Raw genomic sequence first — 60,948 nt, 5'->3', positions numbered from 1 at the left:
TGTTATCTTCGTTCTACTAATCCCTTTGGCAAACAAATTCATGACCTAAAATCTCACAGATAAAAACATTCCTCCAAAGCCTATCAGTACAGGCAATTTTACAGTCCTATTTATGTCTGTTTTTTGTCCTTTCAAAAACTTTCCAGTGTTAAAATTTCCTATTAAGCTCCCTTTATCATTCTCTGCCACAATCCAGGAGTTCCTTTTATTGAAGTACCTTAAAGCAGAGGTGTAAAATTCCAGAGAAGGAAAAGGACTACAAATGTTTAAAAGTCAATTTGACCTATTTTTCTAAAGATTGTTTTTAGTGTTTATACAAAAAAAAATCCTGTTTAAATGATAATAACCTCAAGGAAGAGTTTGCTTTAGTTCTGGAAGGCTGTGAAATGGTCAGATCTTTCTGGGTCTCATTGCTACCCGAATTGCTGCCAGCAGTTTTGACTCCACAGTTCTCATTTAGTCCAGATATGGAGGACTGATCTCCCTGGCTCTCATTCCCTTGAGTAAAATGATGAGCTAAAAATAAAAACTTCCAAAAAATTTGCATTAAAATGAATGGAGTCTCAAGCCAGGTCTGAACTGGTGCAGAACTTCGATGGCAATTCCTCAGCAGTACACTGAGGAACCGATGAGTGATCCATCAGCAAATAGACAGTGACAGCCAACAAATTCCACCCCATTATTAGAGTTTCAAAACAAAATACACAAACATAATTTCTCCTTTATGCTCCCAAACCATTCTGTTCAGACCTTAAACTAAAAGCATCATTTTCAAGAAGGTAGTTGAACAAAAAGAAATGGCAAACAAAATAATAATGCAACACCTGACTGGTGCTATTTTAGGAAGCTGTCCCAAAGTGATTTCACGCATCCCAAAAAAAATAATTGAAAGAAAACTGAAATCCATGGGGCAATGAAGGACTTCATGAAATAGTTGAATGTAAGTTTCCCAGGTGCAGGCAGGCACTGTAGTGTAGCGGTTAGCGTAACGCTTTACAGCGCCCGCAACCCGGGTTCAATTCCAGCCATTGTCTGTAAGGAGTTTGTACGTTCTCCCCGTGTCTGCGTGGGTTTCCTCTGGGTGCTCCGATTTCCTCCCTTATTCCAAAGATGTACGGGTTAGGAAGTTGTGGGCATGCTATGTCGGCGCCAGAAGCGTGGCAACACTTGCGGGCTGCCCCCAGAACACTCTGCACAAAAGATGCATTTCACTGTGTGTTTCGATGTACATGTGACTACTAAAGATATCTTATTTTATCTAACAAAGACTATATTTTCCATCTTTTAAGGTTTAAGTCTCTCATACACATTGCACTCACAAATTATATTCTAAATCAATCCTGAATTTGCTGCCAGACCAAAAATCTCCATTAAAATGAACGGAATCTCAAATCCAATACCAGGTCTGAACTGGTGTAGGATCTCAATGGCAATTACATAGAACATTATAGCACAGTACAGGCCCTTTGGCCCACAATGTTGTGCCAACATTTTATCCTGCTCTAAGATCTACCCGAGTCCCTTAAATGTCCCTCAGCAATTCCTCAGCAATACAGTGGAGAAACCCAACAATCTCATGTGGAGTCCAGTGATGGGACTGAGTGACTGATACATCAGCAAACAGACTGTAACAGCCCGCAAGTTCCATCCCAATATCATTATATTTTCAAAAAAACACAGAAACATAATTCCTCCTTTATAGTCCCAGACCTTTATGTTCAGACCTTAAGCTAAAAGCTTTATTTTGAAGAAGATGGTTGAACAAAATGAATGGTAAACAAAGAATAATGCAACACTTGACTGCTACTGTTTTCATGAATTGTGTAAGATTAAATACTAGGCAATAGCCAGTAGCATTCTGACAAACTGTAAGCTGATGCAAACCTACTCTGGGGAAACATGCACATTAATAACAATAATGTTCCCCCTTAAACCACTTGACACGACATATCTCAACAAGGGTTTACAATTATTAATAACTCAACATTTGCTGTACAAATTTTTAATTTGTAATGAAGTTAAACTTTGAACAGAGGATTCGTTTAGGACAGAAGTTCCAACAAAGCCTTTGGTAATGTCTCTGTGTAGTCGATTGCTTTCATAAATATCAGTTCCAACATGCAAGAAATGAATTTCAGAGGTAAGAATTTGATCAAGTGGAAAGTACTCTATCACACTTCTAATGTGCTTTGTCGACGATGGAAAGGCTTTAGGGAGTCAAGAGCACCTTGGGTATGACAAACTTGTTTGCCCAAAGATCTTGAATTAGCATGTCTTTTTATGATAGTCTGGTAATTTATTGGGTACCTTTAATCTTTTTTTTATTAAACTAGTATCTTGCTTAGCACTCAGAATGTACTCCCAAGAATGAGAACACTAATGAAAATTAGAGATCAGTTTAGCATATAAAGAGAGATGAGTTACTGACACAACTGCTGTTCCAGCAGCCCTCTGATGTCACTACAACAAATCACCCCGTGGCGAGGATGGTGAGGGTGGCTGTGCAGGCTGGTGTTGGATGGTCTGGGGTGAGCTGTGCGGTGACTCAGCGCTGAGATGTAGAGCTCAGAATTGCTTACAAGACTGCATGTTGAATGTGGAACATTGCTGGGGACTGGCAGCACCCACTCCATCTGTTGACAGGCTGTCTGGACCGTGGAGCTTGTTACCATTGAGACTTCTCGAGGTTGGGGTGAGATGTACAACCAAACATTGAGAAGGAATGTAGAAGAGCCAACACTGAGAGCAAGAAAAGAGAGGGAAGATAGAAGAGGCAACATTGTGAGCAGTGAATCCAGTTTACTAAACTAGAAGAACAAGGTCAATGGGGAGACACTATTACGGCAGGCATGGTAGTGTAGCCATTAGTGTAATGCTATTACAGCGCCAGCAACCCAGATTCAATTCCAGCCGCTGTCTGTAAGGAGTTTGTACGTTCTCCCCCTGTCTGCATGGGCTTCCTCTGGGTGCTCCGGTTTCCTCCCATATTCCAAAGGTGTACAGGTTAGGAAGTTGTGGGCATGCTATGTTGGTGCCAGAAACGTGGCGACACTTGTGGGCTGTCCCCAGAACACTCTCGCAAAAAGATGTATTTCACGGTGTTTCTTGATGTACATATGACTAATAAAGATATCTTATAGAGTGGTCTAGCCCCTCGGTCATGGAGAATGGTCAAGGTGGAATCATGGACAGATTGTGGAAGTATTGGGGAACAGAACTAATAGAGTGAAGATGAGGAACTGAAGTCAGGAGGTTCACATAGATTAATCAGCACATCAACATAACACCCAAGGAGATGATTGTTGAGAACATGAAGCACAGAACAAGCACGGACTTGAGTCCCAGGATGATTTCAATGATGCAGAAATCACGGGATAGGACATGGACCAAGAAAACTTGCAACCAGGTGAATGAGGCATGAACCACAGGAGGGGAAGATCCTGGGGACGATAAATAGTCCACTGCTGAGGCAGTCATGGAGATCAAGGAGGTTGCATTTACAATTGGTTAAATTTATAACTGTTATACATACAGAAATACTTAACCTACTATTATAACCTCAAATGTGTAATGCTTGATTGCTCATATGTTTGCTTACTTTATAAATGGAAAATAATGCAGCATGTGAAAGACTGCCTTTGAAAACTGAGGTAATCATGTGTTGTACTTTGATACATTGTTGTACCAGGCAGTGCAGTTTAGAGCTACCACCTTCAATAAAGGAGTTTCTTTTGTGTATCTGCTCATGCAGGTAGCAGCACAATCTACAGACACTATTCTTCACACCTGACTGTGTTCCATGATCTGCCGAATATTGCCAGCATTCTTAGTGCCAATGTTACATTGATGTTTGTGAAAACCAAGTAAGATTATGGGTGGCGCTGCTAGAAGAGTTGCTGCCTCACAGCTCCAGTGACCCCCTTTCAATCCTGACCTCGGTGCTTTCGGTGTGGAGTTTGCACGTTCTCCCTGTGACCACGTTGGTTTCCTCCCACACACTAAAAACGCAGTTGGTCACTGAAAACTTTCCGTGGTGTGTCGATGGGTGATAGAAGGTGGGAGGAGTTGATGGGAACGTGAGGAGAACGAAGTGGGTCAGGGTAAAATTATAGTAAAAATGGTTGCTTGCTAATCGGCGCAGACTCAGTGGGATGAGCGGTATGACTAATTTTTTTCCTCGTAATTGAAAGAGACGGTGACGTTTTGACAACATCTTCTGGCTTGAGATGGAGGAAGAACCGATTGGGGAAGAACTTGCTGCGGCCTTTCTTGGGACTCTTCCTTCACCTCTGACAGCTGTATGTTCCCCTCCCGGAAAATAAATCATCACAAGCGCTCGGTGGTTTCGCAACCGTGGTTGTTACCCCCAGGCTGGATCTCATTGAATGTCATTTTCATAACACCGCCCATTAAAATGCTGCATGCTCACAAGCAGCTACACACACAGATACACACAAACAGCTACACCCACACCGTTACACCCACACACAGCTACACACGCAGTTACAGACACACGCAGACACAAACAGCTATACACAGTTAAATACACACAGCTACACCCGCACAGCTACAGACACACGCAGTTACAGACACACGCACAGTTACACCCACGCACAGCTACACCCGCACAGTTACAGACACCCGCACAGCTACACACGCACAGTTACACCCACGCACAGCTACACCCGCACAGTTACAGACACCCGCACAGCTACACCCGCACAGTTACAGACACACGCACAGTTACACACGCACAGTTACACCCGCACAGCTACACCGCACAGTTACAGACACGCCACCACAGCTACACACGCACAGTTACAGACACCGCACAGCTACACACGCACAGTACAGACACACGCAGTTACACCCCGCACAGCTACACCGCACAGTTACAGACACACGCACAGCTACACCCGCACAGTTACAGACAACACGCACAGCTACACACACACACAGTTACACCCACGCACAGCTACACCCGCACATACAATCCTCACTTCCGCGTGTCGATTTCAAGTGTTCCGACTTCCACGCATGCGCGGGTGCCGAATGTAGCAACTGTTGCCTCAGTCACGTGACGGGAATCAGCTGATGCCAGCAACCATGGAAATTGACAGCAGGGGCGAAGGCGGCGATACCAGCAGCGATGTGGTGGTGCAGAGGGGCATGGGAGACATCAGTGAGTAGCATCGGGGAGTGTGGTTTACTGGCTGAGACCTTGCGGGAAATGGGTCGCAGAGCGCTGCGGCAGATAGCTTCTATTTTAAGTCGCTCACCGTTTGTTTACCCGCCTGTTCGAGCAGCAACTTGCGCGTCCTGACGCTGTGAAATGCCGGGCGAAGGTTCGGGAGGGTGATCAGACAGATAGATTCACATCCAGCTCCCTGATGGATGATCTTAAAGGAGGAGCGAGAGTTTTGGAGAGTGGCAGAGGACCTGAAAGGTAAATGCGTGGCCACCGATGATGGAGCGAAGGAAATCGTGGATGCAGAAGAAATCAGATATGGAGGCATGCAGAATTCCTAGACTGCAGAGCGAGATGAAGTTATAGAGGTGGATGATGCCATGAAAAGCCTGAGAGATGATTTTCTTTTTAAATCTAAGGTGTTGGTGAATCAACAGCCATTGTAGATCAACGAGAATGGGCCATTGGTGAATGGAAGCCGCTTGGGCATAGATGGGAAAGTTATTTCTGGAACCGGAGAGATGCCAGGCTGGATGGAGACAAATGGTTAAGACTGGAGAAAACAAAGGAAGGGCCAAGGACATTACTAGGAGGCAGAATGGGCAGTGTTAAACCGGTAATGTCTTGATGATGGGGATAATGTGGGACTTAAGCTCACAAGCAGGATAGAATCAGACGGTCATGGTCTCTCTCCAAGTCTAATAGCCTGTTTAGCTACCTGGGTCATTTGGTGACCAGAGCGGAGTAAAGCTACCAATCTGTAGATACGTCTTTGATTTGGGCAGAAACTGGAGCATCCGGAGGAAGCCCTGGTGGTCACGGGGAGAAGGTGTAAACTCCACTCAGGTTGATTGTGTGAATGATAAAAATTTGAAGGGTCATTTTATATCAATTTCTGGATTTAAGGGATTAATTTTTACCAGTCTGTGGCATACACTGACATGAAATTGTTATTTTTTAAAATAGAAATAAAATCACTCAAATGCAACATGCTAACTTTGCACACCATGAAACAATGTCTGGTTGTTTTTTTTAATTACCAGTCATTGTAAGTATGTAATAATCCTGGTTTCCTCACAACCCTCAGCTCTTTTTCACTTTCTGTTTTTTTTACTTTCACTTTCTTTCTCTTGAATTGTTTATCTTGTGCTCTCAGTGATCTCAGCCTTTCTTTTCCGTTTTGTCTTTTGCTTCCTCTCACTGCCACCTTCTCATCTCCCTCCCTTGTTTCCCCCCCCCCCCCCCCCCCACGTGTCTGCACAATGAAAGTAGCTGGTAACATAGCAAAGAAAAAGGTTACAGATATAGAGAAGGAAGTTAAGTGCTAGAGGATTTAAAACTGATACTGGGCAACTGGGGGAGTAAAGTGGGGAAAGGATATGACCAGTGGAACGGGCTGGAGTTGGAGAGTGGAAGTTTGGAAGTTACTTACATGGTGATTGGGGTGGTCTCCTTTGAAGGCGAAGGTGAGGTACGGGAGCTGTTGGTGGGAGGCAGAATCAGGTTTACTATCACTGACGTATGTCGTGAAATTTGTTGCTTTGTGGCAGCAGTACAGGGCAAGACATAAAAATTATTATAAATTACAAAATAAATAATGTAAACTAAAAAAGGACAATGAGGCAGTGTTCATGGACCATTCATAAATCTGATGGCGGAGGGGAAGAAGCTGTTCCTGAATCATTAAGTTTGGGTCTTCAGGTTCCTGTACCTTCTCCCCGATGGTAGTAATGACAAGAGGGTGTGTCCCAGATGGTGAGGGTCCGTAGTGATGGATGCCACCTTCTTGAGCCACCGCCTCTTGAAGATGTCCTCAATGGCGGGGAGGGTTGTGCCCGTGATGGGGCTGGCTGAGTCTACAACCCTCTGCAGCCTCTTGCAATCCTGCGCATTGGAGCCTCCATACCAGGCGGTGATGCAACCAGTCAGAATGCTCTCCACTGTACATCTGTAGAAATTTGTAAGGGTCTTTACTGACGTACCAAATCTCCTCAAACTCCTAATGAATTAGAACTACTGGCATAGTAATACTTGAGAAACAAAAGACTGCAGATGCTGGAATCTAGATGAAAAACACAATGATGCTGGAGGGACTCAGCAGGTCAGGCAGCGTCCGTGGAGAAAAGCAGGCGAAAACCAGTTCTGAAGAAGGATCCTGACCCGAAACGTTGACCGCCTGCTTTTCTCCACGGATGCTGCTGGCCTGCTGAGTTCCTCCAGCATCATTGTGTTTTCATTTAAAGCTACTGGTGTGCCTTCATGATTGCATCAATGTGTTGGGCCCAGGATGGATCTTCAGAGATGTTGACACCTGGGAAATTGAAGCTGCTCACCCTTTCCACCGCTGGCCCCTCAATGAGGGCTGGTGTGTGTTCTCCCGACTTCCCCTTCCTGAAGTCCACAATCAACACCTTGGTCTCGCTGAGGTTGAGTGCGAGGTTGTTGTTGCGACACCACTCAACCAGTCGATGTATCTCATTCCTGTATGCTTCCTTGTTGCCATCTGGATGACTGTAGGTGATATGCAATACCAATTGGCAGCAGCACAGGCTGCAACTAGTAGAATTGCTGCCTCACACCTCCAGCAGCCTGGATTGAATCCTGACCTCCAGTGCTGTCTATGTGGAGATCGGATGTGCCCTCAGGCTCCCCTCCTTGGACTCTGTCTTTACCTCTCGCTGTCTTGGCGAAGCAGCCAGCATAATCAAAGACCCCACCCACCCGGGACATTCTCTCTTCACTCCTCTTCCATCAGGTAGAAGATACAGGAGACTGAGGGCACGTACCACCAGACTCAAGGACAGCTTCTACCCCACTGTGATAAGATTATTGAACGGTTCCCTTATAAAATGAAATGGACTATGACTTTACAATCTACCTTGTTGTGACCTTGCACCTTATTGCACTGCACTTTCTCTATAGCTGTGACACTTTACTCTGTACTGTTATTGTTTTTACCTGTACTACCTCAATGCACTCTGTACTAACTCAATGTAACTGCACTGTGTAATGAATTGACCTGTACAATCGGTATGCAAGTCAAGTTTTTCACTGTACCTCGGTACAAGTGACGATAATAAACCAATACCTACCGAATATTGAAAGGCCTGGATAGAGTGGACGTGGAGAGGATGTTTCCAGTCGAGGGAGAGTCTAGGACCAGAGGGCACAGCCTCAGAATAAAAGGATGTCCCTTTAGAACAGAGATGAGGAGGAATTTCTTTAGACAGAGGGTGGTGAATCTGTGGAATTCATTGCCACAGATGGCTGTGGAGGCCAAGTCATTGGGTATATTTAAAGCGATAGGTTCTTGATTATTAAGGGTATCAAAGGTTACGGGGAGAAGGCAGGAGAATGGAGTTGAGAGGGAAAAATAAATCAGCCACGATGGAATGGCGGAGCAGACTCGATGGGCCGAATGGCCTAATTCTGCTCCTATGTCTTATGGTCTTAATATGCTCTGACCTCTGATCCTGGGTGTAGAGTTGATCTGGTGAACCTGCTGGTTTAGACCTGATCTAGGCTCAGTGGCTCCCTTCTAATCAGTGGAGAGCAAGAGCTACAAGGGAGATTGGTAAGCTGCAAGTAATTACTTTTTTAATATCATTGGCTAATTTAACTGTATTTAATTGGAATTTATTTTAATTTTTTTTAAATTAAAGTAATGACTTCCAATTTTGTAATAATACAATTAATTTTTAACAATTTCAAATGTCAGAAATTCCCAAACATTTAAGTTCTTTGATAGTTTTGACAGCTAATTCAGTCTGGACATGAGGTCAAGGCATTTCTGTGAGACTGATGATATTTTTAAAAATTTTGAGATACACTTTATTTAAAAAAAATCAAAAGTACATAGTACAGATTGTTCAAGTCATCATCTTAATGCCATATTATTCTGTTTTTCATATTAGCACATTGGTTATTATTAATTTTCAATGTTAATGCAAATAGTTCATGGGATTTTAACACAAATTTCAAAAACAATGGTGTGCAATGGCAGGAGAACTGTAAACTGTGGCCCTTCCTCAGACAGCCTTGCTGTACTCACCTTCAGTGTATCCCTCAGTATGAAGCCCTGAACCCTGATCACAGACAACACCTTGTTTTGGAATACCAGTGAGGTTTGGACACATCAAAGGGCACCTTTCACTGTATTGATGATTTCCCAGCAACAGCTGATACTTATTTCAGTAAGCACCACGAGGTCCATATAAAGTCCATATCGACAGAGTCCTGTGCTATTGAAGCTGCTTGGAATGAATCTTGACACATAGTGACGAAAATCAAACAAAAACTCCATATGCTGGAAATCTGAACAAAAGCAGAAAATGATGGGGAAAAAACTCAGCAGGTTAGGCAACATCTGTGGATAGAGAATCGGGTAATGTTTCGAGTCTGTGACCCTTCATCAGAAATGAGAAGGAGAGAGGTGCAAGTTAGTTTCCAGTCAGAGAGAAGGTACAAGTCCAGCCTGTAGGACCCACCATCTGACCATGAACAACTCATTACTCAGATTAAAAGCTTAATGTGCTGGTAACTGCCCCCATTGCGCCATTTCAATTCATCCTATCACAGTCATTCCCTTTGTTCTACACATCCCTCCCCCACCTCTCTCCTTACTGGATAATAACTTGTATCTCTCTCTTTCTCAGTTCTGATGAAGGTTTGCAGACCCAAACTTAACTGTTTATCTTGACAAATACCTCTGCATCTCTTCCCAGACCGTCCTGGCGAAGACATTCACCAAGGAGATGGGTCATAACTCATTTCCAGTGTAGCTATCCTGAGGGCAGTGTGCCTTGTAGCAAATATTTTGATCATACGTGAAAGATCTAATGGGGAATACCAACGAAGCAAAGTCTTGGTTCTTGTTTGAAAGCTCTACTGGTGAAGCATTCTGCTAAATGACAGTCTGCTGGGGAAACCACCCCGCAGAATCCATCTTTAACGCCCTGTCCTGATCAGAGTCTGTTTGATCAGGTCAGACTGGATTCTCTTTTCTTCCCTCCTTCACCCCTTCCTGTTCTCCCTTTTTCACTTTCCTCTCTTTTGCTCCTTGTCTTTCCCTCATGTCTCTTCATATTTCTTTACAGAGCGCATTAGATAGGTTAACATGTCCTGAAGTGCTTTGTAGATGAGAAAGGACATAAGATGTTTGTGATGTACGTAAATGACCTGGACGAGTATGTTGATGGGTGGGTTAGTAAGTTTGCAGATGATACCAAGATTGGTGGAATTGTGAATAGTGTGGAAGACTGGTGACGGCTACAGCGTGATATAGATCAGCTGCAGATGTGGGCAGAGAAATGGCAGATGGAGTTTAACCAGGATAAATGTGAGGTGTTGCACCTTGGTAGGACTAATGTCAAGAGGCAGTACACTCTTAAGGGCAACAACAGTGTTGAAGGGCAGAGAGACCTTGGGGTGCAAGTACATGACTCATTGAAAGTGTGTACACAGGTAGACAGGGTGGTTAAGAAGGCTTATGGAATGCTTGCATTTATTAATCGGGGTGGTGAGTATAGGAGTCAAGAAGTTATGCTGCATCTCTATAGAACTCTGGTTAGGCCTCATTAGAGTATAGCGTGCAGTTCCGGTCACCTCACTATCGGAAAGATGTTGAGGCTTTAGAGAGGGTGCAGAGGAGATTTACCAGGATGCAGCTTGGATTAGCGGGCATGTGCTATCAGGAGAGGCTGGACAAAGTTGGGTTCTTTTCCCTGGAGCGGCGGAGGCTGAGGGGTGATCTGTTGGAAGTGTATAAAATTATGAGGGGCATAGATAGTGTGGACAAGCAATATCTTTTTTCCCATTATTGAGTGATCCAATACTGGAAGGCATGCATTTAATGTGAGGGGGGCAGGTTCGGAACAGAGGTGAGGGGTACATTTTTTACTGAGAGAGTGGTGGATGCCTGGAATGCGTTGCCTGATAGGGTGGTGGAGGCAAGTTCATTTGGGGCTTTTGAAGGGCTTGGATGAGCACAATAATGAGAGGAAAACAGAGGGATATGGGCATTCTGTAGGTAGGAGGGAATAGCTATGTCGGCACAACATTGTGGGCCGAAGGGCCTGTTCTGTGCTGTACTGTTCTATGTTCTAAAATGAGAGAAGAATCAGGAGAGGAGACCAAACAGGAGCTTTTACGAAGGAGTGAAGTGGCAGGGTAAAGAGATTTATGGGGCACTTACATTAACCAATACCAGGGAAGGCACACAGGGCATAGTGGGGCTGGGCAGAAGACAATGAGGTAAAGCTGAAGCAATTGTGGTTACTTTGAAGGACCGTGATAATGGTGGCAGGGTTTGATGGGGCAGGTGGGCTTTTGGATGTTGGATGGAAGGAAGTGATCTGATGTTGAGGCTTGAGGTGACAAAGTGCATAAATTAAGTTTGAGGAGCTGAGAATCCTAAAACCTGCAGATGCTGGAAATCTAAAGTAAAAACAGAAGATGTTGGGAATAGTCGGCAGGTGGTTATGTAAGGGAGCTGGCTACAGTCACAAGGACAAGGAGATCGGAAGAGGTGGGCTGTGGCGAATTAGCTGATAACTGGGACTGCAGCTAATCTTAGAATTTAATAGCTAATTGACCTTTAATCATCGAATCACTCTCTCCTCTACTGTCTCTTCTTATTTATTTTGGTCAATGTTGGCATGTGTTGGGAGCTGATTATACAGAGGGGTTGGGTACCTTACTGAATTGTTGTACTCGCCCTTTTTCCATTTAATTCTTTGTAGTCGTGGTTGTTTCTAGATCTCCAGGGCTGTATCTGAAATGACTGATAAGCTTAGTGTGATGCGGTAGCAGTTAAATTACTGGATAAGCGTGTATTAAGAACATAAGAACTTAAGAATTAGGAGTAGGAGTTGACCCCTCAAGCCTGCCCCACCATTCAATACAACCATGGATGATCATCTCTAGGCCTTTTCTCCCCTGTGCTTGTTCCCCAGAGCCCTCAGTTCCCCGATCTTTTTAAAACTTATCTTCTTCCTCTTTTTATACTACCAATGATCTAACCTATGCAATTCCAGAGATTCACCAACCACTGCAAGAACTTGGAGATTAGGCAACATTTGACCTAAAGGTGCATTTGAACCACTCGAAGGCAGCCAGGGAATATAAATTCATGAAATAAATCTGCAATAAAATGCTGGTGTCAGCAATGGCAACCATGAAATTACCTGACCATTGTAACAAAAAAAGCACCTGGTTCACTAATATCCTTCAATGGAACTTGTCGTTTCCACTGGATTCTGGCCGATATGTATTGGTTTATTATTGTCACTTGTACCAAGGTACAGTGAAAAACTTGTCTTGCATACCGATCGTACAGGTCAATTCATTACACAGTGCAGTTACATTGAGTTAGTACAGAGTGCATTGAGGTAGTACAGGTAAAAACAATGACAGTACATAGTAAAGTGTCACAGCTACAGAGAAAGTGCAGTAAGATGCAAGGTCACAATGAGGTAGATCGTGAGGTCAGAGTCCATCTCATCGTATAAGGGAACCGTTCAATAGTCTTTTCACAGTGGGATAGAAGCTGTCCTTGAGCCTGGTGGTATGTGCCCTCAGGCTCCTGTATCTTCTACCTGATGGCAGAGGAGAGAAGAGAGAATGACCCGGGTGGGTGGGGTCTTTGATTATGCTGGCTGCTTTGCCAAGGCAGCGAGAGGTAAAGACAGAGTCCAAGGAGGGGAGGCTGGTTTCTGTGACATGCTGGGCTGTGTCCACAACTCTCTGCAGTTTCTTGCGGTCCTGGGCAGAGCAGTTGCCGTACCAAGCTGTGATACATCCAGATAGGATGCTTTCTATGGTGCATCGATAAAAGTTGGTGAGTGTCAAAGGGGTAACTACAGACCTGCTAATGGTCTGAAATATGTGGCCAGATTAGCCACTCAACATGGGGAACAATTAGGACAATCGATCCCAGCCTTGAGTGCATGGCCTACATCCCATAAATAAGTAGAACATAAAACAGTACAGCACAGTATGGGCCCTTCAGCCCATGATGTTGTGCCAACCTATATAAACCTACCCCACAATCAATCTAACCCTTCCCTCCTAAACAGCCCATCACCCTTAATTTTTCTTACATTCGAGAAAATGAATGAAAGAAATGAAATTCATCATTAATGGAAACACCTTCTTTATGTTATTGTCTATAAAAGGAAGCAGCAACATTGAGATAATAACAGGGATCTTTATGGAAAAGAGAGAGGCTGTACATTATACAGGGAAAGTTCCTGGGATTTTTATTTAAGATGTAACTTTGTGTATGTCTTACTTTTTTTAGGTTTCTGGGCTGACCGTACACCTGTACACGAAGCAGTCAAAGAAGGCCATGTGTTTAAGCTGAAGCAACTCATTGAAAATGGGGCCTGTGTGAACGTGGTTACTGTGGACTCCATAACCCCACTGCATGAAGCAAGCCTCCGGGGTCAACTCCAATGTGCACAGATGCTGCTTGCTGCTGGAGCAGAGGTACGATCTTCACTGGGTGCTGCTGATTATGTATTCCTCAACGGAGATGTATGGTTCTGTTCCCAGAAGTCTGGGTGATAGAGGCAATGGCTTGTAGAGTAAGGGGCCACTGGGGTGGAAGGAGAACCCACACCCCATTGATGTGGTGCAGTTACATAATACCAGCCTTAGGTTTTCAACTCTTGTAGCTTATAGCAAATTTGGCACTCCTACCTCAAAAAGGAAATGTTGGTTCAAGTCTCTCTGCAGGAATTAAATGCAAATTTAATAAATGGTGCAGTTCTGAGGGTGTGCAGCCTTTTACATAAAGTTGTAAACCAAACCACCTACTACCCCAAGGGAACTTAATGGATCCCATGTCGATATTTCAAAATTTAAAGTTATCTCAGTGCCCAGGGCAATAATTCAACACTGTTAAAAAATGGATTTTTTGGTCCTTATCATGTTGCTATTTGTGGGAGCTTGCTATGCTCAAATTATTCCAATTTCTGTGTTAGAACAGTTGCTGCACTGAAGTACTTCACTGGATGTGAAGTGTCTGGGTTGCCGGGACTGGTACATGATAGGTACTATATAAATACAGATTGTTCTTTGTACAAAGAGTCAGGGAGTTCATGCATTCTATAGTTATATAGAGCCATACCACGTGGAAATAAACCCTTCGGCCCATCGAGTCTGTGACAGTCATCAACCACCCATTTATATTAATTTTACGCTAATCCCATTTTATTGTCCCACATTCAGATTCGGATTCAAATTAGTTTATTGACATATATACTAGGGTGCAATGAAATTCCTTGCCCGTGTGAAGCTCATAGAGTAAACGGTATGCATGGTAATAATAAATACAAGAACAAGCACGAAACAACAGGATGGTGCAAAGTCTAGTAGTGCAAACTGAAGTAGTGCAAAAAGAAATGCTGAAGTGATAATAACGGAAGAGGTAGAATTAAGGGTTCGAGAATGTGGCGGCACCACTGGGAAAGGGATGTTAAAGAGGTGATTGGTTCAGAAGTCTGACAGCAGTGATAGCATCCTCTCAACTCCCTCCGCTCCCTTCTTCAGATTCTATCACTCACTAGGGGCATTTTACAGTGGCTAATTAACCCATCAACCCACACGTCGTTGGAAGGTGGGAGGCTGTCAGAGTACCTGGGCAGGAATCCCACGTGGTCACAGGGAGAACATGCAAACTCCACACAGAAGGTCAGGATTGAACCTGGGTTGCTGGAGCTGTGAGGCAGAGACCTACAAGGTGTGTCAGTGAGCTGCCATGGAAAAGAGTAGGATTGGTATTGGTTTATTATTGTCACTTGTACCTCGGTACAGTGAAAAAATTGTCTTGCATACTATTCATACAGTCAATTCATTACACAGTGCATTGAATAGTACAAGGTAAAACAATACAGAATGCAGAGTTAGGTCACAGCTACAGAGAAAGTACAGTGCAAGTAGACAATCAGGTGCAAGGTCATAACAAGGTACATTGTGAGGTCAAGAGTCCATCTTATCGTACCAGGGAACTGTTCAATAGTCTTATAACAAGGATAGAAGCTGTCCTTGAGCCTGGTGGTACGTGTTTTCAGGCTTTTGCACCTTCTGCCTGATGGGAGAGGGGAGAAGAGAGAATGTCTGGGGTGGGTGGGATCTTTGATTATGCTGGCTGCTTTACCAGTTGGAAACTGAAGCATAACCAGTGCATTGCATCATTTCCTGTTGCTCTGCATCATCTCTCAAACCCTGGTCTGAATCATCATCTTTGCATAAGGAGATGAAAGGACCTTGCCAAGGACAGAGCTCTGTAATCACCACACCTGCAGCGAATTGGTTGCCAAATCACAACATATGCAGACTTATTCAAGATTAGATCTTGCCACATCAGGGCTTTTATACAAAGGTTATATTAAATATTATTGAGTATAAACACTACCACAAGTGTGAACAATAACTTCATTGTGAACCTGTTAATACAATGAGATTTACCAGGCTTCAGTCTGAGCAGAGATCTGGCACATGTTCAAGGGCAGCAATGTTTCATGTGTATAGAGTTCACAATGTAAATCTCATGTTTGGCATGTGTTGATTGATATACTGTGAGACTGTAACACTTGAGAAATAGTAAAACTGGTTGTATTTCTTTTGAGCAGAAGTTGAATTTTGCAATAAAGAACTAAAACTTGTCCTCCATCTGCTTTTTGAGCTGGTGGATCTCCTGTTCAAGTCACAAGGTGCAGTACTAACTACAATATCTGTTATACATGAAAGTTATCAGAGAACATTGTAGATTATGGTAGGATCGGGAAAGAATTTTGTGAGACTTGTCCTCTGACACTGAACCAGCTGTTGAAATATTTTTTCATTATTTCTAGTCATTGTTTTGCAAGGCAAATCAAAAAAAGTGTTACCTAAGTGCCATTTAAGGTGACGCTTGTGCAGAAACACCAATCCAGATTGGTTGTGCACTGTTGTGAAACCATTCACTGGGGTATTCTTGAAAGCACGTGGGAAGTTCAGGGTAAAATTAGAGACTCAGATTTTGCTGGCACAAAATGTCTCATGACTTGTATTGTTCATCTGACTTGTTCATGCATGTTCTGGTGATAAATATTCCCCACTGCAATACTGGAAATGTGAGCTAACAACGGCAAAGTGGATTAAGAGATAAAAAGATGAATGACAAAAAAATTCAAATTCATCTACCATAATTCAATGTCAAAGTACACAAAGAGGAATAAATAAGGGAATGAAAAATTGTATTAGTGAGAGAAAAATAGAAGCAGAAAATCACCATCTGAAGGTATTAGACTGCACACTTTTAATTGTTACATTTCTGCAAAGATGTTGACTGACTTTATTAGAATTAGGACTGGAAATGTTCAGCTGGTTTGATGGTCTCTGTGCTCAAGTTGTAATGGTTCAAGTAGTTTTGCTTTACTCAGTTTTTTTTGCAGATTTTGAAGATCCACAGTCTTTTGCTTTTATACTGCAATTATCATGCTGCTAAAAAGGTACTTAAAAACTTGACATAGTTGTACTCACAGAATCAGACCTTATGGCAGCATGTCAGACTCCTCCATCACAATCCTTGGATATTTTCTGCCTCAGGATAACTCACCAGGGGTGGCAGCACAGTGGTATGCAGGTGGGAGGGAATAGCCCATGGAGCCCTCAACATCCATTCCAGACTTCATGGCATCAGGTCAAACATAAGCAAGCAAACCACATCCTGGAGAACCTCCTTTAGCTGGTGAACCAGTGCTCAACCATGTTGAACAATGCTTGGAAGAAGCACTGGTACAAAATGTACTCTGGCTGAGGACTTCATTGTTTATCACCAAGAGTGTCTTGTTAGCACCATCACTGACCGAGGTGGCTGAGTGATAATGGACAAAGACTGATTCCGTGGGAGGTAGCATGTGAACCAGCAAGAAGGGATAAACCCACTTGTCGTCCTCCTCATCAGCCTACATCGGCTTTCATTTTGCACACCAACCTCTTTTGTGGGACCTTATCGAAAACCTTTTTGAGATCCACTGGTTCTCCCTTATCTGTTCCACAAGTTGCAACCTCATAACAACTCCCACACCACCAGGTTCAAGAATAGCTACTTCCTTTCAACCATTCGGTTCTTGAACTGACCTACACAACCCTAATCACTAAGATAAGATATTTATTTATTAGTCACATGTACTGTACATCAAAACACACACTGAAATGCATCTTTTTGAGTTACTGAGAATGTGCTGGGGGCAGCCCCTAAGTGTCACCACTCTTCCGGCGCCAACATAGCATGCCCACAGCTCCTAACCCGTGTGTCTTTGGAATGTGGGAGGAAACCGGAGCATCTGGAGGAAACCCAGTAAAGCAACACTGCAACCACTTTGACCGCTTTCCACTACGATAGACATTTTTTTGTTCTAATTTTGTTCTTTCTTGTATAAGTTTGTGTAATTTATGTTGTTAATTTATTTTTCTTCTGAATGTTGTGTATCTGAGGCTATGTGCCTGTGATGCTGCTGCAAGTAAGTCTTTCATTGCACCTGTGCACACATGTACTTGTGCGCATGACAATAAACTCAGCTTTGACTTTGACAAGTGTTCCAGGGGAAAAGGTGGAAGCAGATATGATAGCAAGGTTTAAGAGGCCTTTAGACAGGCACATGAACAGGGAGGGAATCCAGGCATATAGACCACGTGCAGGCAGATGTGCAGTTTAAATTGGCATCATGATTGGCACAGACATCATGGGCCAGAGGGCCTGTTCCTGTGCTGTACTGTTCTATATCCTTTTATAATAGTTTCTAGAATTTTCCCCATTATACTTACTGATTTCTAATTCCCTGTTGTTTTCTTCCTGTCTTTTTAAGTGGAAGCAATTGAGTAAGTGACAATCAGTTTAACCCATTCTAGTTCTTTTCCCTTCTGATTCCCTTCCAAAATCTGGATACATCTGCTTTAAATTAAGAGTAGATTAAATCTGAAGTGATGGTTTTCCCTCTGCGTGAAAGTAACGTTTACTTGTACTCTGTGTACACATTGATTCTGGTAGTTGTGAGAGTTGAATTCACATTGAGGTTTGAAGCTGTTTATTTGACCCCCTGTTTGACTGTCACAGTTTACAGGGGAAATCTTTCTTTTGCTTCAGGTTTGTCACCTACTAACACATCAAATGTACTGCAGAATGATTCCATCTGTTGCAATGTGATTTTTTTACATTCGTAGAATCAACTGGGAATGTCATCTTACTTCAGGGAGCTCACGTGTAATGTGAACTGAGTGAAGCAATCCTGGTGTGGGTGACATTTCAGGGAAGCTCACAACATGCTTATCTCACAACAAGGTGACAGAGCACAAAACTGAAACATCAGTTTGCTGCATTATTGATGAGGAACTGTTTACCATAGAGATTCCCTCCACCACGTAAAGGTCCCTCTATCCTCGGAAGGGAGAATTGCATTTGTATAGCACCACTCATGATCTCAAGAGATCCCAAGGTATTTTGTGAACTATCATTACTGTCACAGGAAGCATAGAATTTTTACCTTCTGCCCATTAATCATATGCTGATACTTAGTAAAGCAGGACCATCAGCCGTATTTCCCCTATGCTTTTTCTGTTGCCTGTATTTTCCCTCAAGTGTCTATCCAATTCCCTTTTGAAAGCCCTCATTAACTTTGCTTCCAACACTCCTCAAGACCAGAACTGTTTGCCGTTTTTTCACACACAGCCCTGGTATTTTTGTTTTACCCAGCATTTTAAATCCATGTTCCTGTTCTTTGAGCCGTCTGCTAAGGAAACAGCTTTCCTCTATTTACCAATTTGAATACAGCATTCTTCTGCAAACAACAACCAGTTGGTAATTGATAATCAGTTTGCAATGTCGACTGAGGGATAAAAACAGTCAGGACACATTTGAGTTCAAGAGACGCGAGGTAACGGTGCAGCTGTATAAAACTCTGGTTAGACCTCATTTAGAGTATTGTGTTCAGTTCTGGTCACCTCATTATAAGGAAGGATGTCAGCTTTAGAGAGCGTGCAGAGGGGATTTACCAGGATGCTGCCTGGATTAGAGAACACTTGTGAGCTAGGGCTTTTCTCTTCGGAGCGACGCAGAATGAGAGGTGACTTGATAGAGGTGTATAACATTATAAAAGGCATAGATAGAGTGGACAGCCAGCACCTTTTCCCCAGGGCAGCAATGGCCAATACTAGAGGGCATCAGTTTAAGATCAGAGGAGAAAAGTTTAGGGGGAGATGTCAGAGGTAGGTTTTTTTATACAGAGAGCAGTGGGGGCCTGGAACGCACTGCCAGGGGTGGTGGTAGAGGCTGATACAACAGGGGAATTTAAGAGACTCTGAGATAGGCACATGGATGTAAGAAAAATGGAGGGTTATGGTGTGTTGGAGGGAAGGGTTAGATTGATCATGGGGTAGGTTTATATAGGTCGGCACAACGTCGTGGACTGAAAGGCCCGTACTGTGCTGTACTGTTCTATGTTCTATAACATAGGGATAAGCTCTCCTGAAGTGAACTCTGCTGTTCTTACCCGGAAAGTGCCAAAGGCCCATTTCCTCACTTCTGAGAAGCATTGCAGAACTTCTGTTTAAAGTCTCACCCAAATCGTCCCAGCTCCAGCAGTGCAGGCCTCTCTCAGTATAGTACTGCAGAGGGTCAGGATGGATGGTGTGTTCAAGCTTTGAGAGTGGGATCCTTTTCCAAAGGTGGTTTAGTCAGTGATCACAGAATCACATTAATACAACATTACAGTACTTCATGATTCACACTGTTCACAGTTTCAAACTATAACATGGCCATCTCCATCCAGAACACACTTGAGCCCCTGAGGTGTCCACCGGTCCCGGAAATCCCCCCTGTACCCGTGGATAAATCGTGCTCCTTCTCCAGGGACACACACGGGCACGGACGTAACCCCGGAAGAGGGGCAGGCGATTGGCTCGACTGCCCGCCGCCTGGACCCATGAATGGCCGCCTTGGCCAGGCCCAGGAGCAAACCGACCAGGAGATTCCCCTGACCCACCCACCCCGCCCCCTCCCCCCACCCCCCTCCGCACTGGGTGACTGAAGATCAGGGGCGTGGGGCTGAAGTGCAGCCAGAACCTGAGGAGCAGCCCCTTCAGATACCCAAATGGAGGCTGCAACCTCTCACAGTCCGTATATACATGATACACCGTCTCCTCCTGGCTGCAGAAATGACAGGCGGCCGGGGAGTCCGTAAGCCCACTAAAGAATCCGTTACACAGCACTGCTCTGTGCAGCACCCTCCACCCCAGGTCCCCAATGAAAGAGGGAGGACTCCCGTGTAAAGAGACCTTCACTGGGGATGCCACAGATCCGGGCGGCAGATGAGGGCAAGTACAGTGTGCAGGAGCAGCCTGTACAAGAACCGCCTTGGTGCATCACGAAACGGCACAGTGGGTACCTCTGCAAGGCGGCTCATGTTGTGTGGGACCGCCTCCTGGGAGAGGTTTCAGGCCTTGGGTCCGACGAATAATTCCGGTTGAGCAGGGATTAGCACAGCCGGGGTCCTCCTCACTTGGTGGGGAAATTGAGTATGCAGTGACATCTAGAGGTGACTGGGGAAAGTGACATGCTTTGCAAAAGGCTGATTGTGGAGGACAGAGGAGAAATAAAGGACTGCAGTTGCTGGAATCTAGGTGAAAAACACGATAATGCTGGAGGAACTCAGCAGGCCAGGCAGCATCCGTGGAGAAAAGCAGGTGGTCAACGTTTCTGGTTCGGACCCTTCTTCAGGACAGGTCAACATTTTGGGTCAGGACTCTTCTATAGGACTGGTCATCGTTTTGGGTCAGGACCCTTCTTCAGGACTGGTCAACATTTTGGGACAGGACCCTTCTTCCTGCTTTTCTCCACGGATGCTGCCTGACCTGCTGAGTTCCTCCAGCACCATCGTGTTTTTCACCCCAGGATATACTTTAGCAGCTTTGCTCCTGGGTCTTTAACAGCAATGTGCTGCTGCAGTCTCCAGAGGATATAAAGGATTAACACAGCAGCTTGCCTCTCCTGTTTTCCTGCATCCCTTCTGCCAGCCTGACCTCTTGCTACAACTGTTCCCAAAGCAAAGTGAAATGCTAAGTCACATTTCACCACAAAAATGTGACTCTTTTTCGCTTAAAAGGTGACTGAATAACTCTTAATGTAAACAACCATATTCAAAGAATAATAACAATATATCCAGAACATAATAAGCTACTTTAAATGGTGCAACAGAGAAATATTCATTTCATAGAACACAGAACAGTACAGCACTGTACAGGCCCTTCGGCCCACGATGTTGTGTCGAACTATATGAACACCTCCTCCATGATCAGTCTAACCCTTCCCTCCTGCACAGCCCATAACCCTCCATTTTTCTTACTTCCATGTGCCTATCTAAGAGTCTTTTAAATGTCCCTATTGTATCAGCCTCTACCACCACCCCGGCAGTGCATTCCAGGCACCTACCACTCTCTGTGTAAGGAACCTACCACTGACATCTCCCCTGAACGTTCCTCCTCTGACCTTAAATGGATGTCCTCTGATATTGGTTCTTGCTGCCCTGGGGAAAAGGTGCTGGCTGTCCACTCCACCTATGCCCCTCATAATCTTACATACCTCTGTCAAGTGACCTCTTTTCCTGCATCGCTCCAAAGAGAAAAGCCCCAGCTCGCTCAACCTTTCCTCATAAGACATGTTCTCTAATCAAGGCAGCATCCTGGTAAATCTCCTTATGCACCCTCTCTAAAGCTTCCACATCCTTCCTATAATGAGGTGACCAGAACTGAACACAATACTCTAAGTGTGGTCTAACCAGAGTTTTATAAAGTTGCAGCATTATCTAGCAGCACTTGAACTCAATCCCCCGACTAACGAAGGCCAGCACTCCATACTCCTTCTTAACCACTCGATCAACTTGTGTGGCAACTTTGAGGGATCTATGGACATGGCCCCCAAGATCCCTCTGTTCCTCCACACTGCTCAGAATCCTGCCATTAATCTTGTACTCTGCCTTCATGTTCATTCTTCCAAAGTGTATCACTTCATATTTTTCCGGGTTGAACTCCATCTGCCTCTTCTCTGCCCAAGTCTGTATCCTGTCTATATCCTGTTGTAACCTATGACAGGATATAATCCAGGTTACTACGGGAAGCAAGGGAAAAGATTGCTGGGGCGTTGATGATATTTGCATCCTCCCTGGCAATAGGAGTGGTACCAGAGGATTGAAGGATGGCAACTATTGTTCCCTTGGACCTTCTACACTATCCACAACCCCTCCAACCTTCGTGTCATCCGCAAACTTACTAACCCATCCCCCCACTTCCTCATCCAAATCATTTATAAAAATCACAAAGAACAGGGGCCCCAGAACAGATCCTTGTGGAACATCACTAGTCACCGACCCCCAGACAGAATATTCTCCATCTATTACCACCCTCTGCCTTCTGTGGGCAAGCCAATTCAGAATCTACGCAGCCAAGTCTCCATGGATCCCGTGCTTCATGACTTTCTGGATGAGCCTACCATGGGGAACCTTGTCAAATGCCTTACTAAAGACCATATACACCACATCCACCACTCTACCTTCATCAATCTGTTTTGTTACCTCCTCAAAATACGCAATTAGGCTCGTGAGGCATGACCTGCCCCTCACAAAGCCATGCTGACTATCCCTATTAAGACTATGCTTCTCCAAATGCTCGTAAATCCTGTGCCTAAGAATCCTCTCCAATAGCTTGCCCACCACTGACGTAAGACTCACTGGTCTATAATTCCCATGATTATCCCTATTACCTTTCTTGAACAACAGTTGCCATCCTCCAATCCTCTGGTACCCCCCCCCCCCCCCTTTCCTCCTTCTCTATCCCTTTTGAAACATCTAAACCCCGGAACATCAAGCAGCCAATCCTGCTCTTGCGACAGCCAAGTCTCTGTAATGGCCACAACATCGTAATTCCCTGTACTGATCCATGATCTGAGTTCATCACCCTTATTCTCAATACTTCTCGCATTAAATTAAAGACATTTCAACCCCTCCAACTGACTGCGTTTATGCCCTATCCACTGTCTATCCTTCCTTACAGTCTCTCTGCATAATGCATCCACCTTTACACCAACCGCTCCGTCATCTGACCAAACACTCTGGTTCCCATCCCCCTGCCAACCCAGTTTAAACCCTCCCCGACAGCGCTAGCAAACCTGCCCGCAAGGACATTGGTCCCTCTCAAGTTCAGGTGTAACTCATCCCTTTTGTACAGGTCATACCTTCCCCAGAAGAGATCCCAATGATTCACAAGTCTGAAACCCTGCCCCTTGCGCCAACTCCTCAGCCACGCATTCATCTGCCATATCTTCCTATTCTTACCCTCACGGGTGCGTGGCACAGGTAGCAATCCAGAGATTACCATCCTTGAGGTCCTGCTTTTTTAGCTTCCTTCCTAACTCCCTATTTTCCCTCTTTAGAACCTCATCCTTTTTCCTTATCTATGTCATTGGTACCAATATGTAGCACAACTTCTGGCTGTTCACCCTCCCCCTTAAGAATGCTGTGGACTAGATCCGAGACGTCTCTGACACTGGCACCCGGAAGGCAACGTACTGTTCGGGAGTCTCGTTCACGTCCACGGAACCTTCTATCTGTTGCCCTAACCAATGAATCCCCTATCACTACCGCAGTCCTCTTCTACCCCCTTCCCTTCACAGAGTCAGACTCAGTGCCAGAGACCCGGCCACTGTGGCTTTCCCCTGTTAGGTTCCCCCCCACCCCCCCACCCCAACAGTATCCAAAATGATATACTTGTTATTGAGGGGAATGGCCACAGGGGTACCCTGCACTGACTGCCTATTCTCTTTCTTAAGATTGGGAATAGGCAGTCAGTGCAGGGTACCCCTGTGGCCATTCCCTTCAATAACAAGTGTGTAGAACAGACCTGGGTTTGGTTGAAGATTTCAAAACACTAAAATATCTTAAGAGATGGTTGTTTGCAGTAAAGGCAAGACTGTAGATTGCTTCTGGATTACTGAAATATGAGGGCATAGTTATTGGTATTGGTATTGGTTTATTATTGTCACTTGTACCAAGGTACAGTGAAAAAATTGTCTTGCATACCGTTCATATAGATTAATTCATTACACAGTGCATTGAGGTAGTACAGGGTAAAAACAATAACAGAATACAGAGTAAAGTGTCACAGCTACAGGGAAGTGCATCATTGCAGGTAGACAATAAGGTTATCTACCCTAACTAGTTCCTTGAAGAATAACTTTATTCAAATCTCAAAAGTTTATTCCACTGTTTCAATGAAACGTTAACATTTTCTTGGGCAAAATCTGGAAGTAGTTATGCTTTCTGCAGATCCAGCCTCAAACAGGAACTTGAATTGACAGATGTTAAACTCTGAAACCTAAGGCGTGGTGAAATGTCCACATTCCACACAATATTCTGTTTCTGGCCAGCTGCAGACAAAGATCTATGCTGGATGGTATAATTCTTTGGAATTTTAAAACAGGCCTGGGAAAGATAGAGGCCGTAAGATGTCTAATAATTAACTATTTATTGTCATTTCAAAAGAAACAGAACATACAGCATCTTATTTCTAGCAAGTCCACGTGTAAAGAACTCCACGGGAACTCAGAGGAGCAGGACTAAGTCATTTAACCCCCATGCTTTGCCGGTTAATAAAATTAATGCTGAACTGACTGTAACCTCAACTCTGCATTTCTGTCTTCTTGCCATAATGTTTCAACCCCTTGCTCTTCAAATATAGATTTACCTCTACTTTAAAAATAGCTCCCACTGTCTTTTGAGGGTGAGAGTTCCAAAGACTCTCAACCCTCTGAGAGGAAAGAAAATCACCTGATCTCTGCTTTAAATGGGCATTACTTATTTTTAAGCAGTGATCACTACTTCTAGGAGTCACAAGAGACAGATGCTGGAATCTGGAGCAACAAACCATCTCCTGGAGGAACTCAGTGGGTCGAGCAGCATCTGGGGGAGGAAAGGAATTGTCGACATTTCGAAACGTTGAGGATTCCCTTCTTCCTGCAGATGCTGCTCGACCTGCTGAGTTCCTCCAGCAGATTGTGTGTATTGCACCATTAGTTCTAGGTTCTCCCACAAGGGGAAACATCCTCCCTGCCTTCCATTTTTTGATATCCCTGTTACTTTCCTAAACTTCACTGGAGACAATCCTGGTCTGTCCAACCTTTTCTCCTAAGCCAACCAGCCCATGCCAGGTACTAGTCTAGCAGATCTTCTTCAAACTGCTTCCAACACATTAACATCTCATCGTTAAATCAGGAGCACCGTATAGTATACTATACTCCAAATGTGATCTCCTAGCCCTATATAATTGAAGCATAATCTTCCTAGTTTTGATTTGGGCAACACGGTGGTGCAGCAGTTAACATAATGCTATTACAGCGCCAGCGATCCGGATTCCGACCACTGTCCGTAAGGAGTTTGTACGTTCTCCCCGTGTCTGCGTCGGTTTCCTCCCACGTTCCAAAGACGTACGGGTTAGGAAGTTGTGGGCGTGCTATGTTGGTGTCGGGAAGCGTGGCAACAATTGCGGGCTGTCCCCAGAACACAGTACGCAAAAGTTGCATTTCACTGTGTGTTTCAATGTACATGTGACTAATAAAGAAATCTTATCTTATTCAATTACTGTAGCAAAAATAAAAAAAATTCTGCAACTTTCCTAATCAGTTGTTATACCTGTATTAGACTTTTGCAACTCAATGCTCTTGCAATTATCTAGACTATTCACAACAGCTCTCCTTGTAGGCATCTACAGCTTCAAACCAAGTTTTTACCTTGTATTCTCCAAATCATTTAATAAAAACATATTGTCTAATTATAGCTGAATTTACCTTTGTTGAGTTTGTTAGGCCATCAAGCTAATTGCTGAATATATGCAAACAAGAAGAACTCATCCATATCAATATCCTGTCCAATATTCTGAAGATTCATCCAGTGTTGCTCAAGCCCCTTTGCGTCTCGTCTCTTTCTGGATTGTCACTGGAGTCAAAAGATAAGCATTCAGTCTGAAGGAGTTTTGATTTGCTGTTTGTGATTCAGACATAATTCTATTTTAAAACAATGAACTTATTTATATCTTTACAATCTGTCTCTCAGATCGAAGCCAGGAACATTGATGGGAGTACTCCACTTTGTGACGCCTGTGCTGTTGGTAGCATTGAATGTGTCAAGTTGCTGTTGACCTACGGAGCAAATGTAAATCCACTCAACTTCACGGCATCACCATTGCACGAGGCCTGTATGATCGGTAAGTTGCAAGTCCCGTACGTTTTCTTATTGGTCAGTAATTAAGGCATGTACCTTGTATCTGGGATAAATAGGATTCTTCGCTGAGAGATCCCGCAAGAGGAAACAGCAACAAGAGGTTATGCTTCAAAACCTTCAGTGTAACTGGATCATTCATGTCCTTTAACCTGTTCCTGGTAAAACTAGAAAACTGGGATCTCCGTTATTGTCCTGTACAATGTCCTGCAGCTATTCCGGTCCATTATTTTCTGTCAGTGAGTATTGGTTTTGGTTTTGATTTTATGTCAATGGAAAAGATTGTAAATAGATGATTTTTATTTCCAAACTTTTGCTTTATTTATTGCTCTATGGGATGTGGACATTGCTGACCTTCTTTGCCTGTTCCCCATGATAGATAAGATATCTTTATTAGTCACATGTACATCGAAACATACAGTGAAATACATCTTTTTGCGTAGAGTGTTCTGGGGGCAGCCTGCAAGTGTCGCCACGCTTCCGGCGCCAACATAGCATGCCCGCAACTTCCTAACTCATAAGTCTTTGGAATGTGGGAGGAAACCGGAGCACTCGGAGGAAACCCGCGCAGACACGGGGAGAACGTACAAACTCCTCACAGACTGCAGCCGGAATTGAACCCAGGTCACTGGCAAAACTGAGGAGGCAGAAAGAAATTACTGGGTCTAGAGTTACAGTGGGCCAGACTGAGTAAGGAGGACAGATTTCCTTCCATTGAAGAACATCAGTGAACCAGAGGTGTTTTTACGACAATCCAGTAATCTCATGATCACTGTTGCTGAGGCAGAAGCTTTCTTCTTAATTCCAGATTAATTTAATTTCTTGTATTTCAATTCCCCGGCTTCCACAGTGCAATTCAAACTAATCTCTTGGGATCGAAGGTCCAGAATCCTCCCTGCTACACCACTGTACCTGAAGTGAACGCAGAACGAACAAGATGAACAGGACTGCACCGTTTTACTTTGTACCCAAACAGTGGGATTTGATGAACATTCCTGTAAAGCCACCAGGAGGTGCCAGAGCACAGTGCAAAGATGTTCATGTCTTGGGCTCCTGACCTCCAAAGGCTTTTCAGGAGGAGTCGTTATTGGAGATTTGTCTGGACAGAGTGAAGAAAGTTTGGAGCCAATCTGTGCATCTCCAAATAACCAGTGGTCTCTGGCAGCAAGCAATTATGGGTTGTCCCCAGGTAACAGCAGGGTCCCTGTGCACCATTGGTAACCCGAACAGGTTGCAAGTTGGAAATACGGCCATGAACTGAGTTCCCAGGCGGTAGAAGATGCCTGCAGCCACAGAACAGCCAGCAGATCCATACTGGCAGTCTCCCAAACGCTAGTTCATATGTATGGCTGTATGTAAGTGAAACGTTGGTAAGCTGGGGAGAACCTGTATGCGTCTGTCCCAATAAGCAAGGAGTGGATCATTAACACACAAGAGTGTGGTCTTTCTGGCCATACCTGTATTATGAACACCTGACTTATGGACACCCCTACATACGAACGAGCTCCCATAAAATTATTAAATTCAGAAATCAGATGTACATATGTATGTTCATTCCTATGAATGGCAAAACTAGTTTCCTCTCTCTCCCCATTTTATGTAATTGTTCTTTCTTATCAGTCTTATGTACTTTTATGCCGTTCATTACAAATACTGTGGAGGTACTATATTACGTGATTTTTGCATATTTTCCAACTAAGGCAAAATTGATATGAATTTCAGTAAATAATGAACCCATTTGTTATCTGGGGCTGACCTGCACTGAGCCCATTGCCAGCTTTTTGTGGAATATTATTTCCCAACAACTGCACTTGCAGTTCCATGGATGCTTGCTTGTGTGATATTAGTTTAATTTTTTTTTCATTTGGCAGGGTAACTGGCTGCTAGGACAACACCATTAAACAGAAGTTTTAATGCACAGTAAAACTCGGATAATCCAGCATCCGATTGATTGGGAATCCTGATGTTCTGGCATCTGGCTCACTCATTAGTCCAGAGTGTGAACTGGGGTTGGGTCTGGTTTGTGACTGGGATCAGGACCTAGACTATGGGCTGAGTGCACAGTCAGAGCCAGGATTGGGATCTGGAGAACCAAGGGTCAGGAATGTGGGTAGGTTTATGACCACAGCAAGAATTCTGAGGGCTCTCCTTAAGCTGACTGGGTTCACTGGTAAATGTATTGTACTACTGTAGAACATGTAAAGAAACTTAATCAGAAGGGTGCTTGGGTATCAATCAGTGTAACATTCAATAGTCCAGAGAATCTGTTAGTCCAGCACCACCGAAGTCTCAAGGGTGCTGGATTATTGGAGTTTACTGTAATTTGTTTATTTGCAGTATAAAGGCAATTATGATGCATATTTATTTTGGAGTCACCAAAAATTTCCAGGGAATAAGAAGGGTCAGATCACAGATACACCATAGACAGCATCCTGTCTGAATACATCACAGCTTGGTATGGCAACTGCTCTGCCCAAGAAATTGCAAAGAGCTGTGAATGCAGCCCAGTCCACCACACAAACCAGCCTCCCTCCCATGGACTCTATACTTCCTGCTGCCTCGAGAGAGCAGCCAGCATAATCAAAGACCCCACTCACCCCGGTCATTCTCTCTTCTCCCAGAAGATACAAAAGTTTGAGAACACGTACCACCAGGCTCAAGGACGGCTTCTACCCTGCTCCTCTACATTGGTGAGACCAAACGCAGACTAGGTGACCATTTCACAGAACACCTGCGCTCTGTCTATAACCGCGATCTGCATCTCCCCATTGCCAGTCACTTCAACTCCCCCTCCCACACTATCACTGATGTGTCAGTCCTCGGCCTCCTCCACTGCCAGGAGAATTCCAAGCGCAAACTGCAGGAACAGCACCTCATTTTCCGTCTTGGAGCCTTGCAGCCTAATGGCAAGAACATTGAATTCTCCCACTTTAGGCAATTCCCCACCCCCCCCCCCCTTTTCCCCACAACACCCCCCCACCAAGCTTCTTCTCTTCTTCCCTTTCCTAGCCGTTTTTTTCCCTCTCTCTGCTTACCTTTGACCCAACCCCCGGTGGATCTGCTCTCCCCTCCTCCCCCTCACCTGCCTATCACTATCTCTTACCTGCATCTACCTATCACCACCCTGTGCCCACCCCGCCTCCCCTCTTTTGTCCACCTGTCACTGCTCTGCTTTTCCCTCCTATATACTGGGCTTCCCCTTTCCCTGTCTTCAGTCCCGAAGAAGGGTCCAGAGCCGAAACGTTGACCGCCTGCTTTTCTCCACGGATGCTGCCTGGCTTGCTGAGTTCCTCCAGCATCATTGTGTTTTTTATCTAGATTCCAGCATCTGCAGTCCTTTATTTCTCTATCCTGCTGTTATCAGACTCTTGAACAGACCTCTTATATTGCTAAAGATGAACTCTTGATCTCTCAGTCTACCTCATCATGGCCCTTGCACTTTATTTATCTATCAGCAGTGCACTTTCTCTGTAAATGTAACACTATGTTCTGCATTCTGGTTTTTTTCCTTTTATATTGCCTTGATGTACTTATATATGGAATGACCTGTCTGGATGACATGCAAACAAAAGTTTTTCACTGTACCTTGGTACGCATGACAATAATAAACTAACTACCAATTACATCAAGGAAAAGGTTGTCAAGTGGAGCGCTCTATTTCATAGGGGAGAGGAAGGGGGAAGCAGTACAAGAGGATGCTGATAGTTTTGCTTTAACTATGTTTTCCTCTGTTTCAGGTAGTGCGGAGTGTATGAGGCTGCTCATTGATGTAGGTGCAAACCTGGAGGCTTACGACTGCCACTTTGGAACCCCGTTACATGTGGCTTGTGCAAGGCCACACATCGATTGTGCAAAGCTTTTGCTTAATGCAGGTGGGTTTCTGTAAATGAAAAGGGTTTGTGTTGGCCTGCTTGAAACTTATGGCTTCCTTTGTGGATGTATTGCAGACTTTAAGATGATGTCAGTTGCACTGAATGGACCAGATCCATCTCCTCACACACTTGGTATTGAGCAGTCCTTTGTCAGTGGACTCTAGGGCAGACCGTGTTCAGAAAGTGAACCTACTCTATTCTGAAGCAGCAAACTGTCTTAACCACAAACTTAGAGCATTCCCACTACTACGCATTGGCCTCCTCCTGCCAATCTATCCTCCAAAGCTCCGTTTTTGGTAATCTGGTTTTGGAAAATGTGGTGGGAGCTATGTAAGTGCAATTTGGGTCATCTGTTTTTCTCTTGTGTGTTATTTTTGTTCTCCAGGGGCAAATGTGAATGGTGCCAAACTCCATGAAACTGCTCTTCACCTTGCAGCCAAGGCTAAGAATGTGGAGTTGATCAAAATGCTCATCGACTATGGAGCCAATGTTTTTGCACAAGACAACCGAGGGCGGAAACCTTTGGACTACACTCAGTCTGGATCCCCTTCTGCAGAGTGCCTGAAATATTACCAGAGTAAGGAACTTTAACAGCAAGTACTCATGTGGCGTTGAAATGATGGTGCACAGTTAAACCTTCCCACCACTGCACACATGGGTCATGCTGATCTGGCAAACCCCTGGTTCATTCACTTGTCTATCGCTGGTCTCAGTTTTGGAGGTGGAAATAGGAAGTGTCCAAGATGCAAGAACTCAGCTTGAATCAGATATGGCACCAAGATTGTGAATGATCTGGTTAAAATTAAGACTGTTGTCAGGGTGAGAAAAGGAATCAGAATTAGAAGTGGTTTATTATTGTCACTTGTACCGAGGTGAAAAACTTGTCTTGCCTACCGTTCATACAGATCAATTCATTACACAGTGCGTTGAGGTAGTACGAGGTAAAACAATAACAGAATACAGAATAAAGTGTCGTCGACAGCTACAGAGAAAATGCAGTGCAGACAGACAATAAGGTGCAAGGTCACAACGAGATAGATTGTGAGGTCAAGAGTCCATCTTATTGTACTAGGATCAGGACAGTAGGCAAGTTCAGTTTTCCCGTTATATAAGTAGGGCAAAATAATTTTTTCATCCAGTTATGGAAAGCACTCTGATTGTTTAGAGAATCTGGAGGGGTTAAGTTAGAAGTGCAGCTGAAAACTGGATGCCTTCAGTTTGATGCCAGGTTTTCATCTGTAGTTGCCAAGTATCAACATGTGGATAAGATGCAGGCCTAGGATAGATCCTTACCTTGGATGGCTGTGTAGGTGCTACCCCAATGGGTTTAGGTAGGGTAGGAGGTTGGGAGAGTATATAAGTTGCTGTCTATTATCTGCTGATCCTAATGGAAAGCAAGTCAATATAGTTATTGGAAAAGTCCTATCCAGATCAAGTTTGTCTGTTCTCTTAGGATATCCTGAAGACTCCAAGAGTGAAAGATTCTGCTGTGGCCAACTGAACTCAGTACCTTAACCCCGATTCCCCCATTCAATTAGTTTATAACTCATAAGGAGAAAGTTCCAGATTGAATTGGTCATGGGTTGGGATTTCATCCTAGGTCTCTTTCTCTCTCTTTCTCTCTCTCTCTCTCTCTCTCTCTCTCTCACACACACACACACACACACACACACACACACACACACACACACACACACACACACACACACACACACACACACACACACACACACACACCCCTACCCCTCACATTCTGCTGCATATTGGAGTTAGCTTTGGAAATTCTCCTCTTTGACCAGATGGACTGCATTATGAAATCTCAGTACAATGTGTATGTATTACCAGATTGTGTGGTCAATGCACATGACCAAGAATGACTTTTTTGTTGATGTTTCCACCAACTGTTCCCCCATTCTGCAATCTCTTTTTACTGATGTAATTGACTCTATAGCCACTGCTGCTCCATAAGTGATTTACAAAAGTGTTGTGTTTTACCACTTGCTTTGAGCATTTGTAAAAACATTGGAAGTGGGTGGGGTGTTGGCAGGAAGGAAAAGGCAGCTTAACCGGGTGCTGCAGTTTCCTATTGTGACTCTTCCAGGAATGGTTCCAACGAGACCTGGCAACCCTTGACACACCACTGCCTCCCACTCATTAGCCCATTACTGAAGGCACGACACTATACCAGCACTGATTCTCATTACAAGAACATTTAAAAAAGAATTGCTCCAATACAGTACCAACCATCCAGAGAAAAAATTGCCTTCTGTTTTATATTAATATTTCCATACAGTTTATGACAGTCTTATCTGTTTAATAAAGTCACCATAGTGTAAAAGTGTGTGAAATAGCTTGAGGCATTCTGACCTAGTAATTGTCTCATCAATGCAAGCAGTTATTAGAACATGGGTGTGTACACCGGCACTCTGTTGATTTGGCTATGGTGGGGAAGAAATGATCACCCACCTCTTTGTAGACTGTGGATTTGCTAACAGGGTGTGGAGACAGATGTAAGGGTCTGTGTCCCGGTTCACCTCCCACAGCCGCGTAACAGAGGACTCTCTGATCTACGGGCTGTTCCCAGGGACACACACGCTGAGACAGATATCAAGTACTGCTGGAAGGTCGTCAACTCGGTGAAGTACACTCTTCTGTCTGCCTGAAACTTGTTGGTCTTCCAGCACTGCGAGATGCCTGTCAGGGAATGCTGCACGGTCCAGGCTGCTGGAGTACGTGCTGAGGGACGCACTGAAGCTCGGTGCAGCCATTGCTATGGGGAAGGACCACAGTCTGGGCTCCTTCTGCTACGGCACATGGAGGGGCAGAGTCGGGTAGGGAAGCCCCTCGAACAATGAAAGTGGTATCACCTCAGGGAGCCACGTGAGTGGCAATGGTGCTAGGCTTGTTTGTATTTTTTGCGTTCAAAGTCTCCACCACTCCCAGGGTGAAAATGGCTAACACAAAGGGGCATAATTTTAAGGTGATTGGAGGAAGGTATTAGGGGGATGTTAGAGGTAAGTTTTTTACACGGAGAGTGGTGGGTGCATGGAACGCACTGCCAGCAGAGGTTGTGGGGGCAGATACATTGGGGACATTTAAGTGACTCTTAGATAGCCGCATGAATGATAGAGAAACGGAGGGTTATGTGGGAGGGAAGGGTTAGATAGATCTTAGAGCAGGATAAAATGTCAGCACAACATTGTGGGTCGAAGGTCCTGTACTGTGCTGTAGTGTTCTATGAATGCAATGACCATGAAAGTAAAACAAAAGGATTGTTGATTTGTTATGGCACTCCTGGCTTGAACGCTCAGTGCTACATTCCCTCCTGTACTTTAAGAAGCTGCTCTGCTAGAAGTCTGGGATGCTCCCCTTCTCTCCCTGTGCCACTGTGCTAGAACCCAGCATGAACCCAGCAATGAATTGCTCTCGGCGCAGAGAGCTGACCTGTGAGATCTGGGGTCGGGTGAGCCCTGGTGAACAGTGCAGCAGACATGGGACTCGGGACTGCAATCTGACAGGCTCTGTTCTACATAAGGACTTTGTTTGGACTTAATAATCCATTGGAAGTGAAATTTTGGGCAATTATAATGCTGGAGTGAGAGTGGTAACCGTAATATCTGGATGAATGAATTGGAGAGGTTGATGCAATGGTGTGGTGGGATACTGAGGGATTGCATTAGAACATACATAGAACATAGAACAGTGCAGCACAGAACAGGCCCTTCAGCCCACAATGTTGTGCCTTCCCTGGTATTGGTTAATGTAAGTGCCCCATAAATCTCTTTACCCTGCCACTTCACTCCTTCATAAAAGCTCCTGTTTGGTCTCCTCTCCTGATTCTTCTCTCATTTTAGAACATAGAACAGTACAGCACAGAACAGGCCCTTCGGCCCACAATGTTGTGCCGACATAGCTATTCCCTCCTACCTACAGAATGCCCATATCCCTCTATTTTCCTCTCATTTATGTGCCCATCCAAGCCCGTCTTAAAAGCCCCCGATGAAAATTCTGGAATGTTAAAATATTTTGGGATTATACAAGAGTGTTTTTTTAACTATTGCTATTAAAGGTTATGTTTTGACTTTAGGTACACCAATGAGCTTGGCACACCACTGCAGGCTGACCCTGAGGAAAGTGCTTGGTCCTCGAAGGTTACAAGCCATCCACCAGTTAAACATTGCCCCAAGACTCATCGGCTATCTCTGCTATGACTGAACCCAAAATATCAACAGACATTTCAAAAGACTTGAAGAACATTATTGAGAATTAAATGCAACATCAATTTTTTTTGTTTGTAAAGACATTGAATGCTTGTGGAAATATAGAAATTCTCAGCACAGAAAGAGGCCATTTGGCCCGTTCTGCTCATGTCAGCTACATGAAAGATCTCCCATTGTGCTGCTTACTGAGTGCACTGAGCAAAACAGAAACATCTCGTCTCCTTCCAATGGCACTTCAAACTTACCTCCGTGAACCAGCACCTCAGGAGTTAAAAAGTTATTTTCTGTTTGTTTTGCTGAGATTTTTCTGGTTGGCAAGAAAAAGTACTCTTAACCTCTGGCCGATTGAAATATATATAAATCTGGCATGTATAATTTAAGAAGTTTAAAAACTTGTCGCCATTGAAATCTGCACCTTTTATGTTACTCTCTTGACAGCACTGTGTCTGTCAAATAAACTGGGGCCTGGGAACGCTCACTGTAGACAATATATAAACAGAGATTTCTTTCTCAAGAAATAGCAAAGCAAACAAAGTCTATTTAGGGAGTTTATTTATAAAGAGTCTGCTGCGTTCTGAGTCTGTGACTGAAGAAGTAACTCACCCTATTTAAAAGCAGAGTGATTTTTCTCTGGCGAGATACAGTGAGTGGAGGATAGTTAGAACATGCAAATTATTTGGGTAAAATCACTCAGTCTGTTCTCCAAGGTTTACTAAGGAGGGAATCAGCCTGTCATCAGCATCTTGGCTGGGAATAGTGCTTTCAATATGAGAAAGCACTCATCCCTTGCCACATATTTCAGATGGGATTAGTTTCATTTGACATCATGGTTGGCACAGATGTTGTGGGCCAAAGGGTCTGATGCTTTGCTGTACTGTTCTAAGTTCTAATATAATCAGCTATTACTTTGTGTGACTGTTGATTATAAAACAAGTAAATTTAATTGTGTGATTTGTAGGTACTTGGGATTTTTGTTGCAGTCTTGTCTGTCTCAGCACCATCATTTGGCCCATTATATCTGCTATTTCAATTGCGATTTTTATTAAATACATTCTCGGGCTATGGGTGTCAATGGTCCAGCTAATGGTAATTGCCTTGAGCACTGGTGGTGAGCTGCTTTTTTGATCCTTGTGGTGAACAGTGCTCCTAGGGAGGGACTGCTCTACTGAACATAGAACAGTACAGTGTAGGCCCACCATGTCTGTGCCAACCATGACGTCAATTTAAACTGCACATAGTCTATATCTCTCACCTTTCCTGCTCGTTCACGTGTCTTTCTAAATGCCTCTCAAATGTTACCACCACATTTGCTTCCACCAGTTCCCCTGGCAGTTGGGAAGTCATGTTGCAGCTGTATAAAACTTAGGCCACACTTGGGATATTGTGTGCTGTTCTGGTCGTCACATTACAGAAAGGATGTGGAGGCTTTGGAGAGAGTGCACCAAAAGTTCCAGGCACCTACCACCCTCTGTGTAAGAAAGCTTGCCACTTAAATCTCCTTTAAACTTTCTCCCTCTCGCCTTAAGGCTATGCGATCTAGTATTTGACATTTCCACCCTGGGAGATAGACTTCGACTACCTACCCGATCTGTGCCTCTCATAATTTTAATACTTCTATCAGGTCGCCTCCTCAGCCTCCAACACTCCAGAGAAAACCAGCTAAGTTTGTGCAACCTCACCTTATACTCTCTAGTCTGGGCAACATCCTGGTGAACCTTTGCCGCACCCTCTCCAAAGCCTCCACATTCTTCCCGTAACGTGACAACCAGAACAGCACACAATGCTCCAAGTGTGGCCTAAGTTTTATACAGCAGCAACATGACTTCCCAGTTTTTATATTCACATCCCCAAACAATGAAAACAAGCCTGCTGTATGCATTCTTTACCACCCTATCCACTTGTGTTGCCACTTTCAGGAAGCTATGTGCTTGCACCCCCAAGATCTGTCTGTACATCAATGCTCCGAATGGTCCTGCCATTTACTTGCACTTGACCTCTCAAAGTGCAACACCTCACACTTGCCCGGATTAAATTCCATCCGCCACTTCTCTACCCACATTTCCAACTGATCTCTGTCCTGCTGAATCCTTTGACAACCTTACTATGCACAACTCTGCCAATTTTTGCATCGTCTGCAAACTTACTAATCAGCCCACCCACATTTTCATCCAAATCATTAATATATCACAAACAACAGAAGTCCCGGCACCGATCCTTGCAGAACACCATTGTTCACGGACCTCCAGTCAGAATAACCCCCCTCCACCACTTCCTTCTGTCTTTCATGGCCAAGCCAATTTTGAATCCAATCTATCACGTCTCCAGTTTTACCCTGTGAATGTGAGGATAGTCTGTGACTAGGAGGGAAACATGTGAGCAGTGGTGGTCTCATACACCAGCTGCTTCTTCCTTGCCTAGGTGATGGAGGCTGAAGTGTTGACATCCTTGTTGAAGTAGGAGGCAGGGAAATTTGATAGGAGCAGCTTGGGTAGTATCTTTTTCTTGCAAATGTCCCCTGGATACACCCTTCAGCAACGAAACAATAGTTTAATTGAAACAATTAATAAGTTAGTTGAGTAACTTATTAATGAAATAATTAATAAGTTGGGTAACTTATTCATGAAACAAATAGTAAGTTAGTTAGGTTGAAACAATTAATAAGTTGGGTAACTTATTCATGAAACAAATGGAGAGTTAGTTGGGTAACAGAATGTTGAGAGAGTTTCCTGAGCTGTTGCATCGTGGTATAATTTGCAGCAAGGATCACATAACACTCTTTAATTCAGAATGATCTGTTTGGTAGGTACCAGAGCCCAGTACACGTGGCTAGTGTTACAAAAAGAAAAGAGATTAGCTATAATGATGCAAGTCATCTTTGATTTTTTTTGTTGAAGTTGAAAGTTAATTCTTTTAAGCTTTAGGCAGACAGGGGAGAGTTGAGTCATAGTTGCAATTCTTGCCCTATTTTCTTCCCTTCTAGTCATAGGCTTGAGCAGGGAAAAGGCTGCCACCCACCTTCTGCGTCACTCCACCTGCTTGGCAGATCCCCACCTTGCGACTGTGCTGAGATTAGTTGCATGACTGAAGGAAACCTCTGCCTCCCTGGTTCAAGACCCCACCTGCTGCTCACTATTTTGTGATGGATATTCCGTAGGAGTTTCCACCAACATCAATGCTTCACTGACACTTCGAGCCATTCTGACATCTGTAGGGTAATCAATAAAGTAAGAGACTGTTTAATAGCCAGAGGCCTCAACAAACAATCTGCCTATGTCTTCAGTGTCTCCATCATTGACTAACCCAATGCACCCATCCCAACAAATCATCTGCCAACCTGTCCCTGCGTGCCAAGCAATGCCTGACTAACACTCTTGGGCAATTTCTTGCCCTGGGTGTTTTGAAACTCCTGGGTGGAGTTTTTGCCCAGTGGTGTTTTCTCTGCAGAGGTGATTGATTAACTGTTGTTGGGATAATTCACGTGTCGTAAGGTGTTTGTCACTCACTGACAGGGCACAGTACAACACTAACCTTCAGATGTTGGTATTTGTATAACCCTAAGTTCCCCTGCCGTCTGACAGAAATAATGAACAAGTATTGGAAAAGGGCTGAAGTCTTCAAATAGTATCAAGTCAAGTCGAGTTTATGGTCCTGTGCCCAAGTACGTTGAGCTGCAGGTGCAATGAAAAACTTGCTTGCAGCAGCATCACAGGCACCTAGGTACAGACGAGACACAGAAGCTAAATTATACATAAATTATCCAAGACAGTGAAGAAAAAAACATGCAAACCAAGACATCAGTTCAAAAAACGCAGTTAGAAACAAGTCCAAGGTAGTACAAGAGGTGATCCATAGTGTTCCGTTGCTGAGGTAGGGTTAGGGTTGTGCAGGTCAGTTCAAGAACCTGACGGTTGTAGGAAAGTAGCTGTTCCTGAACCTAGTGGTGTGGGACTTCAGGCTTCTGTACCTCCTGCCTGATAGTAGCAGCAAGAAGATGGCATGGCCCGGATGGTGGGGATTGTTGATGATAGAAGCAGCTTTTTGAGGCAACACCCCCTGTAGATGCTTTCGATGGTGGGGAGGGCTGTGCCCATGATGGACTGGGCTGTGTCCACTACTCTGCAGCCTCTTGCTTTCCTGTGCATTGGAATTGCTGTACCAAACTGTGATGCAACCAGTCAGGATGCTTTCAACAGTGCATCTGTGGAAGTGTGTCAGAGTATTTGGTGACATGCTGAATGTTTCTAAAAAGCTTCTAAAGAAAAGTAGAGGTGCTGGTGTGCCTTCATATTTTACTTGCACATCAGAGACTGAACAGATGCCTCTTATTCAGCATCTAACACCCCTCCCTCCCAAACCTCCACCCCTATTTCTTGCTGAGCATCATTTGAGGTATATTTGGTCTAAAAGTAGATATGGGCCCTTAAATCTCTGGTCACAAGTGGTCAGCATAAACTGACAGTGTTCGTGATACAGGTCTAGCCCTTGGGGAGGCTCTGAGCCATGAGAGATACTGGCGGTCGGTGGGAAGTAGAACCATATCAGTGGCTCCTCCCACCCCCCACCAGGGAGAGAAGGCAAACAGTTTGAAATCCTCCCCTCAGTCTTCCTCTTGATCCTATGACTTCATTAAGCCCAAAATGACCGTGGCTAGGTATAAAACTAGGTGCTCTTGGGTACACCCTGCTGAGGCTTTGCAATGGACCAATGCAGATGGTGTACAAAGTCTGGAGAACCCCCTGGCCTTTAGCAGCTTCTCCACTCTTACTTGCTCCTGAACGACTTGGGATCTGAGTGGAACTACTTGTCTCCAGGGTATACAATAGAGGAAAATTTCCAACTCTTTTGTTACCAGAATCTTGAAGAAAAGCAAATAATAACTCTCGCCAAGGGATTATCACAGAATATCATGCAGTTACAGTTGGATTGTTACTAACATACCAGTCTTTTGAGGAAAATAAAGTAATATGTATTAATGTGCTAGTGTAAATTCTAAGCGTGGGAATAAAGTCTGTAAATTGATGTTATGTGCATAAAAATTCCTTTGAAATATTTAAATGTGTTGCTAGGCAGTGCTGTGACATCACGATAAAAATACTTGTCACCATGGAATGGATTTCACAGCATTTTACACTATGTTTGTAAGTAAAATGCAGCCAATTAACAGTGTAGACTTTAATTAGGTAGAACTGAAGGACTCCATTCAGTCCACTGTTTCTGTCACAACTCTTTACAAGCTGTCACAATTATTCCTACACCTGCACTCTTTTGCTGTTAGATTTTCACCCTGGATTTTTCACCGTGTTACAGGAGGAATTAAGGCAGCATTGTGTTGCAGCTGGTACACTGCCTCAGAGCATCGACAGAGACACAAGAGATTCTGCAGATGCTGGAAATCTGGAGCAATGTACACAAAATGCTGGAGGAAGTCAGCGGGTCAGGCAGCATCTATGGAGGGAAATAAACAGTTGACGTTTCGATCCCCATTATTTGGGCCATTGCCATCTTCTTGCAGCGACCATTGGGCAGGAGGTACAGAAGCCTGAAGTCCCACGTCACCAGGTTTAAGAACAGCTACTTCCCTTCAACCTTTCGGTCCTTGAACCAGAACCAGAATCAGGTTTATTATCACTGACTTATATGATGTAAAGTTTGTTGTTTTGCGGCAGCAGAACAATACAAAGACATAAAATTACTATAAATTACAAAATAAGTAAAAAGTGCATAAGAATAGGAATAATGAGGCAGCATCCATGGGTTCATGGACCATTCAGAATTCTGATGACAGAGGGGAAGAAGCTGTTCCTGAATAGTTGAGTGTGGGTCTTCAGGCTCTTTTACCTCCTCCCTGAAGGTAGTAACGAGAAGAGGGGTTGTCCTGGGTGATGAGAGTCCTTAGTGATGGATGCCGCCTTCTTGAGGCACCACTTCTTGAAGATGTCTTCAATGGCGGGGAGGGTTGTGCCCGTGGTGGAGCTGGCTGAATCTATAACCCTCTGCAGCCTCTTTCGATCCTGTGCATTGGAGCACTTCTTAGCAACCTGTGACACAACCAGTCAGAATGCTCTCCACTGTACATCTATAGAAATTTACAAGAGTCTTTGGTGGCATACTGAATCTCCTCAAACTCCTCACCAACTGGTACAATCCTAATCATTGGAGTTTAGCGACACAATGACCACTTTGATCACTTTGCACTAAAATGGACTTCGTTTCTTTTTGCTCTATTTGGGTTCTTTCCTGTAAAAATTGTGTTTAATTAATGTTTAATTTATGCTTTTCTTGTAAATGCTGCTTATATATTGCTATGTGCCTGTGATGCTGCTGCAAGTAAGTTTTTCATTGCACCTGTGCGCACATGTACTTGTGCATCTGACAATAAACTTGACTTTGACTTTGACATCTCAAAGGACTACATGGGAGCTTAGTCAAGGAGGTGGTAGGTTTTAGAAGAGGAAATGTTAGAGAGGTGGAGAAATTTCACTAGGGTAAGGTCATGGCAGCTAAAGGTAAAGCTGCCAGTGGAAGTGGGGATACTTTTGGGGACAAACTAGGAGCAAAACTTTGGAAAGCGTGGACATCTCAAAATGTTATGGAGGTTGAGATTTAGGGAGGGCAAGGCCATAGCAGAGTTTGAAATCCTTAAGGCCGAGGAGTTTTAAATTGAGAGGTTGCTTAAACCAGGAGTGAATACAGTGCTGATGCACAGTCTCAACTCAAAATACCATCCTTCTGCCTCCACAGATGCTGCTCAACCTGCTGAGTTCCTCTAAGATTTGTTTTTTGCTCCAGATAGCAGATGGCTGGCACGGTAGTTGTAGCGGTTAGCGTAAAGCTTTATGGCACCAGCGACCTGGGTTCAATTCAGCCGCTGTCTGTAAGGAGTTTGTACGTTCTCCTCGTGTCTGTGTGGGTTTCCTCCAGGTGCTCCGGTTTCCTCCCACTTTCCAAAGACATACGGGTTAGGAAGTTGTGGGCATGCTATGTTGGCGCTAGAAGCGTGGCGACACTTGCGGGCTGCCCCCAGGACACTCTATGCAAAAAAGATGCATTTCACTGTGTGTTTTGATGTACATGTGATTAATAAAGATATCTTATCTGCAGTCTTGTGTCTCTATAAATACAGTGCTGTTTTTGTCAGTTTTTCGGTCTTCTTTCAGAGTGCTAACTCTTGCAATGCAGTTCCACAGCAGTCAATGCCCATTCAGTGCTCTTTCTAAGCCACCATTATTCATCTTTTACACTATTTATTTATTTTTGTAATTTGTTGTAATTTTTATGTCTTGCACTGTGCTGCTGCAGCAAAACAACAAAGTTCACGACATATATTAGTGATAATAAACCTGATTCTGCTTCTGACAGCAAGAAACTCATCCGATGCACAGCCATATGCCAATACCAGCAGCAGCCATTGGATGGCAGCAAGAAGCTAAACTGCCTTCCATACCAGAGAATCACCTATCACTGCTCTGCTTTTCCCTCCTATATATTGGGTTTCCCCTTTTCCTATCTTTGGTCCTGAAGAAGGGTCCTGACCCGAAACGTTGACCGCCTGCTTTTCTCCACAGATGTTGCCTGGCCTTCTGAGTTCCTCCAGCATCATTGTGTTTTTCATCTGCCTTCCCTTCTCCCTCATGGCTGCTTTGGCACATTCTGCCCCACTGAGATAAGTTAATTCAGAGCACGGGCAGATTTTAAACTAGGTTCTTACTGACTTGTGGATCCATACGTGAATTGTGATGCTGCTGCAAGTTTTTCACTGCACCTGTGCATACACGTACTTGGGCATATGACAATAAACTTGACTTTGACTTTGGGTCATTCAGAACCACAGTTGCATAGATTCCCCACTTTGAAAGAACCATTGCAGGTTGCTTCAATGATCATTGAATTAATGATCCTTAAAATGTAAAATTAAAATTGCTGGAAATGCTCGGCCAGTGAAGCAGCATCTGTAGAGAGAGTAAAAGAGTTAACATTTCAGTTTGATGACCTTTAATCTGAACTGGGAAATATTAAAATGAAGAAAGTTTTATATTGCAGAGAAAAGGGCAAAGGCTGTGATAAGGTGGAAGGCAAACAGCTCCAGCTAGAAAGTTGCAGCTGAAGCAGGATGGTAAATGGAGTCATAGAGTCATACAGCATGGAAGAAGGCCCTTCAGCCCATCTGTCTATGCTGACCATTATTTACACTAATCCCCCTTTATTCTCCTCACATTCATATCAACTCTGCTCAGATTCTACCACTCACCTACACGCTAGGTTGAATTTAAGTTAAGATATGATAAGATATTTATTTATTAGTCACATGTACATCGAAACACACAGTGAAATGCACCTTTTTTTGCGTAGAATGTTCTGAGAGCAGCCTGCAAGTGTCGCCATGCTTCCGGCGCCAACATAGCATGCCCACAACTTCCTAACCCGTACGTCTTTGGAATGTGGGAGGAAACCGGAGAACCTGGAGGAAACCCACACAGACACGGGGAGAACATACAAACTCCTTAAAGACAGCGGCCGGAATTGAACCCGGGTCGCTGGCACTGTAATAGCGTTACGCTAACCGCTACACTACCAACCTACCAACCTGCAATCCCTTGGGATGTGGGAGAAAACCAAGCACCCATGAGAAAACCATACAGTCACAGGGAGAACATGCACACTCCATACAGACAGCGCCGGAGGTCAGGATCGAACCTGGGTCACTGGAGCTGTAAGGCAGCAGCTCCACTAGGCTCTGACACTGTAAAAGCTAGGGAGCAACAGAAGGTATGTCAGGGAACGATGTAAATAAGAGGAGACAATTGAAATAAATACCAGGAGAGAAAGATATAAGCAAACCAGTGAAACAAAGGACTGCAGATGCTGGAATCTAGATGATTGTGTTCAGTTCTGGTCACCTCATTATAGGAAGGATGTGGAAGCTTTAGAGAGGGTGCAGAGGAGATTTACCAGGATGCTGCCTGGATTGGAGAGCATGCCTTATGAGGATAGGATGAGTGAGCTCGGGCTTTTCTCTTTGGAGAGAAGGAGGATGAGAGGTGATTTGACAGAGGTGTACAAGATGATAAGAGGCGTAGATCGAGTGGACAGTCAGAGACTTTTTCCCAGTGCGACAATAGCTAACACGAGGGGACATAACTTTAAGGTGATTGAAGGAAGGTATAAGGGGGATGTCAGGGGTAAGTTTTTTACACAGAGAGTGGTGGGTGCGTGGAACACACCGCGGCAGAGGTTGTGGGGGCAGATAAGAGGCCTTGGATAGACACATGAATGATAGAAAAATAGGGGGCTATGTGGGAGGGAAGGGTTAGATAGATCTTAGAGCAGGATAAAATGTCAGCACAACATTGTGGGCCGAAGGGCCTGTACTGTGCTGTAGTGTTCGATGTTCTTTGTTCTATGAAAAGCACGATGATGCTGGAGGAACTCAGCAGGCCGGGCAGCATCCGTGGAGAGAAGCAGGCCGTCAACATTTCGGGTCAGGATCCTTCTTCAGGACTGAAGATAGGAAAAGGGGAAGCCCAATATATAGGAGAGAAGAGCAGTGATAATAGGAGGGGAAAGCAAACCACATACTAGAGATGTGAGACACAAGGCTGGAATGGTTGATTGTTTGTAATTAAAATGGAGTATGCTGTAACCAACCATCAGTTCAGCATCAGATGAGAGAGAAACAGAGCTGATGTTTTAGGTTGGTGACATTTTACCAGAACTGGAAAAGGCAGAAATCAAATGTGATTTAAGTTGTGGAAGAAGGGGGTTTTGTGTCAGCGGGGAAATCAGTTCGATGCAAGTGGCAGTGATGCTGCTGAAATAGCAACAGAAACTCATGCAGGAAATAATATGAGAGGGTCCAAGGTCTTCCAACCACAGACTGCTGCAGACTGAAGGCATCTTGGCTGTTGCCAACACACTGGCCATTGATCCCCATGATTCATGTGGTCACACACAGTGCCTGCAAAGCAAAGGGAAGCCTTCAATCCTAACGCAGTCATGTCCTCTGCCACCTTGTCTCTGTGAAGGGAGAAACTACTGCAATTGGCTCTCCTTGAACAAATAACCTCCCGAATACAACAATGAGCTGCAAACTTTGAGATGTTGCAAATGTGTCTGGCTCCCTCGTGGTTGGAATCAATTCATGTGTTTTGATGAGCTCAGCGTGAATCAAATGCAGAAGGTGCTAAGGATTCTCAGCAATTGGTATTGATATTGGTATTGGTTTATTATTGTCACTTGTACCAAGGTATAGTGAAAAGCTTGTCTTACAAACCAATCATACAGGTCAATCATTACACAGTGCAGTTACATTGAGTTATGTAGCAAGAGCCAGGAAAAGTGTGGGAGTGTATATGTGTGTGTGCGTATGTATATGTGTGTGTGTGTGTGTGTGTGTGTGTGTGTGTGTGTGTGCGTGTGTGTGTGTGTGTGTGTGTGCGTGTGTGTGTATATGTATGTGCATGTGTTTATGCCACGGACAACATTTTGAATCTTTACGGCCACTTGCATTGTCCAAAAGTGACCACTAATGTTTCCAGTTTCTCATTGCCTGTTTCTACACTGCCACACTGAGGTGTGGTTGAGAGGGTGACGGGTGTCAATAAGCATGAATACAGTCCTTACATCGGCAAGTACTCAAACCTTTGGACCTCATCCCATCCACAAACATTCCAAATTTGGTGCATTGTTTTAGTGAATTTACAACAGTGCAAAAGCAATTCACTGTGGGTCAAAGCAACTTCCACTTTTCAGCAGAGCTGCAGAGTGCTGTAACACAACCTGATTCAGAAAAACAAAGGTCATCTTTTGGATTTTTCTTTTGTTTTAACTTTTACAGTGAATAGCCGGATTACCAAGGTAGTTGTACTCTTCCCGGTCTCATGGATATTAAATGTCAAAGCTGAAAAAACAATAAAGGCTTGTTAAATTAGACGAAAGGTAACTGGGGAGAAGGGGTGAGAGCAGAGCCTAAACAAATTCAAAGAGTCACAATTCAAATCCTTCATCATCATCTGTACGTCCGTGACGTAACACACCAGGTTCTCCCCACCATTAGTAACCCCTTAAGACCGACAGTTCCAACATATTTTGCTGCTGCTGTGTCAATGCTTCCTTCTCATTTCTAGTGAAACAGTTTGATTTATTTTGCCATGGTAAGTGCAAAGTGTTGTTGTCACTAAAAGATGCAAAGAACCATTCCTTCCACTCTGTTTTTTTACAGCCATACAGCACAGAAACAGGTCCTTCGGCCCACCAAGTCTGTACTGACCATCAAGCACCCACTTACTCCAGTTGTACTTTATTCTCTCCTCATTTCCACCAACTCCTGCCAGATTCTACCTTTCTCTTATACACAAGGGACAATTTACAGTGGCCATTTAAACTACTGACTCATATGTTTTTGGGCTGTAGGAGGAAACCAGAGCACTTGGAGGAAAACGTGCAAGCTCCACACAAAGATCATGATCTGCTAGTTCCAGATCTACTAGATGTACCACTGTGCTACCCAGAGATAAGTCCACAAGAATAAAACAATGAAGTATTAGCAGGACAGGCTAACATTGCCACAATGCACGAACTAGATAAACCAATTAAAATGCCTATGGAAATATTCAGTTAATTCATTGTTTGTATTCAAAACAAATTAAGTGAATACCAAAGCAATTTTGCTTGAACCTCTAAACCTTTAATGTATGTAACCAAAACTACTTTAAAACTGGCAATATTTTATTTGCAATAGTGGTCACCATTTCGGTAAGTTTCCATTGTTAAATGCAGCACTAAAACAGAATTTGTGGGTCTCATTTTTTTTCACAGCATTCTGTCACGCTATACAAACTGGATTTAGCACAATGCCAGCAGCCTTCTGGCTAATTTGACGTCAATGTGCACCAATGTAAAATAACCAGTTCTTCCCCTCTTGCCTGTTTTAGGGCTTCCACACTGGAATGATGACTCATAGTAGTTTGGTTTTAACTTTCAGAATGTGGACATCCCTGGCAAGGGCAGAATTATTACTCATCTCTAATTGCCCTTCAGAAGATGGTGGGAAGCCACCTCTGCAGTCTTATTTTTCAATGTAGTAGTTTTTACAACTGAGTGGCTCACTGGGCCACTTCAATGGTTAGGTCATAGAGTCATAGAACGATACAGCACGAAAACAGGCCCTTTGGCCCAAATTGTCCATGCCGACCCCATGTTTGGCCCATATCCCCCTAAACCTTTCCTAGCCATGTACCTGTCCAAATGTCTTTTAAATGTCGTAATTGTACCTGCCTCTACCACTTCCTCTGGCAGTTTGTTCCATATATGCACCACCCTCTGTGTGAAAAAGTTGCCGTCAGGTCCCTTTTAAATCTTTCCCCTCTCAATTTAAACTGATGCCCTCTGGTTTTGGACTCCCCTACCCTGGGGAAAAGACCATGACCTTTCACCTTATCTATGCCTCTCATGATTTTATAAACCTCTATGTTTTATAAATTCATTGGTCTGGAGTCACATATATGCCAGGGTGGGTAAGGATGGCAGATTTTCTTCACTGCTGTTGTCTAATGGGTGCTTACAACAATCCAGATTACTACTAGTGAGACTATTTTTGTTTTAAAATTCAAGATGATTTAATTAATTTATATTCCACACCGGCCTTGGTGGGATTTTGAATTTGTGCCTCAGGATTGTTAGCCAAGGCCCCTGGATTATTAGTCCAATCAGCAGGTAGTGCTTCTGTCTCACATCTCCAGAGACGCAGGTTTGCTCCTGATTGCCGATGCTGTCTGTGTGGTGTTTGCACCTTCTCCATGTGGGTTTTCTACAGGTGCTCCAGTTTCCTCCCACATTCCAAAGGATATGAGGGTTGGTAAGTTAATTGGACACTGTAAACTGTCCCTGGTGCAGGTGAGTGGCAGGACAATCAAGGAGAGTGTCTGTGGGCATATCAGAGAGAAGAGGTTACAGAGAATTAAGTAGGGGAATGGAATTGATGGGATGTCTATGAGAGCTGGTGCAGACTCGATGGATGAAATGACCTCCTTCACAGTCCTGAAAAATATAAATATGAAGTTTGAGCATTACTCAGAGCTTGGACACTGGTGGATCAATCTGAGTGTCTAGAATGCTTGGACCTCAGGTGACAATCACTGGACACAATGCTAACAGGGTCCTGTTGACCAGTTTGAGTCTCATCTCCTTTGATATATCCTCCATGTTGAATGTGTTCATTTGTTGACATATGTGGAATTAAACCTTGTGTATCCTTCAGGATTTTGACAAAGGATTTTGAAATGTATTCTGTATCTGTATGCATCAGTTAGGGGAGGGGCTATGCACCAGTTTGTGTGCAGATGGATCACTTTAACCCAAGCTAATTTGTGAGTGGGGAAAATGAATATTTCACTGTGAGTCAGATACTGATTTAAAGAGCTGTTCCAGTGATCATCTACATTGATGTCATTACGTCACTTGAAACACCACTTGATGGCAATGATTTAAAGCAGTGATTTGCATGTTGAAATTTAGCACTGGCAGTTCTGACCAGATAACTGCATCCAGTTTCTCCTGGATTAGGTAGCCAGATTTCTTAATATTATCAACTGTATCTTTCGGTCTGAAGTTTCCTACCCAACTCTTCTATCATTCCCTCAGAACCAACTATCTGAGTAATTTGATCAAGAAAACCATTACCAAATACATCAACTCATGTAAAACCCCTTAACGTACTGAACAAAAACTTACCTTGATTAGTTTCTAGTTAGAAATTTTGAATATCACCTACTGTCATTGACCTTATCTTTTGAACCCAGTAGTAAGTAGCCAGTTACAACTGAGGAAGACAGAAAGAGAGCAAACTGAAAGAAAAGGGATGAAGTTTTATGATCACACATGTCTCTATAACAATCTAAAATGTTATTATTGTCATTACCAATAATGATACTACTACACAAACCTCAACTGGTATGATACAAGTATTCTCAAGCACAGACTTAGATGTAGATTTTATCTGCAGTCTGGCTAGAGTAAAACCAACAAAACAATACTCCTACTATGATCTCTCTGTGCTCTTCTGTGAAGCCCAGTATAAACAATGCTGTATTCAACAATTTCAGACAACCAGCCATTCCTGTTTGTATCAGCACTGACAAGTTCTGATGTAAGACCATCCATTTGCAGCGTTATTTTTTCTCCCTCCTCCGATGCTGCTTGACCTGCTGTGTGTTTCCAGCTCTGTCTATTATTTCAGATTTCCAGCAACTGTCTTGTTTTGCATCTCTTAGTTCCAGCACGTCTTTCTTTCCTCCATTGCCCTTATTCATCGTCCTCTATGTACGCCTTCTCCAGGCAGATCACCGAGAGATAACAAGCATTCATTTCCCTCTCCTAGGCAGTGCTGAAAGCAATCGAGTCGCATGAACAACCCGTCACAGACGCTCCCTTTCCCCTCTCCATACTTCTCATTTCTGACAAAGGTCATCAATCTGAAGCTTTAACTCTGTTCCTCCCTCCATAGATGCTGCCTGACCTGCTGAATATCCCCAGCAGGTCAGGTTTTATGTCAGATTTCCAGTGTCTGCAGTTTTTGGCTTGTCAAAAACCATAAAGTAAACTTATGTAGACACAGGAGACTGCAGATGCTGGGGTCTGGAGCAACACACAAGATGCTGGAGGAACTCAGTGACTCAGGCAGCACCTATGGAGGGAAATGGGCAGTCAACGTTTCAGGTTGAGACCCTTCCAGATGAAGGGTCTCGACTCAAAATGCATGCTTAAATAGTGAATTAAACAGGGAAAGATCCCAAGGCATTTCGCAGGAGCATTATCAAACAAAACTTGACACTGAGCCACAAGGAAATATTAAGCTGATGACCAAATGCTTCATAAAGAAGCCAACTTTGGTAAGCATCTTAAGTGGTTGAAAGAGAGGTGGAGATGTGGAAAGGGAGGGAATTCTGGAGCTTAGGTCCTTGGCTGCTGCAGGCACAATGTCAGGCTGATAGGGAGACTGATAGTGCCACTGAGTTCAGCAAGGCCAGAATTGGTGCACTGCAGATATTTTGGTGGTTTGTAGGACTGGAGGAGGCTACAGGAAAAAAGAGGGAAAGAGGAGTTTGAAGAGGGCTGGATCTAGGGGGAGGGATTTGTAAACAAAGTATTAAAATTGAAACATTGCTTCACTGGGTGCCAGCATAGATCAATGGACACAGGGGTGATAGGTCAACAGGACTTGGTGCAAGACAGGACACAGACAGCGGAGATTTAGATGACCTAATACTTATGAAGGGAAGAATATGGTGGATCAGCAATGAGTCAGATCTAGAGGCAAAATTGGCAACGTGCTTTGTGGGTGATTGGCAAGTCAGTCCACTGACCAGTCACTCTTCTACAGGAAGCCAAGTGCCATTAGTTACTCCCACAACTGCTCGTCCATGGGTCTGATAACCTCACCCATAGTTTTTTAGATAACTATGAAGCACAATACAATTTACAAGTATGTTCAGGCACCTCGAGTCTCTGATTGAGATGATAAAATTAAAGTTGCATATAAACAGATCACTCTGAAAGTACAACTGTAGATGAAAATCAAAAAATATTGGAGGTGCTGGAAATCTGAAATAGAAACAGAAAATGCTGGAAACACTCAGCAGATCAGGCAGCGTCTGTGGGAAGAGAAACAGAGGTTAGGTTCAAGACCCTTTGTCAGAACTGGGACCGAGAGAAAAACAAGCTCGTTTTAAACACCACAGATGCTGCCTGACCTGCTGAGTGTTTCCAGTATTCTCTGCCTGTACTTCACACTGAAAACACATCCCCTTGAGACTGAGATGGACTTGTGGAAGCAGATAGCAGACTGATCAGTTAGCTTTCAAGATTCTGAGATTTTTCATTGATCCTCGAAAGGTTTGCACTGGAAATGTTCACCTGCATTTTGTGTTTTACATCAGAGCAAATAGCAAATATCAAATGTTTAAAACAACGTCAAATGCCCACAAAACATCAACTGAAGGAAATCCTCTCTTTATAAGCCAGCCTAAAGACAATGTAAAATCATTGAATTGAAAACCAAATAAACGAAAACATAAAATGTTTGTTTAATAATATTCTTGGCCTGTGTTAATGAGCAATTAAGATTAATTTATAAAGATATCAGCCTATAATTGGTCTATAAGTTGGGACTACCTGGTAGTCTAGTGACTGTTGACAAGTAACAAGGGCAATGGTAATGCTAAGAATCTTCACAAGTAGGTCAGCCAGATGATGTCCATATCAAGGAATAATGATCTCAAATTTTTTAATGTTACTCGTAGAATCTCACATCATTATTCAATGTCATTTGCAGGCAGTGCTAGAAGAAGGGCCAGTTAGGAAGACGTGTAGGGCAAAAGGGACCAGGGGAGGAGGATGGGGAGGTAGAGGGACAGATGTGACAGTGAGAGGGAAGGAACATAGAATGGTAGTAGAGAGTGGAGGCCAGGGAAAGGTGTGTGGGGAGATCAGTGACTGAGAGTAGCTGGATCTGGAGATGGGTGGATGTCATGGGGAAGAGTGAGTGGAATAGGTGGTGAAGGCAGAGGTGGATGTGAAGGAGGGACAGGTTTGGGAAGTGGGGTTATTAGAGTAATAGAGAAAGGCTTACAGTCAAAGAGGCATGGAGTTATACAGCCTACCCTGGGGAAAAGACTCTGATCATTCACCTCATCGATGCCCCTCAGGATTTTATAAACCTTTATAAGGTCACTCCTCAGCCTTCTATGTTCCAGGGTAAACAGTCCCAGCCTATCCAGTCTCTCCTTATATTTCAAGCCCTCCAGTTCCAGTAACGTCCTTGTGAACCTTTCCTGCACCCTTTCCAACCTTAGGATATCCTTCCTATAGTTAGGCAACCAGACTGCACACAATACTTAAGTGTGGTCTCACCAATGCCTTGTCCAGCAGTCACATGACATCCCAACTCTTGTACTCAATGCCCTGACCAATGAAGGCATGCATGCCAAACGCCTTCTTCACCACCCTGTCTACCTGTGTCTTTGTCACCTTCAGGAAACAATGTACTTGTACCCCTGGGTCTCTCTGTTCTACAACACCCTCCAGGACCCTACCATTACCTTTTCTTATGGGAATGGGGAGAGGAGCGAAGAAAGAAGATGAGAAGCAGAGGTGAAATGGATTGCAAGCAGTGTGCGAATGCCAAAAGGTATATTTTGGGGGGGGGGGGTGCGCGGTGGAGAACAGGGAGCAGGAATGCAGAGGCAGTGAGGAAAGAAGAGGAGCAAAGTGAGAGGACTAGAATGGGGAGAAGCGAAATTGGGAGATGGGACCTTTCTTGTCAAAGTCTGATAGAGATGCAAATAGTGATAATGAAATAAGTATTTTTGATCGGTTCCTGAAAAATAAATTATTTCATCTCCATTGGAGTTTACCGAATTTTTTTCCCTCCACATCAAACATGGAAAAGGAAACCGTGAGGAAAAGGTTGATCCTGGGATAAAAGCAGAGTTCAGGGGGCAGAGACATCAGGAACATGTTTCTGCTGAATCCTTTGTGGTAGGAGGATGAGCTTCCTTTCCTGCAGTAAAGTACTGAGGAAGCAGTGTGGGCATGATCCCAATTCCGAAAATCACTGGAGTGAGACCTTGAGGATACCACCGGGGAAATTCCACACTCGTCTCAGTCCAGCCGTGGGAACGCAAAGACTGAAGTGCCAGTTTGAAGGTCCAATTGCCGTAAAATAGAGGACCGAGACGTATTTTAGGTAAAATCCAATTCCCTAGTGTGAACGTTTATCGTCAACATATGGCTTTCAGTCAACACGTTTTAAGTTAGAGCTGTCGAGGCTTGCTGTACTACCAGTGACATTTGAGTCACATTCAGAGAGTCAAAGAAAGATATAGTATTGAAGCAGGCCCTTTAGCCCACTGAGTCTGTACTGACCATCAACACACTCAGTTACACTAGACTTACATTAATCCTGTTTCTTTTTAATTCCCCCTATAATTCTTGTCAACCCTCCTTAGATTCTACCACTCACCTACACACTAGGGGCAATTTACAGTGGCCAATTAACCTACCAACCCGCAAGTCTTTGGGATGTGGGAGGAAACTGAAGCATCCAGAGGAAACCCATGCAGCCACAGGTAGATCGTGCAAACTCCACACCTACAGCAACCAAAGTCAGGACTGAACCCAGGTTGCTGTGAGGCAGCGGCTCAACCCACTGCACCACTGTGCCGTGTGCTGTGAATAAATAACCTAGTTCTATTCTTCTCACTGGTAAAGAGATGACTCCGGCTTGGGGTTTTGTTCTTTCAAGGGTCTGACCCAAGGGGCAAAATGAGATGAACCAGTGAGTTGAATCCCAGATGACTTTAACCAACAAGATTCCACCACCAGACACATATTCCCCCTCTCCTCAGCACTTGACTGCATTGTCTCTGTTCTACAGGATTGATCTTGAGTGGCTCTCTGGTCCACTCTTCTGTCCCAATTGACCACTCATTTTGACTCAATGTTTTTTGCTATCAATATATTCTGGCCTGTTGGGCATGTCCCACAGGCTCTCAATTAAAACACTACACAGAAAAGAAGCACAATGTGCTGACAACCTGCGACTCTAGCTACCGTCATTGATCCATTTGGTCTCACCTTATCAGAGATATTTTCTTTATCCTACCTATTCCCCCTCCCACCTTCTCCACTACTGAAACTAACTTGTTTTTCTCTCTTTCCCAGTTCTGACGAATGGTCCCAGACCTGAAACATTAAGTGTTTCTCTCTCTACAGATGCTGCCTGTCTTGTTGAGTATTTCCATCATTTTCTGTTTTTATTTCAGATTTCCAGCATCTGTAGTTTCTTTTTGCTTTTCATTGACCTTAACCAATTATAGCTATGTGTTCCACAATAGATTACATCTTCCACCAGTTAATAATAAGACAGAAATACTTGTGTGCATGTAGTATTACGGCCAGGCATGGTAGTGTAGCGGTTAGCGTAACACTATTACAGCGCCAGCAACCCGGGTTCAGTTCCGGCCGCTGTCTGTAAGGAGCTTGTACGTTCTCCCTGTGTCTGCGTGGGTTTCCTCTGGGTGCTCCAGTTTCCTCCCACATTCCAAAGACGTACGGGTTAGGAAGTTGTGGGCGTGCTATGTTGGCACCGGAAGCATGGCGACACTTGTGGGCTGCCCCCAGAACACCCTACACAAAAGGTACATTTCACTGTGTGTTTCGATGTACATGTGACTAATAAGGATCTTAAATCTTATTCTGCAAAGCTCAGCTTCCCACAAACATGATTGAAATTAAATGTTGGTTAATCTGTTTGGAAGTTTTAAGTAGCTGGTTCTTAAAGGACTAAATGTCAGCCACAGGCCCATTTTTTCATTTGTTTATGGAACATAGCATTGCTGGCTCAGCACAGCATTTATTACCTATTGCTCCTCCCCCAGGGAAGGTGATGGTGAACCCATTGAACTGCTGCAGTATTTCTGAAAAAACTACTCCCACTGTGCTGTTGGGCAAGGTATTTCAACGTTTTCGTCCCAGTGACGAAGATGTCAGGATGCAGTGTGATGGAGATTCATAGAGTCATACAGGACGCAAATAGGCCCTTCAGCCCAACTTGTCCATGCTGACCAAGTTGCCTAACTGAACTAGTCCCATTTGCTTACGTTTGGCCCATACCCATAAGACCATAAGACAAAGGAGCAGAAGTCGGCCATTCGGCCCATCGAGTCCACTCTGCCATTCTGTCATGAGCTGATCCATTCTCCCATTTAGCCCCACTCCCCCGCCTTCTCACCATAACCTTTGATGCCCTGGCTACTCAGATACCTATCAATCTCTGCCTTAAATACACCCAATGACTTTGCCTCCACAGCCATCCGTGGCAACAAATTCCATGAAACATATCCTTCGAAGTATAGAACATAGAACATAGAACACTACAGCACAGTACAGGCCTTTCAGCCCACAATGTTGTGTCGACATTTTATCTTGCTCTAAGATCTATCTAACCCTTCCCTCCCACATAGCCCCCTATTTTTCTGTCATTCATGTGTCTATCTAAGAGTCTCTTCAATATCCCTAATGTATATGCGTCCACAACCTCTGCCGGCAGTGCGTTCCATGCACCCACCACTCTCTGTATAAAAAAACTTACCCCTGACATCCACCTTATAGCTTCCTCCAATCACCTTAAAATTATGTTCCCTCGTGTTAGCCATTGTCGCACCAGGAAGAAGTCTCTGACTGTCCACTCGATCTATGCCTCTTATCATCTTGTACACCTCTATCAAGTCACCTCTCATCTTCTCTCCAAAGAGAAACCTTTCCTATCCACATACCTGTACAAATGCCTTTTAAATGTCATAATTGTGTCCGCCTCTCCCACTTCCTCTGGCAGCCTGTTCCACATAAACACCACTCTCTATGTGAAAAAAGCTGCCCCTAGTGTCCCATTTAAATTTTTCCCCTCTCACCTTAAACCTATGCCCTCTAGTTTTAGACTCTGTTACCCCAGGAATGACTGTGATCATTCACCTTATTCATGTCCCTCAGGATTTTATATACAAGGTCACCCCTTATCCTCCGACACTCCAGGGAAAAAGCCCCAGCCTATCCAGCCTCTCCTTATAGCTAAAACCCAACAGTTTCAGGTCGACCCGAAACGTTGTCTGTCCATTTCCCTCCATAGATGCTGCCTGACTTTCTGAGTTCCACCAGCATCTTGAGTGTTAATCCAGATTCCAGCTTCTGCAGTCTCTTGTGTCTCCATTCCTATTACCAGCCTGTGGACAATTTGTCCCTGATTCCTCCTGACCAGTTTTACCTGGGGTTCATTTCTCCCTTAGATGAACCAATGGAGTAGACCTTGGTTCAATGTACCCTCTAAAGCACAGTCCTGTGCAACAGTTCCTTGATTATGTGTTGTATTGTCAGTGTAGGTTATAAGTCAAAGATTCAGGTAAGTAATGTAAACCAAATTAAAAGAATGTCCAACTGAACCCAAGGCTCTCACATCACAACTGTAAGGGAGAGGTTAATTCTACTATTCCCACTGTTGATTGCATTTGATATTGGAGCAATGTCAACCTTCACCCTGAGCCTACTAACTGTACGTGCTGCACTGCATACTGAATCTCTTAAGAACAATGTGGTTTGTTCCACAAAGGACATTAATTCAGCATGCATCATCTGGTAGAAATTGGTAGGAGTGATAGGTAAACATTACCAGATATAACTAAGGTTTCCACCAAGTAGAATAGCAATTACACATAGAACTCAAGTGAAACTGTCAGTAAGATAACAAAGGTATATTTGTTAGCCAATCTGAAAAATTGCTTGTTAAACATGGAAGTCTATGCCAAGGCAGCAGGCAGATGACGTACCAACCTGATGAAGTTAAATAGTCAGAGGAGTATACTGCTGACGTGGGAGTGAAGTGATCCCATAGCTGAAGGATTAGATCTATGCTCTGAATTCCTGACACATTCCGTCAAAGACAGAGGTACACAGTTAAACAGCTAACAGAGGAAAGAGGTCTCATGAAGATGCCCACTTCTGGCAGAGCCCAGTGTTTGCAGCTTCCCTTATCAGGTGTAAGGTGGGTGATTCAACCTGGGCCTTCTCCTGAGGATAACCAGTACTCAGCCAATTCCATTCACCTCACACAACATCAAGAAGCAGTTGTGCCCATTTACCTTATCCATGCCCCTCATGATTCTATATACCTCGAGAAGGTCACCCCTTATAAGTGAGGAAATTGAGGCAGTTGTAAAGTCATTGGTACCATTGGTGAACCACTCACTATCAATATCCTGGCAAGGGGGTCACCATGAGCCAGAAACTTAAAGTGACTTGCCCACGAATATTATCCTACCTGAGGATGACAGAGGCTGGTTATTCCCTAGAAATTAAGTCACCTGCTGGCTCCCCAAAGGTTTTCTCCAGTCTATAAGGACAAGTTAGGACTGTTTGTCTAGATGAGAGCAGCACCAACAATACTTGCAGCACTAAGAAGTCTGCTTGATTGACATTCCATCCACCACCCTACAAATTCAATCCCTCCACCTCAGCAGGACTGTAGTTTAAGTCACCTACGGAAGGTATTGTGACAACTTGCCAAGGGTTGAAGCTCACAAACCCACTAAAACTATCATAAAACTACTAACCCAAACAACAATGGCAGTAGGGTTATGAAAACACCACCACTGCTGGTTTCCCTCCAAGTCACACAACATCCTGAGCTGGAAACCAACCAATGTTCTTTCATCATCACTGGATCACTGTGATGGCTCATCAGCACCGTATATAAGGCAAATGGGGATGGAAAATAAATGCTAGCCTTGCTGACAATGTGTGCGTCCTCTGAACAAATTAAAAAAATTGTAGATTGTTTTGTCAAGGAAATGGTATAAATGTTAACAAAAAGTTGGCTGTTTGTAATAAGTTTGTAAATCCTAACTGCAGTATTTGAATCTTCATACAAACCATTTGATTTTGTGCCTTTACATGTTTATTGAGGCACTTTTACTTACTCTATTGCTTAACAAACACATGATGCCTGATTTTTAATGCAAATACTTGTGAAGTAAAATATCAATTAGGAGCCCTCCAGTTGGGTATGGAATCGGTATTGAGAGAGGTGAAATCAGGCTACTGATGACTCCAGATGATTAACGTTAACAATCCTTTTTTTTTCATTTCACTGTAGGAAATCTATAGTAATATCATAAAAATACGACACATCACCCATGCCACAGCTCACACTTGGGTGGTGACTAATTGGTTTTATATACAAGAGGCACATTATGCCATTAAAGCTTAACATAAAGCCTATAGATAGTAGGAAACTTCACTTAACATGGCCCATTCCTTCAAGGCCAAAAAGATAACAATCGTTATACAGTTTCTGACCTGATTTACTGTGCGTAACCCAGGTTTGGAAGATGCTCAAGAATTTCTAGCTACAGGTAATTGGAAAATATCCAAAGTTATTGCTCTCTGTTTCATCACGCTCTAAGGTTTGATGAACAGACAGGTAGATAGATGAACAGACAACCAGAAAGAGATGTAGGCAGGTAGACAGACATTCAGGTGAATAAATGGACACTGGTAGGTCGGTAAACAGACAGGTAAATAACAAGGTAGGCAGATAGATGTACCTAGTGGGAATCTTGTGGACTTTTCCTTTGCTTCCTCATTGTCTCTGTTTTTGAGTCAATGTGTTGAAATTCTACATTTTCATACTGTCCTGGGACTTGCTAACTCACTGAGTGCTACCATTTGGCTTCCAGCTACCACAGAAGGTATCCTGTCCTTGGGTATAGTCCCTGTTCTAGAGGGTATCCTTTTATTTGTCTTTTCATGCCCAGTCCAGAATCTTGTAACTGCACTACCTGCTGGTACATTAATCAAAAAGCAGATTCAACTGCAATGTCAGGGGTCCTCCTGCTTCTTACCTCCATCTCAAATGAAGAAGCTAATTAAATGCTTGCCAAGTGCTGAACTCTCATTCCCAAAACATTATCAGTGTCAGCACTCGCAAGGTCCAATAGATCACTGCTCTGTAACATATTTGGATCAGAATCAACCCTTATTGCACAATCTGTATGTTGATGTTTGTTCATGGTGACTAGGTATAGGAATTCTACCACCTGGGGACATAGAGTCCTTCTACCATCTGGGGGCATAGAGTCATAGAGTAACACAGCACTGACACAGGCCCTTCGGCCCGACTCGTCCATCCTGACCATGGTGCCCACCAAGCTCGTCCCATTTGCCCACGTTTGGTCCATATCCCTCTAAACCCCTCCTATCCATGTACTTATCCAAATGTCTTTTAAATGTTGTTATTGTACCTGTCTCAACATTTTCTCAACATGAACATTTCATAACAGGACCCAGTCCTTTTCTTACATCTCACACTCAGGTATCCAGTTTGTCAATCCACTCAATGTCTTCCTGAGATGCTAAGTGGAGACATGAAGAGACTCCACAGGAGATCATACCGGACAGGTTGATGTGACGTATCTCATGGCTTTGGACTCATGGCCTCAAGTGTACCTTGGGTCTCTGAGCACCTTCCATTGGTGGAATGGGCAACCACATCATCCAGGGACTGTGAGCATCCTGCTGAGGACTCCACTGTTTTCAAGGGAAGTCAAAGGCAGGGACTTTGTGTACAGAAGAATGAAGGAAATGTGAGGGATTGTTCAAGGGAGTAAGTAAATGAATATTAGGAACTAGGATAAGGAAAGGCATGTTGACAGCTTTTGCAATAAAATTGATGATTGGCCTTTCTTTAATGGACAGAAGCAGACATATTGTATATTATTTCCTCTATGAAGACACCACACAGAAGTAACCCATTGACATAATTTATCAAATTTACAATTCAATGATGTGACAAAATGCAGAAACATTTTCCAAACATGTTTTTCTTAAAGGAAATTATCTTTTATTAAATCTTAACGAAACAGTAGGTTAGTTTATGTCTATGTGTGGTCATGTGTTTCTGTCTGTGTGGTCATAGCCGTGTGTGTGTGTGTGTGTGTGTGTGTGTGTGTGTGTGTGTGTGTGTGTGTCTGTCTGTCTGTCTGTCTGTCTGTCTGTCTGTGTCTGTGTCTGTGTATATGTGTGCATGGTTACACACATGCACGTGTGCATGACATGTGCTTGTGTGTGCATCTGTGCATGTGTTGTACAGATGCCAAATATAGCCACAAACAAAAGCCAAGATAAACTGCACAAGATGGAGAGGTAGAATGTTACACTGATTCTACTCAGATCTCGGCATTTCTGGAGTCACTCCCTTCCCCCAAGCATATTTATAACGTGACTAATGAAGTGGATTGCCTTTCCTTGCACAGGCTGACATAAGGGCTATTTATCAGCACAACAAAGTCTTGGCTCAAGTTCATTTATTGCAAAATGATCAGCCTTTGAACAGCCAGTTGTTCGAGTCACCCACTCTGAGAATTACTGAGCAATGCTCTTCTGGTTATTAACCCCCTGTAGCAGGAAGCAGTACAGTGATTCTGAAAAGGAAGAAATTATGCTTTGTGATGTCAGTACCTTTGTATAAAATCACTCAATCCTTTCCTAACAGAAGCATAAACAGCGAGAAAAAAGCATTTCCAACACACAACCATTCACAACACTCTCAGACCATCCAATAGTGCTTTACGGTCATTGACGTACTTTTTTATTGGAAAATTGATACTATTATCAGGCAATTTGCACACAGCAATCTCCCAATGCAATGAAATAATGACCATATAATCCCTTATAGTCATGTTGATTGATGGATTAATATTGTCCTGTAGCAGAATCCCCTGCTCTTTTTTTTGAACTAGACCCATGAGGTCTTTTGCATTCACCATCCCTTGGGGTTGGGCAATAAATGCTGGCCTTGCCTGCAATGTCCATATCTTGTAACCAGTCCTGATGTAGGGTTTCGATCCGAAACACTGACAATCCCTTTCTCCTCCCCTCCCCCCTCCCCACAAATGCTTCTTGACCCTCAGTTCGCCCAGCGGACAGTGTGTTGCAACACACACAAAATGCTGGAGGAACTCAGCAGGTCAGGCAGGCATGTGTGTTGCTACAGTTTCCAGCGTCTGCAGTGTCTTGTGTCTCCTGCAATCATCTCATCTGAAAATGGCACCTTCAAGAGTATGTAACTCCCTCAGAAAAATAAAATAAGTTATTGTAAGGTAGGATTTGAACCTACAATCTTCAGTAATCAGAGGTTAAAAGGTTACCAAAGGAACAGCAGCTAACTAGCCAGCTAATCTCAACAGATTACTTGGCATTGAAGTAGAAAAGTAGTTACTTTAATTGATCAACATTTGTACCCTGCTATCACAACACAGCTTTAAATTATGTTAAAATACTCTCTGTGCTGAACGTTTTTTATTGCCCTTGACATATTTTATTAGCATCACATTTATTATCAGTCACATCTCTCTGGTAACTAGCAGCTGGTTCAAACCACTCCTTTAGAGTAAATAAGAACAGTAAATACCTGACGGTAATAAAATCGGAAAATGCTGGAAACACTCAAGAGGTCAGGTGGCATCTGTGGAGAGAGAAGCAGAGTTAATGTTTCAGGTTAGTAACACTTCATCAGGACTGGGAATAACTAGGGATAAAACGGGTTTTAAATAGGAGGTGGAAACAGCAAAAGTCAGGGTGGGAAACAGGAGTCATTAAATGGAAAAAGGGATGACATTGCAAGACAGAAAGGAATTGTAACGGGGTATGTAAAGATGGATGCAGAGGATGTGGAATTGAGAATAGCGGAATTATCATCTAAAGTTGTTTGCTTTAACATTGAGATGAGAATGTGCCCAGTCAGAAGATAAAGTGTAGTT

The 60,948-nt window shown here is 43.8% G+C and overlaps 1 protein-coding gene across 2 annotated transcripts; it reads left to right on the top strand.

Moving 5' to 3' along the window:
- The first annotated feature begins 5,039 nt into the window (after positions 1-5,039).
- On the top strand, positions 5,040-36,340 carry LOC127580420 (ankyrin repeat and SOCS box protein 13-like). 2 transcript variants are annotated; one of them, XM_052033877.1, is made up of 6 exons: positions 5,040-5,182; positions 13,488-13,675; positions 26,329-26,479; positions 30,231-30,365; positions 30,751-30,942; positions 34,453-36,340. In XM_052033877.1, exons 1-6 carry the CDS (start codon positions 5,095-5,097, stop codon positions 34,578-34,580), a joined length of 882 nt encoding a protein of 293 aa, XP_051889837.1. In that variant the 5' UTR covers positions 5,040-5,094; the 3' UTR covers positions 34,581-36,340. The 2 variants fall into 2 exon arrangements, with proteins under 2 accessions (XP_051889837.1, XP_051889838.1); XM_052033878.1 differs by lacking the exon at positions 5,040-5,182 and adding an exon at positions 5,237-5,446.
- The last annotated feature ends 24,608 nt before the right edge of the window (positions 36,341-60,948 follow it).

Source organism: Pristis pectinata, chromosome 19, assembly GCF_009764475.1.
Source record: "Pristis pectinata isolate sPriPec2 chromosome 19, sPriPec2.1.pri, whole genome shotgun sequence".
NCBI classification, from domain to species: Eukaryota; Metazoa; Chordata; class Chondrichthyes; order Rhinopristiformes; family Pristidae; genus Pristis; species Pristis pectinata.
Note: the sequence above shows the minus strand (reverse complement) of the source record. Positions and strands in the feature narration are given on the sequence as shown.

Bases quoted from the DNA above. Each gene is read 5' to 3' on its own strand.
- LOC127580420 (XM_052033877.1), top strand. From the start codon at position 5,095: ATGCCAGCAACCATGGAAATTGACAGCAGGGGCGAAGGCGGCGATACC. The intron at 5,183-13,487 runs GTGAGTAGCATC...TACTTTTTTTAG, and splicing joins GAGGGGCATGGGAGACATCA to GTTTCTGGGCTGACCGTACA. The intron at 26,480-30,230 runs GTAAGTTGCAAG...CCTCTGTTTCAG, and splicing joins GCACGAGGCCTGTATGATCG to GTAGTGCGGAGTGTATGAGG.